General features: G+C 44.5%; 2 protein-coding genes across 3 annotated transcripts in view; both read left to right on the top strand.

Moving 5' to 3' along the window:
- The first annotated feature begins 34,152 nt into the window (after window positions 1-34,152).
- TSPAN33 (tetraspanin 33) lies at window positions 34,153-53,830 on the top strand. 2 transcript variants are annotated; one of them, XM_044246541.1, is made up of 8 exons: window positions 34,153-34,441; window positions 48,138-48,195; window positions 48,850-48,977; window positions 49,312-49,386; window positions 50,443-50,538; window positions 51,818-51,946; window positions 52,349-52,510; window positions 52,722-53,830. In XM_044246541.1, the coding sequence occupies exons 1-8, from the start codon at window positions 34,340-34,342 to the stop codon at window positions 52,821-52,823; spliced, it is 852 nt and encodes a 283-aa protein (XP_044102476.1). In that variant the 5' UTR covers window positions 34,153-34,339; the 3' UTR covers window positions 52,824-53,830. The 2 variants fall into 2 exon arrangements, with proteins under 2 accessions (XP_044102476.1, XP_044102477.1); XM_044246542.1 differs by having other exon boundaries at window positions 48,853-48,977.
- Window positions 53,831-68,019: 14,189 nt separating this feature from the next.
- Window positions 68,020-71,365, top strand: part of SMO (smoothened, frizzled class receptor) — a 22,015-nt gene continuing 18,669 nt past the window's right edge. Inside the window, exon 1 of the mRNA XM_044246543.1 lies at window positions 68,020-68,879. Within this exon, the coding sequence (XP_044102478.1) occupies window positions 68,546-68,879 (334 nt within the window). The 5' untranslated portion in view covers window positions 68,020-68,545. The remainder of the gene's footprint in view (window positions 68,880-71,365) is intronic.

A 71,365-nucleotide genomic window follows, 5' to 3' on the forward strand; every position in this document is an offset into this window, starting at 1 on the left:
TCTATCCCCACCCCTCCAGCCTCATCTCACTTCCTGAAACCTGCCTTCATCTGACTCATCCCACCGCTGGCTAAACTCATGAGGAGTAAACAACTCATGGGACAGTGACTGTCTATGTTGTCACCCTTATGCCTGTTGGGCTCGTATTTATATAAAATGTCCAGCACAAGGGAGAGTAGTGAACAGGCTCTTTATAAACAGTATTTATTTCAATTTTCATTATGCTATGTGATGACCCCCTAAATATAGTTTTTATTTATTTATTTATTTATTAAAGATTTTATTTATTTATTTGACAGAGAGAGATTACATGTAGGCAGAGAGGCAGGCAGAGAGAAAGAGGAGGAAACAGGCTCCCTGCTGAGCAGAGAGCCCTATGTGGGACTCGATCCCAGGACCCTGGGATCATGACCCGAGCTGAAGGCAGTGGATTAACCCACTCAGCCACCCAGGCGACCCTAAATATAGTTTTTAAATTCCAAGATCATCTTTCTTCTAATTGTCAGTTGAACATTCGTCCTTTAATGTCTTGCCCTGACTTCAAGTTCGACGTGATCAAAACTGAACATAGTCCCTCCAAATTATGATTTTCCTTCCTACTTCTCTATTTCTCTTACCATTCTCTCAGTCTCTGGGATTAAAAACTCGAGAGTCCTCCCTCCAGATCCTCACTAACAACTGTCTCTCATGTTTTATCAGTTACCTGATACTTCAGATTCTTTTCAAATGCTTCCCTATCCCAGTCGTTCTCAACCCTGGTTGTACCTTAGAATTATTAGAGGAACAGTCTTAAAATACAGACGTGGGTCATGTCTGGGCCACCTCCCCCAGACAGTTGTGCAGATCATTCAATGCACGAGGGTGGGTGGGTGGTCAGTTCAGTTCATGTTCTGCTTGTTAAGCTATTGGCCCCGGCATGGAGCTACATCTGATGGCAGAAAGGAAAGCCTTTTGAACTCACACAAAGGCACTGTATGGACCAAGAAAGCCCTTTGAACTCACACAAAGGCACTGTGCAGGCCAAGAAGGCCCTGGCCATCCCGCTGAAATTCTGATTCAGCCAACCTCGGGATCTATATTTAAAAAAATTCCCATGAAACAGATAAACTTTACCCCTAAATAGTCATGTTTCTTTCTCTCTCTCTTTCATGTCATTATTGTTAAACATAATACTTCGATGTGTGTTATAGACCCAATGACGCATTCTTATCATTATTACTTTTAAGGGAGCTGGAGAAGTACAAGTAAATACAAGTATGTATTTATAGAGTTTGTTATATTCACCTTCTGATTTACCCTTCCTGTTTCTATTTGTTCCTGTGGGTTTGTATTACCATCTGGTGTCATGTCCTTACTTCAGCACAGCTTTGCTCCCACCTGCCTCCTTTGTGCTATTATTGTCAAATAGATTACATTTTTTTCATGTTACAGACCCAACAATGTATTTTTATACATCTTATTTTATGTCATTGCTTTTCTAGAAAAAAGAAATATAACTCAATACCATAAAATTCGCCCTTTGATGACCCTTGATGACTAGTCCTTATTGGTCATTGGTCTATCTTCTGTCTATTCAGAGCCTTTGCCCATTTTTAAACTGGGTTAATAGTCTTTTGACTGGTGAATTGCAGAAGTTGTTTAAATATTTTATGTATAAAGTCCTCTACCAGACATGTGATTTGCAAATATTTTCTCTCATTCTGGTACACTGTCTTTTCACTTTCTTGATGCTGTCCTTTAAAGCACAAAAGGTTTTAATTTTATATATTCTTAATATAAGTACATTCATCTAGGGTTTTTTTTTTTTTGTTGTTGTTTTTTAAAAAGAGGGAAGGGGGAAAGGCCAGAGGGAGAAGGAGAGAGAAAATCTTACATCTTAAGCAGGCTCCACGGCCAGCACAGAACCTGACAGTGGAGCTCAATCTCACAACCCTGAGATTATCACCTGAGCTGAAATGAAGAGTCAGAGGCTTAACGACCTGAGCCAGCCAGATATCCCTGAATTTATCTCGTCTTAATAATTGTATCTACTTTTTTCTTGTTGCTTGCCTTTCTGCTGTCATATTTAAGAAATCATTGGCTAGTCCAAGCTCATGAAAATTTACCTCTATGTTTTCTTATGAAAGTTTCATAATTTTAGCCTTTTATATTTAGGTCTTTGATCCATTTTGAGTTAATTTTTGTACATGGTGTGAGGTTGAGGTCCAACTTTATTCTTCTGCAAGTACATATATAATTGTCTCTGCACCATTTGTTGAAAAGACCATTTTTTCCTCATTGAATAGTCTTAGCACTTGTATTCATTTCCTATCCTTGATGTAGCCCATTATCACTGAGTAGCTTTAAACAACAAACATTTTTTCTCGCACAGTTCGGGTGACCAGATATCAAACGTTAAGGTAGGGCTGATTGCTCCAGAGGCTTTGAGGTCAAAACTATCCTAGCTTCTGGTGGCTGATGGCAATTCTTAGTGTTCTTTGGCTTATAGATGCCTCACTCCAATCTCTGCCTCCAGGGTCACATTGCATTCTCTCTGGGTATCCATGTCTCTATGTGTCCTTTCTTCTTATAAGGACACTAGTCTTTGGATTTAGGACCTATCCCTATCCAGTATGATATCATCTTAACTTAACCAATTACATCTTTGAAGGCCCCATTTCCAAATAAAACCACATTCTGAGGCTCTGGGTGGACATGGATTTTGGGGGGGACATTATTCAATACAGTACAGTCCACCCTCTGTTTGCTCAAGTTCACATCCATCCCATTCTCTCCATCCCAAGACTTCCAAAAGTTTTAACCCATTCAGCAACCCCTAAGTCCCAAATGTAATCTAAATATCAACTCAAAAAGTCCACTCATCATCTAAATTATCTAAACAAGAGGCACCTGGGTGGCTCAGTCAATTAAACATGTGCCCTCAGGTTGGACATGATCCCAGGTTTCTGGGATCAAGCCCCACATCCGGCTCTCTACCCAGCAGGAAGCCTGCTTCTCCCTCTCCTGATCCCCCTGCTGGTGCTCTTTCTTTCTCTGTCAAATAAATAAATAAAATATTTAAAAAATAAAAATAAAGTATCTGAAGAAGTACGGGCGGAACTCTGAATGTAGTCTACTGTGGGTCACAATTCCTCTCAGTCCACAAATCTGTAAAATCTAGAAAATAAGATCTCTGCTTCCAAAATGCAATGGTGTAACAGGCATAGAAGAGAATTTCCTTTTTGAAAGGGAGAAAAATGGAAAGGACAAAAGGGATATTGATCTAAAGCAAGTCTGCAACTCAACAGGGCAAATTCCATTAAGTTTCAAAACAGAATCATCTGTGACCTGATGCTCTGCACTCTGGGTTCCCTAAGGTGATCCCACCCTCTCTGGCCTCTGCCTCCATAGTCCTGCCCTCAGATTCATTCTTCCCCCATCATCTCATCCCTGTCCCTTTCAGTCCAGGCTGGCAGTGTTTCTGCTGGTATAAAATTTTCAAGAACCTTGTTGGTCGGGGCGCCTGGGTGGCTCAGTGGGTTAAGCCGCTGCCTTCGGCTCAGGTCGTGATCTCAGGGTCCTGGGATCGAGTCCCGCATCGGGCTCTCTGCTCAGCGGGGAGCCTGCTTCCTCCTCTCTCTCTCTGCCTGCCTCTCTGCCTACTTGTGATCTCTGTCTGTCAAATAAATAAATAAAATCTTTAAAAAAAAAAAAAACAAAAAAAAAACCTTGTTGGTCTTCTGTAATGTCGAGAAGATTCATGCCATTAGACCCCATTGTTCACCATGGAGTCTTTTTGTAAAACCCTGTCTCTATTCATTGGTTTCATCTGAGATGGCTGATCAGCTCTGTAAGTCATGACTAATCTCCTTAGCAAATGGTTGTCTAGGTATTGTTGGTGTTTCTTCTAGAGCATGTTCTCTTATCTTTTGCAACATGGGTGGACTAAATCATCAAGCTCTGGCTCCTTTTTGTTTAATGGTTCCTTTTTCAATTTATCTCCTTCCTTTTGCATTTTACTGAAAGCAACAAGAAGAAACCAGGCCACACCTTGGATGTGTAGATTAGCGCTTTTCATTAAATTTGGGAAGTTTTCACTCATTATTTCTTTGGCTATTTTTATTTTTTGTCTCACCTCTTCTTTTTTTTTTTTTTTAAAGATTTTATTTTATTTATGTGACAGACAGAGATTACAAGCAGGCAGAGAGGAGGCAGAGAGAGGGGAGGAAGCAGGCTCCCTGCTGAGCAGAGAGCCCGATGCGGGGCTCGATCCCAGGACTCTGAGATCATGACCTGAGCCGAAGGCAGCAGCTTAACCCACTGAGCCACCCAGGCGCCCCTGTCTCACCTCTTCTGATACTGCCTTTATACATATGTTGGTGCACTACATTTCTCTAAGGTTCTATTCATTTTTTCATTCTTTTTTCTCTTTGTTCTTAAATTCCATAATCTCTACTGATCTATCTGCAAGTTCATTGATTCTTACTTCTGACAGATCAAATCTACCGTTGAGTCCCTCTTGTGAATTTTTCCTTTTGGCTATTGTTCTTTTCAACTCCAGAATTTCCGTTGATTCTTATGATTTCTATCTCTATCAATATTAACTATTTGATGAGACTTTGTCATCATGTCTTTCTTTAAATGTAAACATGGTTTTTTCCTAGGCTTTTTAAGAAAAAGATATTTATGTATGCATGTATTTATTCATTTGAGAGAGCAATCAAGAGCATGAACAGTGGGGAGGGAGAGGAGGAGGGAAGAGCCAACGCCCCACTGAGCCTGATACGGAGCTCCATCCCAGGACTCTGGGATCATGACCTGAGCCAAAGGCAGACACTTACCCAGCTGAGCCACCCAGGCGTCCCTTTCTCTAGCTTTTTGAATATATTTATAATAAATGTTTTGGAGTTTTTGTTGGCTAAGTACATCATCTAACCCTCTCATGGCAGTTTCTATTACCTGCTTTTCTCCCTGTTTTTGTTTTTTGTTGTTTTTTTCTTTGTATGTCTCATTTTTTTTTTTATTGAGAAGTAGACATTTTAGATAATATATTGTAGCAACTATAGATGTTGATTTCTCACCCAGAATGTTGTGCCATTGTTATTTGCTTTGTCATTTGTTTATTTGTTTAATGACTTGGCCGAACTAATTTTGTAGCCTATTTCCCTTGTGGCATGCAGGCTTTAATGTCTCTGCTCAGATATTCACCCTTTATTTTTATCCTTTAGCTTGGCTACCTACAGGTCACCCTGGGTGGCATAATGTACTTACTGGTCACAGGTTGTGCTTAAGGTTCCTTAGCCAGTTTCATTTTCACATCTTATTGTTGGACGTGTGTTTGGCTTGGAGGCTATAGTCACAGTTCTGGTAGGCTTTTTTTGTTTTTTCTCTTTTTGTTCTCCCCATGTCTGTTCAGGGCCTAGTATCTTGGATGTTCCCTCCTGATCACTCCTGAGAGGCTACAGCCTTGGCCATGCCCACGTGTCAGGCATGTCCCAACTGCCAGGAATGAGCAATTTTTCTCTGAAGTCTGATTTCCCAGGAGTTGCCCCTAGTCAGAATAGCTTATTGCTCAGTCATCATTTGGTCAGAGATTGTGTTTAAGCCCCTTGTTTCATAAGGGGCCCTGTGTGAACAGGCCTGGATATAGCATGAGGAACATACATTTTCAAGTCTACCCCATGACCTGGTCTTGCTGCCCACGATTGAGTGCAGGCAGGCAATTGTGCATAACCTTCCTAAACCCTAGAATTGAGCGGACTTTCAAGAGGATCCTTCTTGGCTTTCTCTTTCCCCAGTTCCATATTAAATTTTTAATTGCTCTGCCATTTTGCTGATATCATGGAGCTACCAGTCTCTTCTTAATTGCTTTACATCAAGATCTCTGATGTTTTCCATAACACGTTAAAGCAGAGATTTCCAGGCCTTGTTCCAATAAATTGGGGTCTTAGCCAGAGCTCTAGACCTCTTTATTCTTATGGATTGCCTTTCCTTCTGGACAGAACCCTTGTCCATCAGAGCTGGGTGTGGGACCCATTTTTCCTAGAGTGACACCCTGCTTTGAGAGAGGGGAGAGGGGGGAATGGAAGCCACTGATCTTCTCTACTTCTTCTTCCCTGCACAGGACCCCCACTCTACAAACTGACTTAAGGGAGGAGTGAAGTGATGGGGCCCCAGTATTCTCAGCTCTCCATGCCTATAACAGAATTTCTGCAGCAGAAGACTAGGGGCAGGAGAAACCTCAGCCATCTGCCTCTCCCACGATGAAACTATAGCCACAGACTGGGACCTGGGAGGAAACTTCTTGCTAAGAGTAAAGCTCTTGGGTAGAACCTCTATAACAAAGGCTGGGTGGTGGTGGAGAAGGGGCAAGGGAATAATGGGTCATGGCATTTCTTCCCAAGATTTAGGTTTCCTTGTGTATTACATCTCCATTTGCTCTATGTCCTTAGAACAATTTCCAGGGCTTTTAAATTATTGTGTTTGTTTTGTTTTATAATTTTTACCAGTTAAGTTGTTGCTTTGCTGGAGAGAATGTCCACTTAACTCTTTATTCTGCCATCTGGAAGTCCCACCCTCTATATACTGTATCTAGAACAGTGCCCATCATGGTAAGTACTCAACAAGTACTCAACTGTGCTCTACTTTTGTTTCGCCCCATTTATCCTTCAAGATTTAGTGGTTTCCATCTGCTCAGTGAAGCCTTCCTCAGTTACATAGCTCATGACAGCCAGCCTGCCTCTAAAACCAGTAACACATATTATGTGCTGCTTTGCACATTCACTTACCTTCCATGTATGGGTGCTGCCTCCTTGGTTGGGCCATGAAATGTCTTCTGCTTTTTTATATTCCCAACACATCTGATGCCCAGAAAATATTTGTTAAATGATATGTAACAAAGGGTACTATATAATTATAGAGAAATAGTTTTTACCTGACCCTATATAAATAATCCCATTGACACATCCACTCCATAGGCCATTTTTTAAAAAGATTTTATTTATTTATTTATTTGTCAGAGAGAGAGAGAGAGAGAGAGAGTGCACAAGCAGACAGAGTGGCAGGCAGAGGCAGAGAGAGAAGCAGGCTCCCTGCCAAGCAAGGAGCCTGATGCGTGACTCAGTCCCAGGACCCTGGGATCCCGACCTGAGCCAAAGGCAGTGGCCCAACCGACTGAGCGTCCCTCAGTAGGCTATTTTTAAAAATATGTTTTGAGGGCATCTGGGTGGCTCAGTGGGTTAAGCCTCTGCCTTCGGCTCAGGTCATGATCTTAGGGGTCCTGGGATCGAGCCCCGTATCAGACTCTCTGCTTAGCAGGGAGCCTGCTTCCCCCTCTCTCTCTGCCTGCCCCTCTACTTACTTGTGATCGCTCTCTCTAATAAATAAATAAATGACCTTTTAAAAAATAAATAAATAAAAATATGTTTTTATCATAATTAACATAGGATACTATTCATCCATTTAAAGTGTCCAAGTTGGGGTGCCTGACTGGCTCAGTCAGTGGAGCATGTGACTCTTGATCTTCGAGTCTTGAATTCGAGTTTTTACTTAACAACAACAAAAAAAGTAATGTGTCCAAGTCAGTGGTTTTTAGTATAATCACAGCGTCTTGCAACCATCAGCAAATTTTAGAACATTTGCATCACCCCCATTATGACCCCCAGTCATTCCTTGTTTTTCCCCAATCTCCTATCCCTAGGCAAATGTACTTTTTCTCTCCATGGATTTGACTATTCGAGACATTTCATGCTAATGGAATCATACACTATGTGATCCTTTGTGACTGACTTCTTTCACTTAACATAAGGCATTCAGTGAAGCCGAACTGCAGCACATTTCAATACTTCACTTCTTGTTATTGCTGAATAGAATTTCACTATATATGGATATACCACATTTCGCGTATCTACTCATCAGTTGATGGACTCTTGAGTCGTTTCTACTTTTTGGCTATTCTGAATAATGCTGCCATGAACATGCATGTACAAGTGTTTGTTGTTGTTTTTTTTTTAAGATTTTATTTATTTATTTAATAGAAAGATCACAAGTAGGCAGAGAGGCAGGCAGGGTGGGTGGGGAGCAGGCTCCCTGCTGAGCAGAGAGCCTAATGCGGGGCTCCATCCCAGGACCCTGAGATCATGACCTGAGCTGAAGGCAGAGGCTCAACCTACTGAGCCATCCAGGCACCCCAAGGTGTACAAGTGTTTGTGTGGACATGTTTTCATTTCTCTTGGGCAAATAACTAGGAGTGGAATTGCTGGGTCATATGGTAACTCTGTGTTCAGACTTTGGAGGAACTGCCAAACTGTTTTCCAAAGCAACTGAATCAGATTACATTCCCAAAAAGAGTATAGGAATGTTGAAGCTTCTCTACATCTTCACCAACACATTTTGTCTTTTTGATACCATCATCCCAGTGAATGTGAAGTGAGATCTCATGGTTTTGACCTGTGTTTCCTTGATAGCTACTTATATGGAACATCTTTTCATGTGCCCATTGGCCCTTTGTATGTCTTCTTTGAATAAATGTTTATTCAAATCCTTTGCCCATATATAAATTGGGTTTTTTGTCATTTTATTATGTTATGCCCCAATAATGGGTCCGTAATTAAAGAAGCGAGACTGACACAAAGCGAAGGTCAAGCAAAGCTTTACTTCGTGCCAAGCATCAAGAATCTAACCGAACATTATGGGACGTACCTCTTACAAGACAGGGCGACCCTTCTCTGTTTCGCAGACTAGCTTTTAAGGGCAAAGGCCACGCGGTCGGGCCTGGCCACGCAGAGGTGGCCAATGAGATTGTAACACACACAGGAAATTCCACAGTGATGCTAGGTGACCAACTGAGTTACAATTTACCCTAGTAGACATTTGAACCAGCCTATTACACCTTGATTGGGATTGGCGCTCAAAGGGCGGGGCCCATACTCCTTGGTAACCAGGGAGACAGTATGCATCCCCCCACTGATCAGATGTCTCCACCTGACCTGACCCACCTTTGTATCTGGGCTTTGTTACCTGAAGCTGGTTTCCAGGACTTGTCTCCAAGTAAATCCCCTGGGGGAAGGGGAGCAGGGACAGTTTCTAAATAGGTCCTTGCAATTACTTAAGAGTACTTTATATATTCTAGATACAAGTCCCTTATCACGTGTATGATTTGCAGAAAATTTCTCTCCCATTCTTGGGTTATCTTTTTATTTTCTTGATGGTATCTTTTTTTGTTGTTAAGCTTTATTTATATGAGAGAGAGAAAGCGTGGGGAGGGGTAGTGCAAGAAGAAGAGAGAGAGAATCTCCAGCAGATTCCCCACTGAGCATGGAGCCTGAACGGGGGCTCAGTCCCATGACCCCGAGATCATGATCTGAGCCAAATCAGTCAGAAGCTTAACCAGCTAAGCCACCCAGATGCTCCTTGATGATGTCTTTTAAAACACAATTTTTTTTTATTTTGAAGTATCTCTAATTTATCCATTTTCTCTTCTTGCTGTTTGTTGCTATTGTTTATCCTTTGAAAATATAGACATGAGGATTGTCCAGAGAGAGAAAAATACATATGATGGCTGTGCTAATTTTGTTGACACATGGTATCTACCCAATTCAAATACATTTTAGCAGAAAGGGAATTTCTTAGTCATAAACTCTGGGAAGAGTTAAACCACTAAACCATAGGATGGCCAAGGTCATAGTTCAACCTTAGAAAGAACTAGATGCAGAATTAACACCAGGGCTCTCTCTCGAGCTCTCCTATCATTTGTTTTTTACATGGCCAGAAACGCCATCCCTGGCAGCTTCCCCATTACACATTTTACGATTCTGACTTCAGGGAAAGGGGTGCTCACATGGTTGGTGTGTCCATATTCCCGACAGGAACACATATACTGCCTGCCCCCAGCCCCTCACCTCACATGCCAACCCCCCTCCCCGGCCACACACCTTATATAAAAAGCTATTTTCTGGAAAGATTGTAAGACATAACAGGGATCACTGGGGATAAGGGTAGAGGGAGGGCACCTGGGTGACTCAGTGGGTTAAGCCGCTGCCTTCGGCTCAGGTCATGATCTCAGGGTCCCAGGATCGAGTCCTGAGTCAGGCTCCCTGCTCAGTGGGGAGCCTGCTTCCCTTCCTCTCTCTCTGCCTGCCTCTCTGCCTACTTGTGATCTCTCTCTGTCAAATAAATAAATAAAATCTTAAAAAAAAAAAAAAGGGTAGAGGGAGAGGCTGTTACTTTTTATTTTATCCCTTTCATCAGATGGAATTACTTTTATTTTTTTTAATTTTATAATAAAACAAGCCTTTAATGTTTAGAAGGGTAAAAAATGTGTATAGGAGAAAAGATGGGGAAGAAATCTTCCAAATGCTAGCAGGAGACAGATGCATTAAGAAGATAGTCACATATGATTGTTTTCTTTTTTTTTTTTTTCAGTTTTTTCTCCTCAATTTTTTGTAAGGTGATTATATAATTTTATACCAAAGACAATCTTTTAAAAAAAAACAAAAACCAGAACCAGAAAAAAAGCTGAAGAAATCCTGCAGGGTTGCTTCTGAAGAGCAAAAATTAAACAAAAACGTAATCTCATTTACATCAGGCTCATTTGCCCAATCATTTTGGGCAAAATCTGGATTTCCATATCTTAGTTTTGCATAAAGCAGAGCTGACCCAGAGCCACTCTGCCCTTTTGGTGCGGTGGTTGTGACTTTGCTGCTCAGTATGTGAGTCAAAGAACCTTCTCTGTAGCCCACGTAAGCGCAAATCCAGTTCTGGGGGAAGAAGCTGGAAAAGAGTGGTAAGGTTTAGAAGCCTAGACATGATGATAAAGTTCCTTTATTATAAGAGGAGTGGAGATAGGAACAAAGTCATCTTGGCTGCTCCAGTGTTGTTGCTGGACAAGTTCTGTCTAGATTCACTCAGTTATAATTTACTCAGTGAGAGATTCAGGGATGACCTTGGAATGTGCTTTGCTGGTTAGCGGGTTTCCTTCAGCCTCAGCCCTAGCCTTCCCCTCCCTCCTTCTTTCTTTTCAGTGACACTCCTTTTACATAGTCTCCACAAGGAGGTGCCTGAGTGGCTCAGTCATTAAGCCTCTGACTTTTGATTTTGGCTCAGGTCATGGGATCGAGCCCCGCAGGGAGCCCTGCGCTCATTGGGAAGTCTGCTCCAGAGTCTCTCCTTGCCCCTCTGCCCCTCCACACGTCCGTGCACACGCTCTCTCTCACTCTCTCGCCCTAAAATAAACAAATAAATCTCTCTATGGTCTCCATGAGCCTTCCAGTCTTTCTGATGGGAACTCACAGGTTTCTCATGCTTCTCCTCTCCCACGGATTTGCCATGGCCGTTACTGTGTCGTCCTGCAAATCAGCATCAGGGAGCAGAAAAGGACAAGATGACGGAACAGAAGACGACTAAGGTGGCCACATTTCTAAGCAACAAGTTTAGGCGCAGACCTGGAAGAGCCAGACAGCATAGATGAGGGATTGGAAGAGCATTGGTTCTTTCTCTCTAGCTCCAAGACTCAGCCCCCCAGGCTGTGGGAAAGGAAGAGGGACCGTGCCTGAGGTAGTCCTGCTTTTCCAATATTGTTTCGGAATTCAAACTCACAAGAAACTCTAACCTTGCTTATATTATTTGCTCATTCACATTATTACTTGAACAAGGCCGTCATGTTCTATATCAGTGCAGACTCCTTCCTCGTTTTTCTACACTTGCATGTCAACACCCATACAGGCCAGCAAACACTACAGCATCTGTTTTGTTTTTGTTTTTTAAGATTTTATTTATTTGACAGAAAGAGAGAGAGATCACAAGCAGGTAGAAAGGAGGCAGAGAGAGAAGGGGAAGCAGGCTCCCTGCTGAGCAGAGAGCCAGACACGGGGCTGATCCCAGGACACTGAGACCATGACCTGAGCCGAAGGCAGAGGCTTAACCCACTGAGCCACTCAGGCACCCCATAACACCACAGCATCTGATCCCTTAAAGATAATCCAGAGCTGGATCTAACCATTCCAAACCTTCCCTTCCAAGAATTAAACTGACTTCCAAGTTGAGGGAACTCGGTTGGTTCCTGCTCACAGGGACATTCTCCACCTTGTTCTGGGGAGTAGGGTGGGACAAGGTGAGTGGCAGAAAGCACTGGCCTGGGACCCAAACTCAGAGTGGACAAACTTCTAGAATAGAAAGTTGCCCCTTCTTCTTCTTCCTTTTTTCTTTCTAAAGATTTTATTTATTTATTTATTTATTTGACAGAGAGAGAGAGAGAGAGAGAGAAAGCATAAGTAGGCAGAGGGAGAGGGAGAAGTAGACTCCCTGCTCAGTGGGAAACCTGATGCAGGACTCGATCCCAGAACCCAGGGATCATGACCTGAGCTGAAGGCAGATGCTTAGCCAATTGAGCCACCCAGGCATCCTGAAAGTTGCCCCTTCTTTTTTTTTTTTTTTTAAGATTTTATTTATTTATTTGACAAACAGATTACAAGTAGGCAGAGAGGCAGGCAGAGAGAGAAGTTGCCCCTTTTTAATGTAGATCTGGAGGCTCCTGAAATTCAGCTGGTATCTTTGTATTAATTCAAGTGTGGTTTTACTTGATAAATGGTGGTTCCTTTCTCTGGTCTTGTTTTATGATGCCCTGGGGCTAGAGGTTGGATTGCAGGAGACTCCTTAAGGGGCACAGGAATGGTGCGTGGAGGGGGCACAGGGCAGGGAAACCTGAGTTCTCAGAGAGTGCCAAGATTCCACATCCCAGCATCAGGCCATACAACCTATGCAGAACCAGAGACATCGGAGGCTGGGCCTGGATTTAAGGAGAAAGAGAAAAGATCCCAGAATCACCAAAATAATATCGTGAAATGCAGGGAGATTGGCAAATGCAATGTGGCAGATTTTGTTCTGGGTATTAAAATCTCAGAGCTGATCGTGAATAGGATGGCACTATAGGCTCAGGGGAAGGCCTGATTGGCCAGGCTGCCCTGGTGAGCTCTGACCTCACTGGTACCCAGCCTCCTCTAGGTAATTGGAGGGGCCAAAAAAAGGCACTTCCTTAAGGACAAAAATATCTCCCATCATCGGTCCGATGCTGAAACAACTTTGTTCCTTTAATGGGATTGTTCTGCCAAACTGGATCAGTGTTCCTGCTAAAATGCAAATATATATTTGGAGCAGTGGCAGGGGGGATGGGAAGGTAATAAGTCTTAGCAACTACCAGCACTTTAGCAGGAATTTGTTTAGGGGCAGAGAAAAATTTCCTAAGAGGACAAGGTACATAATTGGTATGGGGGGGGGTGTGTGTAGGGGAGGGGACAGGTTGAAGGAGGGCTCAGAGCTGAAGCTAGGCTGAGAAAGGCAGGAGGCCATCTGAGGTATCATAGTCCTTGCTCTCAAAAGATAGAAAATCCAGGCACTAAGATTGAGACAAGATAAACCGCTGACATCCAGCTTCTTGAAGTAGTCATTGAAAATGGAAGGAAGAGTCAGGGTATATTAGAGAGTATAGTCACACAGAGGGGCTCACGGAGGTGGGGGATCCACCACCTCCCCGCTGGGCAGAAAGTGCTTGCTAAAGGAAAGAGTTGTGCAGAGAAGGTTCAAGTCAGCAAGAAATATGTCTTGGGCCAGACTCTGTATTGTTAAGGAGGACTTCCTACCCTCTCCACCCCCTACTGCCACGCCCTATGAAGACCACACCTCCAGGGAAATGCCAGGGGTCCACTTCCATTCCAAGAACCGATCCAATATCTTCTTGTGCTTCAACCCAAAGGCTGCAGAGTATCCTGATCTATAAAAAGGTCAGCACTCTGTGAATGGTTAGTTGCTCCCTCTTCTAACCAACTAACCAGGGCCAACTAACTACCACTTTGGAGAGGGCCTTGGAGTCTCTGGGGAGTCAGTTGTGCTCAGCTTTTTGTCCCACTGCGCTGTGGGCCCTGGCACCCAGGGCAGGGGCTCTCTCTCCTGCACACCCCAAAATAGCAGCTGGCCTCATTAACACGGGCCAACTTGCTTATAAATTAGACCTTTCAGGCTTTACAATTCCCCAGGCCATAAAACCTCATAGCTTTAACCGCCCCTGGAAAATACCAAGGTCAATCCCCCCAGGAAGCCTCAATGGCACCATTTTACAAAGGAAGAAACAGAAGCACAGAGAGATCAAGGAGCGTGTCCAGGTCACACAGCTGCTGAGTGGCTGATATGGAGGAAAGCCCACTCAATGTCCTTTCCTCTGCCCTTTATTATTTCTGGCAGAAGATAGAAAGATAATATTTATGGCCCTAGGAAAGTGTCGTTCTTGGATTGCATTCTGATCTTTTCCTCTCAAGACTCACTGAAAGCCATAGAAAAAATTTCCCCACTGGATTTTAGTTTAGTTTAGTTTTTTTTTTTTAAACAAATCTGAAGGGAAAAATAGCAAATCTGGTATCCTAATGAGATAATTAATGCACAAGTACTTTGAAAGAGGTACAGCACGTCAGTGCTTTTCAAATAAAAGGTATTATGCTCTTGAAAGAAATGCATAGGCCTCTCTGGTATGGGGGTGGGGCGGAAGCCTGCTCGGGATGGTGAATCACAGACTGGGGAAGGCGTTTTCTCCAGAAAGCTGACTCATTTCTTGGTTGTCCTAAGCTGAGGGAGCCAAACTTCTTGGGGTTATTTCCTACCTTGTAAGGAGCTGGCGATGGGTTCTTTTTGGGTTCTGGGGGGGTTCTTTCTAGCACTGCCGGAAGAACTGGCTTCATATCAGGGTGACTTGTCTGTTTAAGGAAGGCCCTGGCCAACCAAGGTGACTGCAGTTAACTGTGGTTAGTCATCACCAGCCTTGGAGACCCACTTTTTCTTTTTTTTTAAGATTTTGTTTATTTATTTGACAGACAGAGATCACAAGTAGAGAGGCAGGCAGAGAGAGAGAGGAGGAAGCAGGCTCCCTGCTGAGCAGAGAGCCCGATGCAGGACTCGATCCCGGGACCCTGAGATCTTGACCTGAGCTGAAGGCAGAGGCTTAACCCACTGAGCCACCCAGGCGCACAGGGACCCACCTTTTAAAAAGAGCTCTGCTGTGCTTCCCTTTACTGTAGTGGCAAAAAAGGGGGTCATCGGGCAATGACCAGAGGTAAAGAAGTCCAAAGAAAGCAAAGTATAAAAATAAGAATGCTAGGTCTGGCTACATCATGGTGACCTTGCATAAGGGATGAATTCCTAAGAAAAGGTCAATACTTGTCTGGATCTGTCTGGCTGGTATAACAAAATACCACAGGCAGGGTGGCTTATAGACAATGGATATTTATGTCTGTTGAAAGTCCAAGATCAAGGCGTCCAGCAGATTCCATGTCTGGTGAGAATCTGCTTCCTGGTTCCTAGACGGCTGTCTTCTTGCTGTGTTATCATATGCCTGAAGAGAGGAGCTAGTTCTCTGGAGTCTCTTTTGTAGGGTTCCGCCCTCATGACCTAATCACTTCCCAAACCCCCCATTTCCCACATTGGGCATTAGGTTTCCCCATATGAGTTTGGAGGGGGACACACATATTCAGACTGTTGCAATGATTTTATGTTGCAAGGTGACTGAAAAATCCATTTTAATCTGAATTAAGCAAAACAAATGAATTTATTGATTCATGTAGCTTAACAGTCTAAAGACAGGTCTGATTTCAGGCACTATTGGATCTTGGGACTCAAGCAATGTCATCAGGACTTAGTTTCACCTGATCATGCAGCTCTGCCTCCCCTCCATGTTACCTTCATTCTGGGTGGTGGCTCTGGGTGGCCCCAGGCCACTTGTAATGCTGGGAGTCCCAGCCAAAGAGAGAGGTCATTTCTTTCCCTCCTGTTCCTCTACCCCACACTCTTAACCCGCCCCAATTCCAGGATTCCTTCTGATTGGACCAAATTGGAGCAAATATTATCCCCAGGTTCTGATTGGCTACAACAGAGAAAGCGGCTTCAAATCTGTGCTCGAAAATTAAACCTCTGCCTTCCAGATTCAGGCTGAGAGGAAAGGTAGCGGTTCCCAAAGGAAACATCGAATGCTAGTAGCAGTAGCAAGGGATGATGAATGCCGGGCTTGGAAAAACAGTGGGTGGGGAGTCAGTTGAACTCGTTTAGGTGTTTGAAACAGTTTCTCCCCCGAAATCAGAGACTGAATTTCAGACTCATGAGATTCTGTCTGAACTCTGTCGTCTTTGATTTCTGGGTGGCTTGAATGGAGGGCATACGAAATAAATGTTTTCCTAAATGCATCATATCTACAGACTGAAGTGTAGATGTTGGGCTGGATATCCCTCCCAAAACTATTTGCGTTTAAATGAGCAATTCAGTGCCTTAATCTAAAATGAGATTAGATTAGGTTTCGATTAGAGCAAGGACTCAGATAAACTGGTAAGGATGAGAAGTAGGGGAAGGGAAGCTTAATGGAGCCCTGAAATGACATAAGAAATGGACTGTGATCTATCCTTATTTGGGTATAAAGCTGCTTGTCGGGTATAAACCTTCTTGTTTGCTTTGCCATGGATAGTCCTAGTCCCGATTCCACAGAATCATGCTTCTTCTGAGGTCACCGCTGGATTGATAAGTCACCTCCCTGACCAGACCTGTTCTACAAAGGCCAGTTTTCCTCTATGTCTTCTACTCTACAGCTGCAGTTCTGACTTCCTCCACCTGATCCATTTCCAGACATCCTTCTTTTTGTAAATTTTAAAAAGACTTCATTTATTAATTTGAGATAGACAACAAGAGAGAACACAAGCGGGGGAGGAGCAGAAGAAAAGGGAGAAGCAGGCTCACGCAGCGGGGAGCCCGAAATGGGTCTCTAAACCAGGCTCCATCCCAGAACACTGGGATCATGACCTGAGCCGAAAACAGATGTTTAACTGACTGAGCCCCCCGGGCAGCCCTCCAGTTCCAGACATCCTGTAGACCAGACATCTCGGAGGCACGCAGGGCTTGAGATCCCAAACCTTGTTTGTTTCCCTGCTCACACAAGCTGAACTCTTCTCCCTGTCTTCTGAAACCCTCCACAATCAGACCCAAACTTCTTCCATGCTCCTCCTCCGTACAAGCTGTTCCGGTTTTCAGGTCCTGCTACTTCTCAGGCTCTTCCTCCCTGGAAAAGGCACACCCCGCCTCACCTCTTCACCTTTACCAGGATGCTCCTCCCGAGTGCCTTACTGAGTTCTGCATATTGTTATCTCCACCTGCTGTGATCTAGAAGGATGATCATGCCAGTGGAAGTTGGGTATGATCGGAATTTTTCGCTGGGTTCTGACAGACCTCAGGACTTTTGATTTCTTCAGAGAGTGCCAAAGAACCTGAAACTTCTCCACTCTTTTGCTGGTTGGTAATCTTCCTGCTGAAAACAAAAGAAAACAAAACGCCAAAGTCTTCTAGGGCCTTTTGCCCCCTTACATGTCCAGCAGGATTATCTTTTTCACGATTCCCACAGTATGTTGGATTTTTTTAGATTCCCCTGTAACATGTTTCTGTCCTGTTAGCCTTCCCTCTAGCTAGCCTCACCCCTACTAACAACGTGATCCTAATGACTTTGAATCATTTGTCGCTGGCTGCTCATTGGCTATATCACTCCCACTGCAAAATCTCTCTCTTTTTCTCCCCGTGTCCTCCATTCCTAATGGGGTCTAGTTCTATCCCCGAGACTGTAATCTTACATGCCTCCTAGGGCCAGGGAGGTAATGCAATATTTGAAGCTGACTGAATATATATAATTAGGAGTTAATTGGAAAGGGTAAGGCAAAGCTAAAGGCATTTGATTTCAGAATTTTTAACACTGGGACCAAGGAAATTCACCTATTGTTCAAAGAGGCCTGAATGCAAACCATTGTTTGGGCTTGTCCTAAAGTTTTTCTGTTTTGCAGAACTCTTCCTGGGCAGCACGTTGCCTTCTCACCTGGTGGAGTTTGAATGTATTGCTTTAATCTCTTGTAGAAAATGGCAGCAGTTAGAGATGAAGACTCAAGGGACACCTGGGTGGTTCAGTCAGTTAAGCATCTGCTCTGTGGGTAGTTGAGCACGACTAGTTGTCAAGATAGAAGGATATAGTTAGGGGCGCCTGGGGGGCTCGGTTGGTTAAGTGTCTGCCTTCCGCTCAGGTCATGATCCCAGGATCCTGGGATGGAGCCCCACATTGGGCTCCCTGCTCAGCAGGAGCCTGTTTCTCCCTCTGCCTGCCAACTCTCCCTGCTTCTGCTCTCTTTCTCTCTCCCTGACAAATAAATAAATAAAATCTTTTTTAAAAAGGAAAGAAAGAAAGAAAGAAATGGAGACTCAGGAGAGGGGTTATGTAAATATTAGAATATCATTTCTTTATATTGTTCATTAGCTATGTATCCTGTAATCACAAGTGGGTCATATGGAGACTTCAGGGCAACCTAGAAATATTGAACATTTAACACCAGCTTCTTTTCACCTTTCTTCAGAATCTGATTTTGGACCCTTCATGGACCTAGTCAGTTCCAAGTCACTACTCCTTCAGACACTTTCCTTGTAAGAGGCACTAAGGTTGAGTGGTTGTGAGCACAGATCTAAGACTAGTCTATCTGGGTTGAAACCCAGACTCTACACCTTTCTGGCTGTGTCTGTCTGTATGACCTTGGGCAAATTAGGCAATGCACCCTGCCTCAGTTTCCTCATTTGCCAAGTACAGATAATAAATAGTACCTACCTCAATCATCATAGAAAGGGAGAAATTAATTCATACATATAAAGAGTAGGATGTCTGAAAACTCAAGGAACATAAACTTGTCTTTAAACAGTATGTTATATATTTTATTTTTTTAATATATTTTATAGGATATTGTATCTTTTCTAACCCTTGAACAACCCCCAATTTAAAGCAATGAGTCCAGAGGGGCCTGACTGGCACAGTCAGTAGAGCATGTGACTCTTGACCTCAGGGTTGTGAGTTCAAGTCCCACAGTGGGCATTAAAAAAATACTTTTAAAGTAAAAATATACACTATTTTAAAATAATAATAATAATAAAAATAAAGCAATGGGTCCAATTATAATCATTTAAAAGTATAATAAATATATTAAAGAATATCTAATAAGTCTGGAAGTACAAGGTAAATTATATATATAATTATATGTATTTATAAAATATAATAAACTTTTTTCCTCATTATCAAATGTATCCATTGCTCCAGATTTAGAGGTTGTTCACTAAAAATACACCTTAGGATTAAAAAACCCAACATATTATTTAAAAAGCTAAAAAAATGTGTGATTTAAAAATAATTTCATCTTATGTTTCCTAATTTTTCGGACACCGTGTACTTAGAACACTGACTGGCACTTATTAAGCATCATTACAAATATTATTTTCCTTTGACTAGTTAGGTCCCATGGCCTTTACAGGGAGTGTCCCCTCCTCATCCTGAACCCTTGTCTGGTCCAGCATCTCCACTTTGGAAACCCTTAAAGTATCATGTTTCCAAAGAGCTTGGTCTACCTACACTATTCCTTGCTCTTCCTGAAGAGTGAAGTGGTATGTGTGGAAAGAATATCATCGGGGCACCTGGGTGGCTCAGAGGGTTAAAGCCTCTGCCATCGGCTCAGGTCATGATTTCAGGGTCCTGGGATTGAACCCCACATCAGGCTCTCTGCTCAGCAAGGAGCCTGCTTCCCCCTCTCTCTTTGCCTGCCTCTCTGCCTACTTGTGATTTCTGTCAAATAAATAAATAAAACCTTAAAAAAAAAAAAGAATATTGTAGACACGGTCAAAAAGAGTAAGTGAGCAAGGAATATGAAAACCACTGATTTTATAAGTAACCAGGAAAGGCTTCATTGTAGTAGATGCATAGAGACTTTAAATTAATGCTGACCGCTTTTTCCCCCCAGTAATTTGCTATATTTATTTTTTGCCCAGGTAATATGGTCACGTGGTTCACGGTCAAGGATGCAAAAGTATATACAGTGAAAACTTTCCCTTCTACTCCTACTTTCCAGCCACCTGTTTCCTTCCCGAGGGGAGGGAGGTTTGACCTGTTGCTTACGTCTCCTTCCAGAAACAGTCTATGTACATGTAGACTCACTGTCCTTCCTTCTGAATCCTTGGGGACAAGTAGGTTTCAGAATCCAGAACTTTTCAGATTTTAGGCTGTAATAAGGTATGGATAGCAAGCATTCTGTGGGCACCCCAGGCTCTGTCTAGGATGACCAGTCAGGCTGGTTTGCCCCAGACTAGCTCAGTTTTAACACTGTAAGTCCTATGTCCTGGGAGTCCCCTCAGTGCCAGGCAAACAAGGCCATCTGACTAATTTTAATTTAACTAAGTTTTTATGAATGGAGGATGCTTTGTCTTTGCTACTTCTTTTTTTTTTTAATTTAATTTTATTTTACTTAAAGATTTTGTTTATTTATTTGACAGACAGAGATCACAAGTAGGCAGAGAGGCAGGCAGAGAGAGGAGGAAGCAGGCTCCCAGCCGAGCAGCAAGCCCGGGGCTCGATTCCAGGACCGTGGGATCATGACCTGAGCCGAAGGCAGGGGCTTTAACCCACTGAGCCACCCAAGTCTCCCTGTGTTTGCTACTTCTTAACACCAAATCAAGATTGTTTCTTTATTTTTTTTTTAAGATTTTATTTATTTGAGAGAAAGAGAGAGAGAGAGAGAGATGAGTGGGGGGAGGGGCAAAGGGAGAAGGAGACTCCCCACTGAGCAAGGAGCCCAATGTGGGACTCTGGGACTCGGGACTCAACACCAGGACTCAGGGATCATGACCTGAGCAGAAGGCAGACGCTTAACCGACTGAGCCATCCTCAAGATTGTTTCATTGTCACTTCATTCTTTCTTTTCTTTGGTTTTCAGACTCAACTTTTCTTTCAAACCACTAGGCAAAATATATTTTGTTTTTGTTTTTGTAAGATTTTATTTATTTATTTGACAGACAAAGATCACGAGTAGGCAAAGAGGCAGGCAGAGAGAGGAAGGGAAGCAGGCTCCCTGCTGAGCAGAGAGCCTGATGGGGGGATCGATCCCAGGACCCTGGGACCATGATCTGAGCTGAAGGCAGAGGCTTTAACCCACTGGGCCACCCAGGCACCCCATAAGCAAAATATATTTGTAATAAATTTGTATACTGGTAATTTCAAACCACTAGGCAAGTTTAAGCAATTTTAGCACTCACCAAGAGTTAACCTCAAGGGGTGCCTGGGTGGCTCAGTGGGTTGAACCTCTGCCTTTTGCTCGGTTCATGATCCCGGAGTCCTGGGATCGAGCCCCACATCGGGCTCTCTGCTCGGCCGGGAGCCTGCTTCTCCCTCTCTGTCTGCCTACTTGTGATCTCTCTCTGTCAAATAAATAAATAAAATCTAAAAAAAAAAAAAAAGAAAAAAAAAAGAGTTAACCTCAAAACAGCTCCACAGTAGAATGAGCAGAATTATCAGGGCAGTTCAAAAGGCAGTTACAGAATTCTTTCTCTTGTTCTTTTAAAAATTCCAGCTATTCTTCATGATGCTCTCTAGGTCTCTGGAAAACATTCATCATTAGACTTAATTTTATGAAGAATATGTGTGTATGTATATGTGTGTGTGCTCAGAGAGAACTCTGGAAGCCAGGGGGCTTATAGATGATTTTTCTCTTTTTTTGTTGTTTTTACTTTTTATGAATAGGTTATGATTGTAAAGCAGTTTGAAGTATTTTTTCTTTCCTTAATTTTTTTTAAAAATATTATTTATTTATTTATTTGACAGCGAGAGATCACAAATAGGCAGAGAGGCAGGCAGAGAGAGAGAGGAGGAAGCAGGCTCCCTGCTGAGCAGGGAGCCTGATGCGGGACTCGATCCCAGGACCCTGAGATCATGACCTGAGCCCAAGGCAGCGGCTTAACCCACTGAGCCACCCAGGCGCCCTCTTTCCTTAATTTTTAAATTTATTTTTATTTTCTTTTTAAAGAGGTGCTGACATGTTGTTTCCAGAATTATCTTGATTCTTTTCAAGTTTATTTTCTATCTCCATTAATCAAGCAGAGTCCAATTTCTTTTTTGAATCTAAACAATTTAAGTAAGCTTATAGCTAGATTGTGTGCTCTTCAGTTTATGCCTAAGGCTGGATCTTATTTGTACCCTGGTACTTAGCACAATGCCTGACATACAGTGGGTGCCCACAGCGTGTTTGCTATACTGGGTTGACATTCCTATCAGCATAACATCATTCTGGATGCAAAGATTCCAATTATTTTCATGGATTAAATAGTTTAAACCTATTATCACAGGTTTGTACTCATGGTTAGTGCCCACGAAAAGTACCACAGAGAAGAGTACCCTATTACAAATATATCACCCTGAAAAGGTGAGCCATGGCTTTCCTTTAATCGAGGGGACATAAAATCCAAGACTGAAAGTGGTCAAAATTGCCAGTGGTAATTTCTATCCTAGCAATTGCTGTCACAAATATGTGGATTTCATAACAGAATGAATGTAGACTATGAAACCCAATTTATATCCAACCTTTTTCAAAAAGAGACAAATTCCATCTGTTTTTATGTAACGAAATCACATCTTTAAAGAACTGATCATACTTGAAATGCAAAATGCAATTACACTTCCATACTTTTATTTATTGTTTCCATGTCATTCCATTAAGAACTGGCAACAGATTCCCCTCTTCTGAAGAACTCTTTATAGCCTGCCGCCTGCAAGAGAGTGCGGGTCTTCCTAAGGAGTCATCCCTACTGCTTCTCATTGTTCCTAGATCCATATGATTTAAGTTATAGCACACCCCACAGGATGGGGTACAGAATATAACCCATGAAGGGGTCACATGCATACTGAAGAATTGTATTATTTTTCCAATTTATATCAGCCAACCACTTCCTAGCATGGAACAAGTTCACGGACCCAGAGCCCCTTGCATGAAGGGGAACGCAGGTCTTCTTGAAGAAGGAACCTACCACACATAAACATGCACACTGTAAATCCTCCTAGCCTTCTCTAAGAGGAACTGTGGCCATTTCCCCGGAAACATTAAGAAGGGAGAAATAAACACTTTAGGGAAAATTAGACACTGGATCTGAACAATATTAACTCCTGAGTACCCGAAATGTCACTGCGGTCTACTAGTCAGAATAGGAGCCTACAGCTGTCGGGTGATCAGTGGAGTTTTGCCTCTGGTGTGTCTCAACAGTGGGACCAGTGGGTTCCTGTAACCAACTTCTGGGTAATTTCCTAGTTCTGTAATGTACAGCTGGCACAGACACGCTCAGCAACTGTCTGAATCCCCACATCGGATTCTTGATACATGGAGTAAGGTCTGTTATGGTGGGAAAGTCCAAGTGGAAGCCTTATGGAGCTATACCCAACAATATAGTCAACTCAAAGCAACACAATATTCCTGAGATTGGTGCCACTATCAAAGATGTGAGCAGCATAGTGGTCATGGTTCCCAATACATCCCCATTCAACTTGCTTATTTGGCCCATGACAACAAGTGCATCTTAGAGAATGAAAGCAGTTCAATGTCAACTTAATCAAGTGGTGACTTTCATTATAGATGCTGTTCCAGCTGTGGTTCCTTTGCTAGAGCAAACCAACCTATCTCCTGGCAATCTGGTAGACAGCTATTGACTTGGTGAATGTTTTTTCCCTCCTTACCCATTAGTAAAGGCCATCAGAAGCAGTGTGCTACCAGCCAGCAGGACAGTTTACACCTCCACTGTCCTACCTCGAGACTATGTCAATTATCCACCACTATGCCATGATCTAATCCGCGGGGACCTTGGTCAACTTTTCATTCCACAGAACATCGTGCTGGTCTATTACATTGATGATATGACTTTGATGAATGAGTGAATAGGAAGTAGGAGCTAGGTAGACACATTGATAACACTAATGTGTGCCAGAGGGATGGAGATAAATCTCACAAAAATTCAGGAGGCTTCCACCTCAGGAAAACTTCTAGAAGCATTCAAGACAAACTTAAAAAAAAAAAAAAAAAAGAACCGATTGTTCCACCTGGCCCCTCCTATCTGTAAGAAGGAGACACAGTGGACCTCTTTAGATTTTGGAGGCGACATGGACCTCATTTGGGAGTGCTGCTTTTATTTATCGGATGACCTGAAAAGCTGCCAGTTTTGAGTGCAGCTCAGGACAAGAAAAGGATCACAGTAGGTCCAGGCTGCCAGGTAGCTGCTCTGCTACTTGTCATAAGACCTAGCAAATGCAGTGATGTTTGAAGAGTCTAGGGCAGATAGAACAGCTGCATGAAGGCTTTGGCAGACCCCTAGAGGGGAATCAAAGCACAGACCCTTAGGACTTCGGAGCAAAGCTGTGCTATTCTCTGCAGGTAAGTACTCTCCTTTGGAGAAAGAGCTCTGCTCTGTTTCATATTCTGCATTCATATTGAATGTTTGCTTGGTCACTATCCCCCGATCCTGTCCTGAGCTATCCATCCACCAAGTCATAAAGTTGGACATGCAGAGCAGTAGTCCATCAGCAAGTGGAAGCTGTGTATATGATCAGGAGACTGAGCTCAAGCAGGTCCTGAAGATACAAGAAATTTGCATGAATAAGTAGCGCAGAGGCCCATGCCCATATTGCTGCCACACTGCCTCCTCCTCCTCTACCTGCATCTCTGGCTTCATGGAGAGCTCCCCATGACCAGCTGACTAAGGAAGAAAGAATTCAGAGTTCGCTTACAGGTGGTCCTGCATGATAGGCTGGCCCTACTCGAAAGTGGGTGGTCACAGCACTATAGCCCCTCTCCAAGGGGGCCCTGAGGGTGGTGTGAAGAAAATCCCCCCGGTAGGCAGAACTCAGGCTGGGAACCTTGTGGTTCACTGTGCCTGAAGAGAGAGGTGGCCAGAGGTACATACATAAGCTGACCCATGGATAGAGACTAACGATGTGGATGGATGGTCAGAGACACAGAAGTACCATGGTTGGAAAATTGATGACAAGAAGGTCTGGGGAAACGGTGTGTGGATAGGCATACATGAATGGTCACAGATTGTGAAAAGATACTTGTGATCCATATGAACGCTTACAAAGAGCAGCCTCAGTCGAGGAGGGTGTTAGTAATCAATTGCGAGAGAAGACCTGTCCTGTGGATAGGTTGGCCGCTTTCTCCAGTTATCCCTGTTCTTGCCCAGTGAGCTCATGAGCAAAGCAGCTGTAGCCCCATGAATCAGTAGACAAGGGAATGAGTTACTGTACTGGCTGGGGTGATTGATCCTGACTACTAAGGGGAAATCGAGAAGTTACTACACAATGGAGATAAGGAGGAGTATGTCTGAAATGTGGGTGGTCTCCTGGGGTATCTTTGAGACACATAGAATCACATAAAGTCAGTGAAGAACTACCATAACCCATAGACGTGGGACTGTGAAAGGACCAGACCCTTCAGGAATAAAGGTTTGGTTCTCCCCATAAGCTCATAACTACTTTTTTACAACTCCTTTTTTCCCTTCAAGGAAGTAGTATATGTATAGTGACTACTTTTCTAAATCTTTTGCAGCTAAGGTGGCAAAATGTGACCTAGTTCTGGCCAATGAGATATTAACAGAAGTTGCTGGTAGAACATCTGTGAGCACTTATGAAAGTGACAGATGCGTCTGGTTTGCTCCTTTTCCTGCTCCCTTCCCTTGTCTGGAGTGTGGACTTGATACTTGGATGTGAGACAGCCATCTGACTATGAAAATTAAGGGCGCATTCCATCATGAAGGTAACAGAAGAATAGAAGGAGTTCGGCTTCTTGGGGACATTACTGAATCTCTGAATGCAAAGGACCGACCCCAGACAGTCCGGCCCCTAACTTCTTGTTGCCTGAGATAAAAACCAAACCAAACCAACCAACCAACCAACAAAACCTTACTTGGTTAAGCTACTGTTGTTTGTGTTTTCAGATTACTTGCAGCTAATCTAACAAACAGACCTCTCAAAATGTTTTTTAAAAAATTATTTTAAACTAGAACTCATTTTTTAATTGTGCAAGTTATAGTCTTACCTAAGAAAAGATGGGGTCCTTTAAAGAGGTTTCTTAAAGTATGTTCTGCAGATGATCTGCATCAGAACTACACAGGCTGCTTGTTTAAGAAGATAATTTTCCCTGGGGTGCCTAGGTGGCTCAGTGGGTTAAAGCCTCTGCCCTCGGCTCAGGTCATGATCCCAGAGTCCTGGGATTGAGCCCCACACTGGGGAGCCTGCTTCCTCCTCTCTCTCTGCCTGCCTCTCTGCCTACTTGTGATCTCTGTCAAATAAGTAAATAAAATCTTAAAAAAAAAAAAAAAGATAATTTTCCCATGTGATTGTTTGCCTAACCTGCCCTTCCAACTAAGATTCAGAATTAATGGGGTTAGGTCCTGGGTAATCTGCCTTTTTCACGAACTCCCCCAGTGATCCCTATGTTCAGAAAATCTTGAGAACTAACCTCGAAATATAATCCAAACAAGTTTGAGTTTTTTTCCTGGCAGCAAGGCAAATGTAGAGGTTTTTGTTGTTGTTGTTGTTGTTGTTGTGTTTTCCATTTGTGCACCAATACTCAAACCTCCCAACCCTAACTTGAATATAATCAAGGAGGATCTGTCCTTCTTCTGGAAGGGGAATAAAGCGTCCAGCTTCAAAAAGGCGCCTGGGCGGCTCAGTGGGTTAAGCCGCTGCCTTCGGCTCAGGTCATGATCTCAGGGTCCTGGAATCGAGTCCCGCATCGGGCTCTCTGCTCAGCAGGGAGCCTGCTTCCTCCTATGTCTCTCTGCCTGCCTCTCTGCCTACTTGTAATCTCTCTCTGTCAAATAAATAAATAAAATCTTTAAAAAAAAAAAAAAAAGAACACACAATTTCCTATGCGGTTTTAAGCAAATGTTCTTTCTTTATTAAGTTTAACTAAATTTGCTAACACTGCCAATCATATTTCCATGTTGTATATGCAGTCGTACTCAGTATCGTATTTCAATTGTCTAACAAATTTGAAATGAACACTGTCCAATATAATTCTGATTTAATGTTCCCTTCATTTAGGCTTTACTGAGTTATTGATTCTTTTTAGGCTCAGAACGATCTTATCCAATTTTTGTCTTTTTCGTGTGACCTCGTGGCGCAATGGTAGCGCGTCTGACTCCAATTTTTGTCTTTTTCATTGTATGTAAGTTCTTCTTACATGAAAAAACATGGGTAGACACAATTTTAAAAACCCCAAATCTTGAATTCGAGTGCGATCGGCAGCCATTTACCAAGTAACAATAGAGATCATTGACCAATTTTAAACCCCCGAACCATTCCTGACCCTATCTTTTGGAATCTCATTTCTCAGAGGAAATGAGAAAATGAAAATATGCTTTGGGAAAAGCCTATTTAATGAAAATATGCTTTGGGAAAAGCATATTTTCCTCATTGGTCATTATGCTATACTCAATTCGTTCCTAAATTCTTCTCTTTGCTTAGGCTGTTTCCCGTTTAGTTTAGCCCAGCCCCACCTCCTCCACAAAGCTTTCTTCAGTTGCCCCCATCTAGTCAGTTCTCTGAATTCTTACTCTACTCACCGTCATTACCAGCCAATTTTCTAAACCTTCCCAAAGGAGATTTTAGCATGTTAGTCTTCAACTAAAAATTCTTCAGTGACACCACGTTTTCAACAACGAATACATTCTATAAGTATGCTCTGCTAGATGTCAGGGATATACAGGTGTTTAAAACACAGCCACTGTCCCACAGGGATTATGGACTGATGGGTTATTCACTGGAATTCCCAAATGGTGTACACAGTGGACTGGAAAGAACTTTAAGGCCCTCCCTGATCTGTCTCCAATTTGTTTTGCTAATTCTATCCCCCATTGTTCCTTTTCCTTTGATCCAAATAAACTGGGTTACTTGCTGCTCCCCAAACACATCTGCTACCTTTTTCTCTTTCATATTCTCACTTTGATCTCTGTTCCTGAAATGACCTCCTTGCTTCTCTTCCCATGTCAGTTCTGATATATACTTAAGGTCCTAGATTTCAAATGCCACTTTCTTCATGAAATGCTGTGATTGCTTATGAAGTTTCAGTTAAGTCGGGTTTCTTAAAAAGAAGCCCATCTAACACCAAATCATCCAGCAATGGTTGGTTCTTGATGAAGTCCTAGTTTGAACAAACCAGCTGTAAGAGATATTTGGGAGTAAACTGGCAAAATTTGAGTAGGAACTGGGCACAAAATAATACTAGGGAATTGTTAAATTTATCGGAAATTATAATGTTATTGTAGTTATGCTTTAAAAAAAATCATTATTTATTTATTTATTTATTTATTTATATTTTTAGATATGAAAACTGAATTAATTAGGGAGGAATGTTAATGATGGCTGGGGCTTAAAAATGAATGAAGGAAACACAGCAAAGTGAAAATTTGGTATTGGGAATATGATGTTCTGGGATTATTCTTTCCATCTTTCTGTATATTTGAAAACATTTCTTTTTTTTTTTTTTAAAGATTTTATTTATTTATTTGACAGAGAGAAATCACAAGTAGATGGAGAGGCAGGCAGAGAGAGAGAGAGGGAAGCAGGCTCCCCGCTGAGCAGACAGCCCGATGTGGGACTCGATCCCAGGACCCTGAGATCATGACCCGAGCCGAAGGCAGCGGCCTAACCCACTGAGCCACCCAGGCGCCCCAAAAACATTTCTAATCAAAAGTGAAAACATTGGGATGCCTGGGTGGCTCAGCTGGTTGGGTGTCTGCCTTCGGCTCAGGTCATGATCCTGGAGTCCTGGGATTGGGTCCCACATTGGGCTCCCTGCTCAGTAGGATCCTGCTTCTCCCTCTGCCTGCGGCTCCCACTGCTTGTTCACTCTCTTTCTGACAAATAAATAAAATCTTAAAAAAAAAAAAAAGTGAAAACAAGAACCCCAAGCATCTTCTTCCTGTAAGAGTAAAACATGTTCACTAAAGAAAGTAACACCAATAAAGCAACCATTATCCTACTGCACTGAGATAATTATCATTTATATTAAAATGCATTTCCTTCTATATAGTTTCAAATATACTTTTTTTAAAAGATTTTTATTTATTTATTTATTTGAGAGAGAGACAGTGAGAGAGAGCATGAGCAAGGAGAAGGTCAGAGAGAGAAGCAGACTTCCCATGGAGCTGGGAGCCCAATGTGGGACTCGAACCCAGGACTCCAGGATCATGACCTGAGCCGAAGAGAGTCGTCCAACCAACTGAGCCACCCAGGCGTCCCTCAAATATACTTCTTTTTACTTTATAAAACTGTGGTTATTCTGGACATACAGTTTTATATTGACCTCAGATTTTATTTTTTCTAATTTTTAAAAAAGACTTTTTATTTTATTTTAGAGAGAGAGAGAGAGAGAGAGCACAAGTGGGAGGGGCAGAGGTAGAGGGAATCTCAAGTAAATTCCACACTGAGCACAGAGCCCAACTCGGGTTCAATCTCACCACCCTGAGATCAGATCCAAGCCAAAATCAAGAGTCAGTGACTAAACTGACTGTGCCATCCAGGAGCCCCTGAGCTCAGATTTTAAAAGAACATGTGCAACCGGTAGAAGGAAGGGCACATAAATAAGGGAACAATGCATTTTATAGATATGTTACATATCAATAAAAAATTAAAATAATGCGGGGCACCTGGGTGGCTCAGTGGGTTAAAGCCTCTGCCTTCGGCTCAGGTCATGATCTCAGGGTCCTGGGATCGAGCCCCACATGGGGCTCTCTGCTTGGCGGGGAGCCTGCCTCCCCCTCTCTCTCTGCCTGCCTCTCTGCCTACTTGTGATTTCTGTCTGTCAAATAAATAAATAAAAATCTTTAAAAAAATTAAAATAATGAGAAAAAAATTTAAAGCACTAAGTAGATTTGCCTTGCGATTCTCTTTGACTCACATACCACAGTGAATTCTTTTACAATCCTAGAACCCACAGATGGGCTTTTGAACTTCATGTTTCAAATCATCACTGAATCACTTACTTGCCTTTTTGCAGTTCCCAGCATTTGCAGTTCTCATGGTGGGCTCTCCAGGCTACCACCTGTTTTTTTAGAGGAAATCACCAGCGTGGCTAACTGGGACCACCACAAAGTCATCAGCCACCCCAGCTGGGCTTTCATGGCCGCTGAATGGCCTTCCTTCCAGTCTCCTGCCCTGTTCTACTTCAAGCTCCTCCTTCCCAAAGCTTTGGATCTGCATCTTCTTTCCTCCTTGGCACCCTTCCTGCCTTCACACACTCTCTTGCCAACATTAGCTCCAGTCATGTGACTAGGGTTTTTTGTTTTGTTTTTCGCTTTACAGAAATATTGTTCAAATATTTTAATTCTGTTTATAATCACATAAATAATATAAAACACAATTTTAAAGTTAGAAACTGCTATACATCCTACCACATCAGTGCAAATAATTTTACTTTTACATTTTCTTTGGTTTGTCTTTGTCAATTTTTACACATATTGTGTAATACTGTAATACTGTGAATAAGCTATTTTCCACTTACATTTTTCTATATTACATATTATCACGTAATCTTTGTGATTTCAATTGAAGTGGCCACATCATATGGTCCAAGTGATTAAAATGCCTTTCAACTGTCCTGCCTGGGCTCCCTTGCAGTGTATTCAATAAACTTCTATCTCCTCATAAATAAATAAATAAATAAATAAATAAATAACATGCCTTCCAAACCTGAAATAAGTCAAAGACTTTTCCTGGTTATCAGATACTTTATATACTTTATTCTACCATCTGATTTTTTGCACTTTCTGTATCATGGAACTTTTCTCAAGTCACTATCTATATTTTCTACATTATTTTAAATGGATGCATTGCATGTCATAATAGGGATGTAATTTTTTTAATTTGATGCCTTGAAGAGTTAATATACTCCATGCTTCAAAAATCAGAAAAAATAAAATGGCACACAGTGGAAATTCTCTTTCTTCACATCTCGGTTCTCATCTACTCCAGGACATAACCTCCTTCCTCAGTGTCTTTTGTGTCTTTCCAGAGTTTATTTAGGTAGATGCAAGCAAATACAAATGCCATTTCATATTTTGTCTTTTTTAAAAATCAGAATGCTATACATTATATACACTGTTCCTCACTTTGCTTTTTTCACTTAGTAATTTATTTTGGAGCTTGTTCTTGGTATATGGAGCGTTTGCTCATTCTTTTTTCTATAGCTTCATGTCTTCCTACAACACAGCACCATCCTTGATGGACATTGGGTCATTCCATTGATTCTTTTTTCCCCCAAAACTTTTATTTAAATTGTGATTAGTTAACTTAGAATGCAATATCTGTTTCAGGAGTAGAATTCAGTGGTTCATCACTTACATACAATACCCAGCGCTCATCAAAACAAACGTCCTCCTTAATACCCACCACCCATCTAGACCATCACCCACCCACTTCCCTCCATCAACCCTCAGTTTGTTCTCTTATTAAGAATCTCCTATGGGGGACGCTGGGTGGCTCAGTTGGTTAAGCAGCTGCCTTCGGCTCAGGTCATGATCCCAGCGTCCTGGGATCGAGTCCCACATCGGGCTCCTTGCTCGGCAGGGAGCCTGCTTCTCCCTCTGCCTCTGCCTGCCTCTTTGCCTGCCTGTGCTCACTCGCTCTCTCTCCCTCTCTCTCTGGCAAATAAATAAATAAAATCTTAAAAAAAAAAGAATCTCCTATGGTTTGTTTCTTTCTATCTCCTTTTCCCCCTCCCATATGTTCATCTGTTTTGCTTCTTAAATTCTACATATGGGTAAAATCACATGGTATTTGTCTTTCTCTCACTTATTTAGCTTAGCATAATATACTCTAGCTCCATCCATGTTACTGCAAATGGTAAGATTTCATCCTTTTTGTTAGCTGAGTAATATTCACACACACACACACACATATATGATTATCTAGACCATTAATAATGGTCTCCTAACAAACCTTCCTCTCTGCAGCCTCTTTCCCACTCTAAATGAAAACAAAATACAAAGAACAAAAAACAGATCTTACATCATTCCTTCTTCAAAACTTTTATTTCTGGGGATGCTAGGCTGGCTCATTCCGTAGAGCATATGACTCTTGATCTCAGGATTGTAAGTTCAAACCCCACATTGGGTGTAGAGATTATTTAAAAATAAAATCTTTGGGGCACCTGGGTGGCTGTGTAGGTTAAGCCGCTGCCTTCGGCTCAGGTCATGATCTCAGGGTCCTGGGATCGAGTCCCGCATCAGGCTCTCTGCTCAGCAGGGAGCCTGCTTCCCTCTCTCTCTCTCTGCCTGCCTCTCCATCTACTTGTGATTTCTCTCTGTCAAATAAATAAATAAAATCTTTAAAAAAAAAAAATCTTTTATTTATTTATTTATTTATTTGACAGACAGAGATCACAAATAGACAGAGAGGCAGGCAGAGAGAGGAGAAAGCAGGCTTCCTGCTGAGCAGAGAGCCTGATGTGGGGCTGGATCCCAGGATCCTGGGATCATGACCTGAGCCAAAGGCAGAGGCTTTATCCCACTGAGCCACCCAGGTGCCTCAAAAAATAAAATCTTTTTAGAAACCCAGCCTTTTATTTCAAAACCAATGAAGCACCAGCTCCCCAATCTGGCATTCAAGCCCTTCCAATGATTTTAACTTAATTTAACATGTATTGGCATCAGTCAGTGTTATCTTCTACTGCTATACTAAACTTATCCAATGCTCTAGCCAAACCAGTCTGGTTATTTTTCACTAAACACACAGTGTGTTTTTACACTTCCAGGCTCTGGCTCACCCTTTTGTCCACCTAGATTACTCTTTCCTTTCATCTCTTCTATCCTAAGTCTTTTCCTCTCTTGATTTCACTTTCTAGGATATCTTCACTAACTGTCCACCAAATAAATGTGCTGTAGTTATTTGTGTCATTATCGTAGTTCCCTACTGGATTCTAAATTCTACTGAAACAAAATATTGCCTTAAGTGAACCCTTCAATGTGCCAGCCTATGCTAAGTGATTTGCATGCATTATCTTGTTTAATCTGCACATCAACATTGTAGGACAGGACTTTCCCATTTAACATTGAAGAAACTGAGGCTCAGGGACATCAAGTAGCTTGCCCAGGGTCATGTAACTAAGGGTGGAATCTTTCTTAGTCTAATTAAGCTACTATAACAAAAATACTGCAGCTTGGGTAGCTTATGAACAGCAGAAAATTATTTCTCACAATGCTGGTTGCAGGGGAAGTCTGAGATCAAGGCTCCTGCAGATTCCTGGTCTGGTGAGAACCACTTCCTGGTTCTTGGGCAGCTGTCTTTTCCCTGTGTCCTTTCATGGTGGAAGGCGTGAGGAAGCTCTCTGGGGTCTCTCTTAGGGTCTCTTTTATAAGGACACTAATCCCATTCATGAGGACTCCATTCTCATGACCTAAGCACCTCCCAAAGGCCTCTTTTCCTGATACCATCACGTGGGGAGGAGGTGGTTAGGAATATGAATGGGGGGGAGGGTACAAATATTCAATCAATAACATTCTTGTTCGTATTACTTATGTTAGCCAGCACAATGCCCACTACCTACACTGCACTCAACCTGTTTGTGTCAGATCAACATGTTAAGAACAATGTCTGTCCATAGACCAAGATTCTGCAGAAATAGGAAGGGGGGGGCGGTTTGAAACCGTAATGAACCGAGATGGCAGGATTGCTGGTGATGCTTCCAAATTTCCACTAGTGGGTTCCAGAGCTTCTGAAATAAGCATTTAAAATATATAGTTTCTAAACCGGATTGCCGTTACTCTTAAATATCTTCTAGTTGTTACATGTAGGTTAGTTTAGTTTCCTTGATTTTATTGTCATCTCCCCGGGGATTCTCTCTCTTCTTTTGTATTCCCACAGCTTTGGGCGCATTGCTGAACACACGACGTACGTACTTGTTGATTTTAAGGCATGTGTGTTTGCAGGTGTGTACAGCAACAGGGTAGAGGACATGGGTGTGTAATGCAGTGTGCATTCCATCTCATCCCCTTTCCCTTGAGCAGCTGCTGCCTGGATGCTTCCCTTCTCGGGGGAGGCGGCAGAACCACTGACCCTTTAACAAGTTGTCCCTCACAGAACAGGTGTCTCCCCCGCCTTTCGGAGGAGAGGGATGGCGGGATGCTTAGTGACATCAGCGACCGACCAATGAGAAGTCAGGCTTCGGCGGCCGCGCCAATGGGCGGCCAGGGGCGGGCTCGGTTTCCTGGGAGCCGGGCGGGCCAGGCTGGTCCTCCCGCCGCCGCGGAGTCTCCGCTGCTCACGCTGCCAGCGGCGGCTCCCGCGACTCCCGGCGGCGGCGCTCCTCCCGGACGCACGGCTCGGGCATTTCCCACCGCGGCGCAGCTCCCCCGCCTCCCAGGCTCCCGCGGTGGCGCGGCTCATGCCCCGGGGTGCAAGGCGCGCAGGTGGGCCGGCCGCCGCGGGGAGATAGGCCCCCGGGGGGACGGCGGCGGGACCATGGCCCGGAGACCCGGGGCGCCGGCCGGCTATGGGGAGGAGTTCACCTTCGTCAGCCCGCTGGTGAAATACCTGCTCTTCTTCTTCAACATGCTCTTCTGGGTGAGTCGTGGGGGTCTTGGGGGCACCTGGGCTGCAGGGCACCCCTCGAGGGTGCAGTGGGCTGTCCACGGTCGAGGAGGGTCGTCCCGGGATGCCAGGTTAAAGGCGAGCGTCGTGAACGCCACTGCTTAGTTTTCTGGGCTGATGACACTTTGGGGTAATTTATCCTGGGGAGGGACACCATACTGGCACCGCGTCGGGAGGGGATGTTGGGGGTGGGGAGAGGGGGAGGATAATGCAAGAGATTCAGTAAAGACTTAACGGGTATCCTCTGGTCATTTGACAGGCCAAAATAATGGGTTTGCGCAGGAGAAGCGGGTTTTCCTGTTGGCCCAAAGCAGATCCAATGGTACCTTCATGTTTGGGGGACTTTCAGGCCTGGGGGCTGGAAGGCTGAGCAGCAAAGAAAAAAGAGGAAGGGGGGAAAACCCAGACCTTCCCTCCCCCTTACCTCAGAGAGGATAGGTTAAAGGGCTTCATCTTTTCCTTTTGGAGGCCTCTGGTGCCCCCCTCTTCCCAAAGGCTGAGAAGGGGCAGGAATGGCCTCCAGATGTGGATGTCTTTCCCAGCACTGTCCCAAACTTTGCCCCACCTTTCTCAGGACCAGACTCCATTCTCTGGAGCCTGATAGTCTTCAGCTTCTTTTAACTGGACCCTGTGTTGGGCTGAAAGGTCAGCAGTCCTTTCAGAATCTTACGATTAGCGTGGAAAAGTGGAAAAAATATTGGACTGGGCCCATCTGGATTCTCGTCTCCAACCTGTAGTTGTTGACTTGACGTTTATCTCTGTAGGCCCTAGTTCCCTCCTCCATAAAATCAAACCCAGTATGATCAGGAATGGCAGAAACACTCTGCTGGAGCCGGGAATCCAGCTGGAGCAGATCATGAAATGCTAGCTCAATTCTGTTTCATGTCTATAGAGTTCCTGAGCTCCTCTGGGTTGGAGAACATAGAGAGGTCCTTCTCCCATCCCCCTTTCTCTTCCAGCTCCAGCCATGCCAGAGCAGCTGCTGTAGGTGCCCATTATCCCTGCCCATTTCAGCCTGAGACCGAAAGTTCAGACTTGCAGGAGGGAGAAAGCTTGAGTCTAAAATATGTTTCCTAGGAGAGGGAGCAGACCAGGCATCTAAGCCAGTTGCTGGAAAGGTTCACAGGGGCCGTGGTTTGAAGAACAGACACAAAGTACATAAGTGCTAGCCTGTTGGGACAAATGAGAGGAACCCCAGAGGGTGGTGGTAAGAGCTCAGCCATTGTATTTGGGAAAAAAATGAAGTTTGAGTTCCTAACAAATTCTCAGTTTCAGAACTGGGGAAAAAAAAATCTAGAAGATATCCTGTCCAGCACCCACATTCTATATATGAGAAAACTAAAACACAGAGATGTTAATTATCCAACATCTGACAGCTGGTTAATAAGTTTGATCTGGTGGTTTTTCTACTGAAGTACAGTGCCTCTAGGGGAAGTCCGGGGCCCAGATGACTGCTGTTGTAGCTGTGGCTTTAGTATTATTATTCCTAGTTAACCCAACTTCCCATGCTCTAGGGTCTGCCTCAGCTGGAGGTTAGGGAAGAACCGGGGAAAACTCACTACTGCTCTGCCCGGGCTGGGGGATGTTCAAAGGGAAACTCCCTGCCTAAGGGCAAGTCCCAGTGAGCCCTCCTCCATGCTCACTGAATGTTCCAGGCCAGGAACGTGCCATTTTTGGGGATGACATACCATCCTCAGAGCCAGCATTAGCATCCCAGGGACCTCAGTTCCTCGTTCTGAGTTTCTCTGTCAGCCGAGACCGCTTCTTCTTTGGAGCCCTTGGCACTTCACCCTTATCTGTGTTCCCCAGCGACAACAGCTGGGTACATCTGTTACATTTGCGTTCATGGTCATTTTCTTAGATTCCCCCACCCTATTCTCCACCACCACCCCCGCTTTTACCAGACAATGACTTTGGGAGGTTGCAGTCAGGGAAAGAGTGTGGCTCCATAGACCCATTTACCTTGGTAAAAATGATTCATTCAGGGTCAGAGGACCTGGCTAACCAAGCTGGCACCTCCCCAAATTAGAGAAGAGCCCCTTCTTGGACCCACTTTAGACTCATAAAAAGTCAGAAGCTCTAGAAATAGCACAGTGAAGGACAAGAGGCCCAGTTCCTTTCTGGCATCAACTTACTGTGTGACCCTAAGCCAGTGTATCTGTCTCTCTGTCCTTAATCTTTCTGCTCGAAAGGAGAAAAATTTTCTGCCTCTGTGAACTATTTAAAGATGAATGCATCACTTTGGAGAACTGTTTTCTTTCTTCAGGACCTGGGGCTGGATCTAAGGATGCATCTTTCTGTGTCCCAGTGTCCCTGGGACATTGACCTTCCCAGAGACCAGTACTTTTTGGGGGTGTGACTGAGTGTTACCTCTCCCCCAGGCCCAGAGACACAGAACTACATTCCACACAAATGCAGCTGGAGATGAAGGGCTGCTTCCCCAGCTCAGCAGTCCTCTTTCTTCCTACCACCCTTCAGGGACTGGTTCCTGTGCTTTCTTCTTTGTAGGTTCTCACCATCCTAATCAAATTCCCCTCTTCTGCCTAGGAGGCTCCCATGTTGGCCCTCTCCCTTTCCAGGCAGAGTGCCTGTTCTGGCCAGCCCCTGGAGGAGCTGTGGATGGGTGTGTGTATGCTGGAACACACTGGGAAGGTAGCCAGTATTGTCTGGGGTCACACTCAGTGCTGGTATGACACTGGCTATCCCTGCTGCGGCTCCAACAGCCCCAACCCTTGGGTCATTTTAGTCTGACTCAGAAGGCTACCGGCATCTTTAGGAGTAGGACCCATTCCTCCTGTTCATGTTTCAAATATCACTTCTTTTGCCTAGGTTTTCTCCCCAGAATCATGCTGCTGGATGACTGATTGTCGGGAACCTATGACCCAGAGTAGTTGCCCCAAGATCCCAAAAGTTGTATTACAATCTTTCAGTTAAGTAGTGGCAGACTTTCCTCCCCTCCCTGTGCTGGACAGCTCTGCAGAGGCAAGACCAGTGCCATGGTACATGCCTTATCAGCCTCGGGCACGCACTGGCGGGGACATTATCAATGCTGCCCGTAGCAAGCCTCTCCCTCCTTGCTGGTCCTTTTTCTACCCAGGGCCGCAGTTGCAGTGGTTTCAAGTCAGGCTGCACTCAGACCTCCAGTCCCTGTGACTCAGCCCAGACTTCCTTGATGGCCATGCCTCAGGGCTCCCATGGCACCTTCTGTATACCTCAGTTGCCTCATCCCCTACCTCTGCTGCAATGATGTGTTTATTTATGTCTCCTCTTCCAGACTTCAGGCCCCCGAGGGTAGGGTATGCTGCCTTATTCACTTCTTGCTTCTTAGGGCCCATCTGAGTTCGGCAGGGTGGGTATTTACTGAATGTTTGTTGAATGGCAAATGATGGAGCAGCCCATGCCGGGTGAGGGTGTGATGCCCCTCTGCCCTTTTTTACCGACACTAATCTCTCATGATGCAGTACCACCGGAAGTCCTTGAGCATCCTTGGTGGGGGAGAGGGATCCAACTATGTTCTTCTCTGCACTGGGTCCTGTGGCCTAGCTCCCTCAAGCCAGGTCAGCCATACTCCTCAGCATCTCCCTCGGGGTCGTGCTTAATTACTACCTACAGCACCCAGATTTTTTCACTCCCACTGCAATGCACATGGACACCTGTCTTGATCTTTCCTAGACCGATCCAGGCCTCTAGTTAGGAATCTTCTTGAAGAAACTCACTCTTCCCGGGGCACCTGGGTGGCTCAGTGGGTTAAAGCCTATGCCTTTGGCTCAGGTCATGATCCTAGGGTCCTGGGATCAAGCCCCGCATCAGGCTCTCTCCTCGGCAGGGAGCCTGCTTCCTCCTCTCTCTCTGCCTGCCTCTCTGCCTACTTGTGTCTGTCAAATAAATAAATAAAATCTTTTTAAAAAAGAAAGAAAGAAAGAAAAACTCGCTCTCCCCTCCAGAACTACTAGAGTCCCCAAGGGCAGTGAGAATGCCCCAGACCACCCGCAGCACCATCTGTGGCCATCCGGCTTAGGAGCCATAAGGAAATGACCAGCATTGAGCCTGGCAAAAACCCTTCCTAGTGGCAGAGGCCCTTTCTACCACCCAGCATAACCCTCAGTGTACAGGCGTGTGCACACGCATACCTAAGTACCTTAGAAGGCAGGCCACCCCCCGCCACCCCAAGTCTCCTCCTTTCCCTGTAGACCAGGCAGGTTGTAATAAGTGACGTAGTCACGTTCTTTTAATTAAAAAACAAAATAAAACATTAAAAATGAAGACAAGAAGCATATCCTATGCTGTCGAGTCACTCATATGCTTTCTTATCTCAACAGCTCTGTTTGCCTTGTACCCGGTAGAAAATCATAAACTTCAAGAAGCCTTTAAAAGAATAAAAGGAAACATGTAACACCTCTCAGAGTCTTGATAGCAGACTCTGGTCAGGCTGGGACCTCCAGGACCATAGTTTGAGTGTTTATACTCCCATGAGCCCTTATGGACTTCTGTCTCTTGTGTATAACCTTGGGAAACCAAGATCAGCCATGGCTAAAGAGAAGCTGAATGGTTGGCTCCAGACATCGGAAAGGAACGAGTTCTGTTGATTCCCCCACTCCAGCAGGGTATCCAGTCCAGAGGGAGAAGGCCAAGAGCTAGTTTCAAACAGATGGTTGCCACCTGAGAAACCCAGGAACAATGGTGCTGGGATGGCCGCGTGAGGACAGGGCATGCAGAGCCTGGGCAGAGGGAGAGGAGGCCCTGCTTTAGGTTGAGCAGGCTTATCCAGAAATAAGGACAGAGAGGACTGAAAAACCAGAGGTCCAGACCCCTCCTTCCTCATGTCCCTCTGGGTAAGAGCAAGGTTTTGGTTCCCACTCTGTCCCCAGCTGTCCCCCTCTATCACCTTCAAAAGAAAAGGGGAAGAGATTCCAAGAAGAGGAGAGGACTTTGAGACAGATGCCCCCACTAGATGTGGACTGGACTCTAGAACGTGAAGACAGACATGGCCAGAGCTTTCTCTCGGGCTGGTGGGCCCTGCATGGTGATGCCATGTCTCCCCCTTCAAGGTGCTGTTCTGGGGACTTTCCTCTGGGCCCTTCTGGCCCCATCACCTCTTGGTGCTCTCTGACTCTCCCCCTGGCCAGAGCCACACCCAGTTTGGAGATTACTAGCTGCTCCCCCAGGAGGACTGCAGGCAGCTTCTTCCCACCTCACATGATGCCCCAGGGGAATGCACGTGCCCTGGATTTGCCATGAGTCAGGGAGAGGAAGGCAGCCATGGGACCCAGGTCACACGGCTCTGGCTCTGGGGACAGAAAGACCTTTAGCTGCACACTCCCTAAGGGAGCTGGGGAGAGTTACTTGAATTCTCCCAACATCAGTTATGTAAAATGAAGATGCTAACACCCTCTTGGGACTGTGGTCAGGATTCAAGGAAAGAGTTGATATAAAAGGTCTAGCCCAGTGCCTGACCCTTAGCACTCAACAAAGGGTAGCTATTGCTGTTGCTAGAAAGAGCTCCTAGAGCTCACCCATTAAGGATGAGCTTAGAGAGCTAGGATGAGTGCTTTTTCTGATAAGTCGTAAGTAGTTGAGTTTTGAGTCTAGGTGAGGGCTAGCTAAACTTGGGCCTGACTTCCTTCAGCCTCAAACCCCCTTTGCTCATATTTCTACTGTTAGCCAGAGAGAGGTGATAATGAATGATGCTTTTATATATTTTATAGTTCACAGAGACATTTCCTATCTATCATGGGAACAGAGACCGCACTGTGTCTCTAAGGGCCTTCCGTCACTTGTCAGGGCTTGTCATATCACTTTGGTCTTAAGGTATAATCCAAGTGGACTCCAAGAGCTAATTTGCCTATAATTATTAGCATTTGGGTATGAAAGCCAGGAGAACTTTTCTTTTTTTTAAATATTTTTATTTATTCGACACACAGAGAGAGAAATCACAAGTAGGCAGAGAGGCAGGCAGAGAGAGAGGAAGAAGCAGGCTCCCCGCTGAGCAGAGAGCCTGTTGTGGGACTCAATTCCAGGACCCTGAGATCATGAACCGAGCCGAAGGCAGAGGCTCAACCCACTGAGCCACCCAGGCGTTCAGCCAGGGGAGCTCTTATTCAGAGTTTCATCTTGGCGCCCTATAACCTTTCTTCCCTTCATGCATTATAATATCCCTGAAGCTGTGAGTGTTCCAGGGGCTAGAATAGGGTTTTTCTTGTATCACCAAATCATGGTTGTCTTTCTGCAGTTTGCAAGAAACAAAGTCAAATAACAGAGAGAATTTTCTCCATTTTCTATTTTCTCCCATGAACATTAGTATCTGTGGCTGCTTATCTGCCAGCAAGAGCTAGCAGAAGACAAAGGGAAGAGGACAAGAAGCAACCAAATATTATGGAAAACCAGGAAACTATTTAGAGTAGCGCCTGTCTTATTGTTTTATGAGATGTAGAGACATATGCTTAACAGCCTTGTCATTGCTTAGTAAATTGTTCCTTATTTCTACAATAGAAATTAATACATTGTTCTTCCTCACCTGACACATTGAGAAGGACACAACATTACCTGTGTAAGATTTCTGTCAAAAATGTGTCACCTGAAAAAAAAAAAGTGTCACGTGAATCTAATTGTGAGAAAACAATCAGATAAACTCAAACTGAGGGATATTCTGCAAAACAACTGGCCTGGGCTTATAAAAAATGCCAGTGTTGGGGGACCTGGCTGGCTCAGTCGGTAGAGCATGCAACTCTTGATCTTGGGGTCGTGAGCTCCAGCCCCACACTGGGCATCATGAACTTCCAAAAAAAAAAGTCATTGTCAAAAATATGTCAGAACAAGTATTGACAAGGACATGGAGAAATTGGAACCCTGGTGCTTTGCTGGTGAGAATGTGAAATCATGCAGCCACTAGGGAAAAAGAGCCCAGTCACTCCTCAAAAAATTAAACGTAGAGTTACCATATGACCTGGCAGTTCTGCTCCTGGGTATATATCCAAGAGAGCTGAAAATTCAGGGGTGCCTGGCTGGCTCAGTGGGTTAAGTCTCTGCCTTCGGCTCAGGTCGTGGTCTCAGGGTCCTTGGATCGAGTCCCGTATCAGGCTCTCTGCTGAGCAAGGAGCCTGTTTCCCCCTTTCTCTCTGCCTGCCTCTCTGCCTACTTGTGATCTCTCTGTCAAATAAATAAATAAAATCTTAAAAAAAAAAAAAAGGTATTCAGGTGCACCTGGGTGACTCAGTTAGTTGGGTGTCTGCCTTCCACTCAGGTCATGATCCTGGGTTCCTGGGATTAGGTCCTGTATCTGGCTCCCTGCTCAGAAGGAGAGTCTGCTTCTCACTCTCCTTCTGCTGCTCCCCCTGCTTGTGCTCTCTCTGTAAAATAAATAAATAAAATCCTTAAAACAATTTAAAAAAAAGAAAATAGGTATTGAAGCAAAAACTTGTATACCAATGTTCACAGCAGAACTATTTATAGTAGCCAAAAGGTGGGAACAATTCAAATGTCCATCCATGGATGAATGGATAAACAAATTGGGTTATATCCATACAATGAAATATTATTAGGCCATAAAAAGTCATGAAGTACTGATACACGCCACAGCATGGGTGAACCTTGAAAACATTATACTCAGTGAAAGAAACCAGACACAAAGAGCCGTATTTATAGGCAATGTGCAGAATAGACAGAACCATAGGAATAGAAAGCTGACTTGTGGTTGTCAGGGTTGGAGGTGTGGAGGGAATGGGGGAGTGACTGTTCATGGGTTAAAGGTTTCTATTTGGGGTGATGAAAAAATCCTAAAACATGATAGCAGGGATGTTCACCCAGCAACGTGAATGTTCTTAAGGCTGCTGAACTGTAAAATGGTTAATTTTTTGATATGTATATTTTACCACAATTTTTTATTTATTTTAATTTATTTTTAAGGATTTTATTTATTTATTTGACAGAGAGGGAGAGAGAGAAAGCATGAGCAGGGGGAAGGACAGAGGGAGAAGCAGACTCCCCACTGAGGAGGGAGACCAATGTGAGGCTCATTCCTAGGACCCTAAGATCATGACCTGAGCTGAAGGCAGACACTTAACCAACTAAGCCACCCACGTGTCCCTTACCACAATTTTTTAAGTTAGTGTGTTGAGACCAAAAACAAAGAAAAGAAAAAAAACTGCAAAACTCTTCTAGGCCAAAGGAGACTTGATCGCTAAAGATCACTAAATTCACGATTTTTTATGGGATCCTGGATCAGAAAAAAAGAAAAAAAAAAAAGCAGCTATAAAGGACATTATTGGGATAATTGGGGAAAGGTAAATATGGACTGTAAATTAGATAGCAGTGATAGCATATTAAAGTTTCAGGAAAGAATTTAGTATTTCAAAATTGTACAGGTTATACAAATAGAGAATTGTAGATTCGTGGTGCTCTTACCTCTGAACAGTTTTAAGATCCATTGCCTTACCCTTTGGTGTAAGGACAAACCCCTCCTGATTAAGGTTTGTGAAGTTGCTTGCAAGTAAATCCCAGTTTAGGAAAATCTGATATTAAAAAATGTGGATTTACTAACCAGTTAACGCCTAACAAATTGGGAGTGACTATATTTAAATAGATTCCATTTTTTTAAAAGATTTTATTTATTTATTTATCAGAGAGAGAGCGAGCACAGGCAGACAGAGTGGCAAGCAGAGGCAGAGGGAGAAGCAGGCTCCCTGCTGAGCAAGAAGTTCCATGTGGGACTCGATCCCAGGACGCTGGGATCATGACCTGAGCCGAAGGCAGATACTTAACCAACTGAGCCACCCAGGCGTCCCTAGATTTCATTTTTTAGAACAGATTTAGTTTTACAGAAAGATTGAGAAGATGATACAGAGAGTTCCCATATACACTACATCCAGTTTCTCTTGATATTGGACGTGAGTATGATAACATGCATGCATGAGTACACATTCATGACAATTAGTGGTATTTTCTTTATCACTGAGGTCCGTGCTTTATTCAGATCTCAGGGTTGTTTTTTTTTTTTTTTAAGATTTTATTTATTTATTTGACAGAGATCACAAGCAGGCAGAGAGGCAGGCAGAGAGAGGGGGAAGCATGGTCCCCTTCAAGCAGAGAGCCCAATGCTGGGCTTGATCCCAGGACCCTGAGAGCCCAATGCTGGGCTTGATCCCAGGACCCTGAGATCATGACCTGAGCCAAAGGCAGAGGCTTAACCCACTGAGCCACCCAGGTGCCCCTCAGATCTCAGTTTTCAGGTAACACCCATTTTGTGTTCCAGGAGGCTATCCAGGATACCAAATTTCATTTAGTTTTCCTGTCTCCTTAGGTTTTTGTTGGCTGTGACAGTTTCTCAGAATTTCCTTGGTTTTGGGGCTGCCTGGGTGGCTTAGTCAGTTAAGTGTCAGCTGTTTGATTTCAGCTCAGGTTGTGATCTCAGGATTGTGGGATGGAGCCCTGCGTTGGGCTTGCTCTGTTCATGAGATTGTCTCTCTGCCCCTCCCCCCTCCAAAACGAAGAAAAGAAAGAAAAGAAAAGAATTTCCTCGGTTTTGATGACTTTGACAGTTTGGAGGTGTACTGGTCAGTTATTTTGTAGAATGTCCCTGTGTTGGAACTTGCCTGGTGTTTTTCTCATGGTTATATTGGGGTTATGTGTTTTCAGGAGGAAAACCACAGGAGTGGAGTGTCATTTTCATCACATCATATCACATACCTGTGATTTACTTCTGCTGGTGTTGACCTTACTCACCCAGCTGAGGCAGTGTTTGCCAGGTGTCTCTACCTGCCAAGTTAGTCTTTTCCCCCCTCTTCCATCATGTACTCTTTGGAAAGGAGTCACCAAGGGGGCCGCCCATACAGGGGAGTGGGGAGTTGAGCCCCACCCCCTTGAGAGTGCAGCGTCTATACCAGAGTGCAGCATCTACACACAAATTATTTGGAATTCTTCTGCATGGGAAATTTGTCTTTTCTCCCTCGCTTATTTATTTAAGTCCTTTAGAAAAAAATTTAAGTCCTTTTTATCCGTATGGACTCAAGGGTATTTATTTTATGTTTGGGGTAATAATTTCTTACTTCCTCATTTCGATGTCCCTTTGGCATACCCACATCAGTGCAGGGTGTGTGTTTGTGTGTTTGTTTTTGAGAATTTCCTTACTTTCTGGCACCATGAGACACATACTCCAGGCCTATCTTGTATATCTCCTGCTCCAGTCGTAGATTGAACCATTTTCCAGGAGCCCAGGAGATGGCTATTTTCATTATAAGGTGATTACTCTCCTTCTATAAGGATAAAGGCATTGGTGCATGCAAGTTATTTTATATAATTTGATTGACAGTCTTCGGGAACATGCCTTTTGCTAGACTCAGCTATTTTAAAAACTGTGTCTGGCTTTTAAAAATTTCCAGTGAGGCTTCATTCTCGCCAGAATATGAAAAGCCATTCTAAGAAGTGTCATTATCTTCATCCTCATCATGAAAGGAGGTCATTGGCGATATTGTGGGGTGTTATAAGGATTTTGTGGCAAAGCCTGACACGGTGGAAAGAGCTCCAGACTGAGACTGGAGACTGTGTTTAGTCCAGATGTTTCCTCTGCACCCATGTGCACTTGGTCAGGCATCACTGTGCTCTTTGGGCCTCATCTATAAAAAGAGGTGAGTGGCTGAGCTCATTTCTAAGGTTCTATTCAGCTCTAAAGGGCCGTGCTATTAACGGCAGTGGCGTTAATTTTGGGATGGCAGTGGCTTTGAGGAATTCAGGGTGGGACATGTGGGCAGGAATGGGGTGTGAAAGGGCAAGCTGTGACTCCAGGATGAAGAGGCAGATCAGTGATAAAAAATGCCGCATTTTAGCGTTAGCTAGTGAGCTCCAGGTAAGCAGTGTCATTAGCAATCGTATTAAATATTAATGATATTAAAGTCTTCATCTAGATTTTAATGTAACCTGCACCTGCCGCTCTAGATCCCTGGCTGAGTGTGCTTTAGGCTTGTGGTGCTCAAACTTGGCCACACATTGGAATCACCTGGAACACATTCAGAAGTAGCATTGCCTGGGTTCCAATGTCAAAGATTCTGAAATAGGTGGTTTGGGGTACAGCCGAGGCATCAGCAGTTTCAAGTTCTTCTCTCCCTGTCCTCCCTCCCATTCTAATGACACCAAGTTTGGAAAGGATAGGCTCTGGATGTTCTTGATCCTCTCCCGTATAACATACAGGTGTCCTTAAGGGCAGGGACTGTATCTTACTCATCTCTGCGGTCCTCAGAGTACCTTGTGCATAGCTGCTGAGGAACGGAATTTGGACAGTGTGTTAGTTTCTTCTTGGAACTGTAACAACTTACAACAAGCTTCATAGCTTACTAGGACACAAATTAATTTTCTTACGTTCTGAGGGTCAGAATTCCAAGATGGGTCTCACTGGGTAAGATCAAGGTATCAGCAGGGCTGATCCCTTCTGGAGGCTCCAGAGAACCTATTTCCTGCCTTTCTCTGCTTTCAGAAGCTGTCCATCTTCCTTGGCTCCTGGCACCACACCACTCCAACCTCTGTTTCCACTGTCATGCCGATCTCCTTCTCTGACTCCAACCTTCTTGCCTCCCTCTTCTAAGGCCCTCCAGGATAATCTCCCCGTCTCAAGATCCTTCATCACATTTGCAAAGCCCCTGTGGCCATGGAAGGAGACATATTCACAGGTTCCAGGAATTAGGACAGGACATCTTTGGGAGGGGGGGGTACTAGTCTACCTACCACAGAAAAGGCAGAGCGACTGCTGTAATTACAGGCTCCACATGGAACTAAGTTATTGTGTTCTGTGGCATCTCTTTACTTTCTCTTTCTTGTTTTAGCTGTGTTAGGATTTAATCAGAGACCATCTCTGTGGAAAGTTACACATCCTGATGGAAACTTAACATGTTGCAAAACAGTGAGGAGCCTGGGGAAAAAAAGGAGAAATAAAGAGCAGATACATATCTTTCAGTGATTCAGTAAAAGAATATTCAGAACCATTAATTGGCTGTGAGGAGTTTTAAAGAGATGCTCAGTCACTCTGGCAAAGGGCTGTGCCTGCAGGCCTTGGGGTGGCTGGGACCTCTGCCCTGTGGTTTCCTCACCTCCCACCCACTCCGCCTTGCTCCTTGCTCCACTTGCTGGGGGACAGCAAGCCAGCCGGCACCCCCTCCCCACTCCCAGCTCTGCCAGCAGCTCCCTCTCTCCCGTACAAAGAGCATAAGGCCCAGCAGATAACACATCTAGTCCTGAGGTAGTGTCAAATGATTGAGGAGGTCAAAGCTGTGTATCTAGCCAGAGAAGAGTCCAGAAAGATGGTTTTAGATAAGGGTTTCCATTTACTGCTAAGTGCACCTGAAGGCAGAGGCCACAAAGGAAAAATAGCTTTCTGCTGAGGAGCTACTCTGACCCTATTACCTCTCTAGGGGACCTATTCCCTTCTCCCACCAAAGCCCCAAGATGGCTCTTTCCAGCTGGTCTCTGTCTTGTAGGACAGTGGAGTCTAGCTAGCCATCTCCTTCCCCACTGAGTTGGTCAAGTCCCTGCTGCTGAGAATTCCCTCCAGCCAGAGCTTGGTCCCAGCTATTGCCATGGTGACAGCCAGTGGCTGCTTAGCACCAGCCTGGGGACTGGGCACAAAGAAAGAGTAGCCAAGAGATGTGCACCCTGGGCTGCCCTGCACTCCTGGAGGCCTGGAGGGTAGGTGGGAGTGGGGGCAGGAAAGACCCCTTTGGGGATTGCTGGTAGTTTTTGAGGGGTTTGTTCTCTCAGGGAGGAGCCGGGAAGTTTGAAGCGTCTAAACTCTTTTGCTCCACGCTGGGATCCAGGTTTACAAAGACAAAGCCTCCTTTGCCAAGGCAATTTGGTATTTTACACACATGCATTCGTGCATGCATCCATTCACATTGAGATGCACTTGCTTTCTTGCATTTGACACCATTTTGACCCCCAAGAGAGTTAGAGACCTGGGAGTTTACATCTACTCAGGCCTCTTTCAGCTTAACAGCTGCCCATTGGGGGTGCCCAGGTGGCTCATTCAGTTAGGCATCTACCTTTGGCTCAGGTCATGACCCCAGAGCCTGCTTTTCCCTCTCTTTCCGCCCCTCACCCCTTCATGCTCTTTCTTGCACGCACGCATGCACTCTCTCTTTCAAATAAATAAATAAAAATTTTTCAAAAACCCTTCCCTTTGATGTAGTTGAATTCAAATTCAAAACTTGTGATCCTGGACAAGTAATGATAGATAATATTTATTGTCAGGCATTGTGTTAAATGCTTTCCATGCATTATCTAATTTCACAGTAGTTTTATGAGATGTAGTTGTTTTAAAAATCCCATCTTCAGACAAAAAAACCGAAGCTTAGAGATTTATCAGAGGCCCAGGTTTCACTGGCTCCAAAGCTCACATTCTTACCCACTGTTAATAACCTTGAATTGCCTTCATTTCCTCATCTGTAAAATGGGGAAAAGAGCTGCACCACAAGATAACTGTGTTATGGGGATCAAATGAGATTATCTTGGTAAAAGCTTTTCTTGGAGATAAAGCAGACAGATGCTATCAATTGTATCTCTTGGGGGGAAAGAGATGCTCATCTCTGGCTCCTAGGAAAGTCATCTTCATCCTGTTCTTCCTTAAGGTAATTTATGAGGGGCTCTCTGGTTTCCAAAATCTCAGGGTCTGCCTCCTTCCCTGTGTCCACAGGTGATTTCCATGGTCATGGTGGCTGTGGGAGTTTATGCTCGGTTGATGAAGCATGCAGGTGAGCTATAGCCCCCTCTAACTCCCCATGATTCTTGCCAAACCCCTTCCTCCTTTGCCTCCTTCAGCCCTGGCCCTTTAATATGCTTTCCCATGTAAGCTGCCTTCTAGCCCAATCTTAACTCCCTACTCCAAGGCAGCAGGCCAGCCATGCCGGTTCACCAGGATTTCCTGAGCTCCCACGAATCTTCCAGGATGTGCCTGCATGCTAGGCTTGGGAAGTGTCAAGGAAAGGAGGTAGGCCTCTGGGAACCAGGAGTAATCTGAGGCCTCAGCCCCTCCCTCCCTCTTTCCCGAAGTAACTCAACCTCCATTCCTGTTGTACTGCACGAAGTCTCCGGGAAACGGAATCTGCAAAACTGGGAGCCTAATGCCATTCTAATTCTTTTCTGGAGCAGAAGTGGTTCCTCCTCTCTTAATCTTGGGAATAAAGGCTCTCACTTTGTTAGTTGTTCAAATGAAATGTCACAAACCCTTCTAGGTCCTTTTTATTCTCCCCCTAGGAGGGGAGTACTGCCTCCCTATAACCGTCATCTAACCCTACTAGATATTCCCCCAGCAGAGGAGAACAGTTTTGGGGGACACCCCTACCTTCTCCCTGGGTATTACTCTCAGCCAGCCCCAGGCTCAGACTGAGAGACGACCCCTCCCCCAGAAGCAGCCTTGGCCTGCCTGGCAGTGGACCCTGCCATCCTGCTGATCGTGGTGGGCGTTCTCATGTTCCTGCTCACCTTCTGCGGCTGCATTGGATCCCTTCGTGAGAATATCTGCCTCCTACAGACGGTGAGTGATCAGGGGCCCCACCATAAAGACCCTGGCCTCCTCCCTATGCCTCCCAGGCTCCTGATGCCATTCCTACAGCCCTTCAGTTTTCTCTGTCCCCCTCTCCAAAGGCCTGTACTGTCTGCTCCCCACTATAGAGCTCAGCCCAGATGACCCAACACAGGATGGCCACCCTTAAGACGGCACGGTGGAGGCAGAGGCCTTATCATGCATGGAGCATCTGGGAGAAGTGCCCCATAGCCCCCCAGTATCCAGTACTCCCCAGGGCCCTGGGGGAGGGGCTGGAGCTCAGCATGGTAATCAGCTGTCTCCTTTTCCTGCCTGCTCCCCACAGTTCTCCCTCTGCCTCACCATCGTGTTCCTGCTACAGCTGGCCGCAGGGGTCCTGGGCTTCGTCTTCTCAGACAAGGTAATGTTGGGGGTCAGGGGGCCTCCTCAGGTGTGAACCAGAGGGAGGAAGAGAAGGTTCCTGCCTGTGCTTAGCCTGATTAATTAACCACAGTGCTCTGTCCCCTGAGAGGCATCAGCCTTTGAAAGATTCTCCTTACGGGTGAACGAGTGGCCTTTAAAGTCACCATATTTAAGCAGGATTTCCAGATCATAAGGTGTTTTCCTCTGATAGTCTGAGAAGCCAACAGGAAAACAAATTCTATGAACACAAAGTTAAAATAATCTGCAAACTTTAATGGCGAATTATTGGGTAAAACACAATTATCAAGTAGACCATAGACAATATGAAGAATCTTTTATTTCCTCTAAACATTGCTTATTGGGATAAACAGAAGGAAAGAAGAGGGAAAGTAAATGAGATTTTGAGCAGTGCTCACCATAGCTGGAAGTGATCTGCTATTATTTAGGGACAGTCCTTTTAGTTAAGAACAAGAATTCCTTTCTCAAAGGGCAAATGATTGCCAGGGATAGTACTGGACTATAGACCACAAACTTTAAGAAAAGTAGCAGAGGAAGAAGGAAGAAAACATGGTGGAAACTACGAAATGGGAAGCCACTGAGTTCATTCAGAATGTCCTAGTCCTTCTGGCTTAGGAAAATCCTAAAATGATTTGTTTGGAGTCGAAATAGGTGCTATTCTCTTCTGTCCACTAGAGGTCAGTGTCTCAGCTTTAGAAGCACTTTACTAAAATATGTATTATATTCTCTGCTTTGCATCAACAAGTATTTTGTGGTAATAGTGTTCAGAGGTAAATAAATCTTGGATTATCTCAAAATGTGGCTCTGAGAAGAGGGAGCAGCAGGTTCTGTGTTTGTTCTCTTGCCTCCTGGTACCTGAGGGCCCAGGGATGGTTGGGCTTTGGAACTGGCCATCAACCTAGGACCTGGTTCCAATTTCAAGGGTGCCTGAAATGAAGAAGTATGATCACTGTCTACTGTTATTCCTGACTGGACTCAGGAGAAAAGGGTTAGGGATTAGTCCCATGTTCTGATTTCCTACTCATGTCTCTGGCAGGCACGAGGGAAAGTGAGTGAGATTATCAATAACGCCATTGTGCACTACCGAGATGACTTGGATCTACAGAACCTCATTGATTTTGGCCAGAAGAAGGTATGGGTGAGGAATGGGGGGAGGTCAGCTGTGGTCTCAGAGGCTGTAGGCAAAAGTTAATACCATCCTAATACGCACCTCACCCTCCAGGCCTAAGTGCTTCCTCATTACCTGCCAGGTAATGGACTCTGGAAGGAGGTTTGGCAAAAAACCATACATAGCAGAGTGCTTTAAAAGTACTTTTAAGAAAACAGAGCAGTAGTGTATATAATAATCTACCATGTGTGTAAAAAAAGAGAGAGGAAAGAATATGTATTCATATTTATGAAAGGAATCTACAAGGATATGTAGAAACTATTCTAAGTGGTTACTTATGGGGGGATAAGGAAATGGGCAGATTTTAAATATTACTATTCAAAAGTTAACTTTTTAAAATTGTGCCAAAATGTACATAACATAAAATTTACCATTTTAACCTTTTCAAATATATAACTCTGTGGCACCAAGGACCTTCACATTGTTTACATCCGTCACCACATCCCTCTCCAGAACTTTTTTTATCTTCCCCAAACGAAGCTCTACCCATTAACCACTAACTCCCCATTTCCCCTGCCCCAACTCCCGACAACCACCATCTCTTTTCTGTCTCAATTTGACCACTTGAGGAACCTCATATGAGTGGAGTCGTACAGTCTTTGTCCTGTTGTGACTGGCTTATCTCACTTAGCATGTTTCCAGATTTCATCCATGTTGTATGACATGTTAGTTTCCTTCTTTTAAGGCTGAATAACCTTCTGTTGTATGTATCTACCACATTTTGTTAATTCATCCATCTTTTAATGCACACTTGGGTCACTTGCACCGTGTAGCTATTGTGAATCATGCTGCTGTGAATCAAAAGTTGAATTTTAAATAAAAGTGCTTTTGAGATCAGTACTGAGTTCCCCTTCCCTTGGTGCAACTTACTTGGATCCTACGTGCTTTCAAGGAGTAATTATGGGCCTGTGATATTGAAGACTCTCTTCTGTTTTCTCTGTATTCAAAGAAATATTTTTAACAGTAATCCTTTAATTATTTCAGCCAGTGTTTTTGAGACACTCCCTTTTGCAGCCTCTATCCTGTGCAGAAACTGCTCTCAAGAAGTTCCTAGTTGAATGTGAAAAACAAACAATATATACAACTATGGTCATCATAACAAGGCATATAAAGGGAAAGGCCACTGAGAAATGTGGGCTCAAGGTTTAAAAACAACCTGAATTTATAAATGGAAGTGGCCACGGACTTTCAGCTGCTCTGAGGACTGGGTGATTCTTAACCTCTGTGGTGGGTTTTGTTGCAGTTCAGCTGCTGTGGAGGCATTTCCTATAGGGACTGGTCCCAGAACATGTACTTCAACTGTTCAGAAGACAACCCCAGCCGTGAGCGCTGCTCTGTGCCTTACTCCTGTTGCTTGCCTACCCCGAACCAGGTGAGCCTACATCCCAGATCATTTCCTCCTGGGCAGCAATTTCAGTTACTTGGCGACTAGATTAGCCACTGTGGGGAATCCCCATTCCCTAGCTTAACCAATCAATCTTGTAAGACAGCTGCCAGATGTTTCTTTTCACCCCAATCTAATGGCTCTGTTTCCTTTTCCCTCCTGTGGTCCACACAGGGACTCAGAAGGTGCAGGTCTCTAAAGCAAGGAGAATTGAACTCAGATCTCCCAGAGGAAAGGAAGCATGTATTTAGCAACTCCCAAGTTAGGATCCTTCGCATATATTCCCCACCAATTTAGGAATTTAGGAAGGGTGGGAAGACCATCGGTGAGGGCCTGAAATAAAAAGTTTGGGAGTGGGAGTTCCATTTGGCTTTTCAACTCTTTCCCCAGGCAGTGATCAACACCATGTGTGGCCAAGGTATGCAGGCCCTTGACTACTTGGAGGCTAGTAACGTCATCTATACCAATGGCTGTATTGACAAACTGGTCAACTGGATACACAGCAACCTCTTCCTTCTTGGTGGTGTAGCCCTGGGCCTGGCCATCCCCCAGGTAACTTCCCCCATAAGCCTCGTGGGTCCTACAGCCCCGCAAAGACTCCTTTGTTTTGGGGAGGGCACCTGGAGACCAGCTAGGGTGTCAGTCACTGACATTGCTAAGAAGCAGGGGATTGGGATGGTGCTAACCATACTGGGAAGATTGATTCAGGGAAAACAAAGACACCACTCATTGCTGAGGGCCCAATCCATCTTGCCTCTCCCAGCTGGTAGGAATCCTGCTGTCCCAGATCCTTGTGAATCAGATCAAGGATCAGATCAAGCTACAGTTGTACAACCAGCAGCACCGAGCTGACCCGTGGTACTGAGAATCCATCCTGCATGTCCTCACTATGGCGACAGGCAAGCGTCATCAACCAATAGCAGTGGGTAGAGCTCTCAGCACCAAATGGAGATTTGGATTCCAGTTCCCCAGCAACAGCCCAGTGGGGAGAAGCCAGCTCCAGCCCAGCAGAAGGCAGGGTGCACGGGTGGCTCAAGTCTAGGAAGGCTGTTCATCCTCCTCTCCTCCATCCTAGCCCTCGGCATTGTTAGAGTTATTTTGCATTATTTTTAACCATACACATTTGGGTTTATGGTTTTTGTTTTTGTTTTATTTTGTCTGGACAGAGATGTTTGGGAACATCGGTTGCACAGAGTCTTGGGGGGTCCTAGGTGTTGCTTTTCACTGAGGTGCTATAACCAGTGGTCTTACCAGGGCTGCTACTGAGCCTCCTGGACATAATCTGATTCCATCTGTTGCCAACAAGACCTGGCTGGAGAGTGGATGCTAACAGCCCTACCTGGAGTCCAGTTGGTATGATACCAGCTCCAGAAGGGAAGGGAGTGGAACAGGCAGTGAGCTGGGGGTCGACTGGGGACAGTTGTATGTGTTGGGTAGGAGTGGAAGGCGATATGTTTACTAAATGCTGCCCTGCCATCCTCCCAGGTAGTCAAAGTGAACTACATCCTGCTCCTCCCTCATTTCCATGGAAACGTGGCAGCAAGGGCAAGGGGTACAACAGCAGCCAAATTCATCCCTCTCCCCCACTCCACCCCTTTTTAAAATGTTTGGAACCAGGGTCCTTATACTCTGCAGCCAGCAGAGGTGGGACTGAGCCATTTGTGTCCTTGAATTCCTCCCCTCTGGCCCTCCCTCTCCAGCAAGTGGGGTTTCTTTAACCTTGGCAGTACGCTGAGGAGGCACGATTAACATCCCCCCCCCGCCCCCATTACCCTGCACCAAAGCTCAGTATTTCTACAGTGTTAGAAGCAGGGATCTTGCTGGGGCAGGGGAGCCAGAAGTGGCAATAAAAGTTTGTTGACCTGAGCTAAATTGGACTCCATGAATTTTCCATTCTGGCAACTAGAAGGGGAGGGGTAGAAGGGCGCAGCGGGTGGGCCCTCCTTCCAGGTGGGGACTGGAGACTCCCCTAAACATCACAATACCTCCGGGGCCCCATCCCTCGCCCCATCTCCCTCAACCAGAGGCACTACTTCCCTCCCACAACCCCACCCTCTCTGGTCTGAATTAGGTGGAAAGGTTCCCAGTTGCGACCTGGGAATGGCGTAGTGTTATCCTAAAACCTGATGTTAATTTTTCCCCCAAACTAAACGGAATTAAAATTGGCTACCCAAAATTTTGGGTGGTAAGAACACAGCTGGAAATCAGAGTCTAGCAGTCTCTGCTGGGACGGGAAGGGGAACGAGGAGGAAGAAGGCCGTCTCCTCACCCACTCAGCTCCCTCCTCCATCTTTGTCTGAAGGAGCTGGTACCGCTGCCCGCCGTACTTCAAGGAGTAAAAAATTCCCAGCCGGGCGGGCGCAGGGCTTGGTTACGCCCTGAGAAGCGTGTAAGGGCGGCTAGCCCGGAGGCCCGGCTGGCGCGTCGGGGGCGGGGTCGGGGCGGGGCTGCGCGGCGCTGTGGGTGGTCCCCGCCCCCGCTGCGGCCGGAGCAGGCGCCTCCGCCCCCCGCCGGGGAGGAGCTAGCTGGGAGCTGGGTTGCCGGGGGGTGGTTGCAGGCTCCCGGACGCACCGCTGCTGCTTGTGTTCCCCGAAGTCTCCTGGCTGCGCTCTGCTGGCGGGGGTCTCAGCCTAGGAGCTTTGGCCTGGCCGGAGAAAGACTCGAAAAAGTCCCTACCGCGCTGGGGAGACCGAGTCGCGAGTTCTCTCCCCGCCCCCAGTTTCTTCTACACGAGCCTTCTGCTCCTGGGAGGGCGCCTTTCCAGCAGCCGCCTGGGGCCCCTGCCAATGTTTAGCTCCAGCTAGTAACACAACTGAAAGAAAAAAAATAAAATCGTCACAAATAAAAAAAATTTAAAAGTAAGGGCCTTTTATTCTGAGAGAAGAGGAGAACGCGCTTTCTTTGTGTCCAAGATACATTTTATAAAGCATTTTTTACTTTTTCTTTTGGTGACGCGGAGCGTCGTTTGGGTTAGGAGTTGGGGTGACGCACTTCCCCGGTTCACACCGGCTTGGAGGAGCTCTCCTGGCAAGAGGCTCATCTGGAGCTTCTTGGAATAGGGGAACAGGAATGGTGGTCCGTGGAACCAGAATTCAAATCCAGACTGCTTACCTCCGAACTAGACTCTTACTCAGGTCTCATCGTCTGTAGCCTCCTGGGCTTGAACAAAAGGGTCAGGAATTTCTGCCCAAGTCCCAGGCCTTGAAGGGCCTTTAGCAAAAGTTCAGGAGCTGATACCGCAGTTCATCGTTCCCAGCTAGATTCATTTCTCACTGTCTCTGATTCTCAGTTTCTCAAGCCTTATTTCTCTTTAGCCTGATGCTGGGAGAGAAAATGCCCCAATTTAAAAAATAGTTTCTCATTGGTATTTCACGTTTCATTTTAATTTGCTGCCTGGATTTCGGTTTCTAGTAACCCTAGTCTCAAAGATCTAGGCCCCAGAGGTGGGTGAATAGAAGAAAATTCTTGGGGTGGTGGAGATCAGACCAGATGGACGGATGTGGAGAGAAAGGCCTGAAGGTTGGTGAAAATCTGGCTGGGGCGAGGTGGCAAGAACAGTACTGCTAGGTCTGTGGGCCTCAAACCCAACTATGTAAACAGGGACTTTGAGTCCAAGAGTGCAAATTTTGCAGAATGTTCCATGAAATAATGATTGCCTCTGAATTGGTTTCCTATTGCTGCTGTAACAAATTACCTCAAATTTAAAATAATACAAATTTGCTATCTTACAGTTCTGGAAGTCAGAAATCTGAAATGGGTCTCACTGGCTAAAATCAAGGCATCATCAGAGCTGAGTTCCTTCTGAGGGCCCTAGAGGATCCATTTATCAACTTCTAGAGGCTGTTTGTTTGGCCCCCATTTTCATCTTCAGAATAGATCAGCCTCTGCTTCTATGGTCACACCTTCTTTTTCTCTGACTCTGACTCTCCTGTGTCCCTCTGATTATATTGAGCCTATCCAGGTTATCCAGAATAGTCTTCAATTTTAAGAGTCTTAATTGAAGCACATCTATAAGGTTCCTTTTCCTCTGTAAGATAATAAACACATAGGTTCCAGGAATGAAGGCATGGACATTTTGGGGTGGTCATTATTCAGCCTAGGACACTCCCTTCCCATTTTCATGTATCTCTTAAGGTGGGGAAATCTAGGAATGAGCTATTGTTGGTTATTGGCAAGAGCTTGAGGTGGGCGTTGTCTGGCCTTGGTTCTAAAAATTGACTAACATTTATTGAGCGCTTACTGTGTGTTTGGCGCATGTTTATTACAAGTTTAATATGAGGGTCCTTTAATAATGGTATTTTCTGACATGTCCTCATCCCAAAGAGCAGATATGTTAACAGGGTCAGGGACCAGTTTCAAAAAGGGGACACAGAAAACTTCTTCTTTCTTTCGGTTCCCCTGGAACTGGAAGAGTTCCCCTAGGCCATTACTCTAAAGAGGTCAGGAACATTTTGTAAACCGTACTCTCTCCTCACAAAAACAAGTTAGGAGTTATTAAATATTCCAAACTGCCATAGATAAAACACTTAGAGAAGGGGATAAAGTGGGGAGTAACCAGACTCTAGAATTTATATCGGAAGTTAAGCCTCTAGAGTCTTCTCACCATCACACCAGGAACCTTGTAAATCAGTCAGATGATTGGAAGAGCATAGATACTCCAGAAACATTTTCAACCATCAGTACTCACTGACTAATAAACACAGTGATGAGAGGAAGGGGTGATCACTAATAATGTCAGGACAAGTAGATTACGGTATGAGAAAGAAGTAACTGAGAGTCATCTGTCATACATACTAGTTGCATTCCAGAGAGTAACATAATTAAAGCAAAACAAACAAACAAACAAAAAAATGGAATATCATATTGATCCCAGCTGTCGGGAGCGAGAGTGGAGAGCTTTTCAGTGCATGGGCCAAGTTCACAGTGGTTCTTCCTTCTTTGGAAATTGACCCCCTATCTCCCCCTCAAGCCATAGGGATGAGTCTTAAGGAACCATATTTGTACTGTAAGACATGGTCTCCCTGACAGAGCTAACCGGATCAGTCATAGGCACAGCATTATTTTGCCAGGGCTACTGTAACAAAGAGCCACAAACTGGGTGGCTTAAAACAACAGAAACTTATCATTTCACAGTTCTGGAGGCCGGAAGTTTAAAATCAAGGGCTGGTAAGGCCATGCTCCTCCTGGCACCTCTAGGGGAGGATCTTCTCTTGCCTCTTCCAGCTTCTAGTTAAGCCTCCAGAGCTGTAGCCTTGGCTGGCATTCCTTGGATTGTGGCAGCTTAACTCCAACCTCTGCCTCCATCTTCATGTGTTAGTCTTCCCTCTGTGTCTGTGTCCCAATTTCCTCCTCCTCTTCTTCTTCTTCTTTTTTTTTTTAAGATTTTATTTATTTATTTGACAGAGAGAGAGAGATCACAAGTAGGCAGAGAGGCAGGCAGAGAGAGGGAGAAGCAGGCTCCCTGCTGAGCAGAAAGCCTGATGCGGGTCTTGATCCCATGACCTTGGATCATGACCTGAGCTGAAGGCAGAGGCTTAACCCACTGAGTCACCCAGGCGCCCCCCAGTTTCCTCTTCTTATAAAGACACCAATCCTGTTGGAATAAGGGCCCTTCCTATTCCACTATGATCTCATCTTAACTAATTGCAACTGCAATGACCCTATTTCCAAGGGAAGTCACAATCTGAGATACTGAGGGGGTTAGAAGGGAGGAACGAGAAACACTATTCAACCCGTAACAGGGCTCCTTCCCTGGGATTTGGAATTGAGAACAAGATTCTAGTCACAGCCTGAGCTGACTAGTCTGGTAAAGAAAGAGAAGCAAGTGGAAACTGGGGCTCAGCCTTCTTAACACTTTATGCCCTAAGTAGCAGAGAAAGTCTATTTATGGAAAGAAAAAAATGAAACAGATGGCGGGGGTGGGAAGGCAGAGAAAAAAAAAGGGCAGAGGAAGGATGCTGCGGGCAGCAGCTTTCATTCTGGTCGTACGACCTTTCTGCAGCTCCACTGCTGTCCTGTCTTGGGTTCCCAGAGACACTGTAGGCTTCCTGAAAATCTTGGTTTGTTTACTTAAGGAAACTCAACTTGCTTTCTGTTGCTTGTAAGCAAAGCTAATAGAAAAGCTATAATCAGAATAAGATACCCTATTAGTTTTCCTTGCTGCTATAACACCTCATCAAAAACTTAGTGCTTAAAACAACACAAATTTATTATCATATAGTTCTGTAAATCAGAAACGTGGTATGGGTCTCACTGGGCTAAAATCAAAGTGCTGGGCGGCCTGCATTCCTTTCTGGAGGTTCCAGGGGAGAATCTCTTTCTTTTGACTTCTCCGGCTTCTTGAAGGCCCTTCTTCCGTCTTTAAAGTCTGCAACACCATTTGTCCTGTTCTCTACAGCCAGGAAAACTTTTCTTCCTTTTAAGGGCTCGAGTGATTGGATTGGACCCACCTGCATAACACAAGCTAATCTCCCCCATGTCAGGGTCCTTAACTTTAATCACATCCATCTGCAAAAGTGCCATGCAAAGTGTAATATTCACAGGTTCAGGGATTCGAATGTGAACATTTTTAGGACCCATTATTCTGCCTTTCACAGACCCGCAGCAAAATGAGTCATGACCATTTGTAATAAGAAAGATGGCTGAGAGTTGAACGGTCTTTCTTTGTACTGTTTCTCCTGTAAAATTGTTTCATTTTATTTGAGGCACTCAGTCTGAAGCTTTGGGCTCCTAAAGCTCTTTTTGAGGACCACAGGGTAAACTCTGTCAGATTCAAGGACCTTTATTTAGCTGCCTTCTCATAGCTGAAGGTTTAACTATCCTGGAAAGACACTAAACGAGGACATATTCCCAAAAGACCTGATTGGAGCCAGGAAGGAATAAACAGAATGGAATCAAATTGCTTATACCCCACTAGAGAATTGCTTGTATTAAAATGTTATTACTGAAAAAAAGACCATTGAAATTTCTCTGAACAGGGAGTCTGGGGTGGATACCTTGATAAAGGTGTTGTTTCTGGCAGAAGGCTGTAAAGGCCAATTTACTTATAGACACCGTAAAGGAAATGTGCATCTACAGGAAGGCAGGTAAACTCATGTAGTCAACAAAGACAAATGGACCAGGTGCCTCTGGAGGACAGGGCATATAGTGGAGAACACAAGTTCCTGCTTTCCTAGCTCTACTGGAGGGTATATATTTATACAAATATGTGATATCTTATATATTACATATACTAAATGTTAGGGAGAGATACAGGCTATGAAGAAAAATAAAGCAGGATATGAAGGTAGAGAGTGATAGAAGAGGTGCTGTTTTGGATGAAGCAGTTTTAAAATGCCTCAAATTAAAAAAAAAAAAAAACAACCATTATTTTTGGAAACAATTATAGACTCACAGGAGGTTGCAAAGAAACATACAGAGAAATCCCATGCACTTTTCCCTCATCTGCCCCAATGTTAGCATTTTATGCAATTACTGTAAAGTATCAAAACCAAGAAAGTGACATCAGCGCAGTCCATAGGATTCATTCAAATTTCACCAGTAACACATGTGCTCAGTTGAGTATGTGTGCATAATTCTAGGTAATTTTAAGGTAGGTGTAGTCTTGCATAGTCATCACTACGATCACAGTAGTGACCTACATATACAAATTATACTCGATAAAGCTATTACAAAGAAACACTCGACTGTGCCATCATCACAAGGCCCATCAGTGTTACCTCTTTGTAGCCACACTCCTCCCTCACTCATCCCTCCCTACCAGCACTAAGCCCTGGCATCACTAGTCTGTTCTCCATCTCTATCATTATGTTATTTCATGTGACATAAATGGAATCATGCAGTAAGTATCCTTTTGCAATTAGTTTTTTTCACTGTCATTCGCTTGAGATCCATCCAAGTGACATGTATCAATAGTTTTTCCTCTTTGTATTTCTGGGTAGTTTTCCCATGGTATGGATGTACCACAGTTTGTTTAACCAAAGATGCTTGATTAGTTTCCAGTTTTGAGAGATTATGAATAAAACTGCTACGAACATTTGTGTACAAGTTCCTGCGTGAAAATAAGGCTTTGTTTCTCTTGGCTAAATGCCCAGGAGTGTGATTGCTGGGTTGTATGGTAAGTGTATGTATGGTTTTTCCAGAGACTGACACACTGTTCTCCAGAGGAGCTGTATCATTTTATATTCCCCAGCAACATATGGGGGATCCAGTTTCTCTGCAGCCTTGCCAACATTTGGTGTTAATCACAGTTTTTCATTTTAGCCATTTTGATAAGTATGTTGTGATATCTCATTGTGGTTTAATTTGCATTTTTCTAATGACTAATGTGTTGAATATCTTTTCATGTATTTATTTGCCACCAATATATTTTCTTTGGTGAAGTGTCTGTGCATGTCTTGCTCATTTTCTAATTGAATTGCTGGTGTTTTGGTTTTTTTTAATGCTTAGTTTTGAGAGTCTTAAAAAATTACATTCCAGGGGCACCTGGGTAGATAAGTCGATTAAGTGTCTGCCTTTGGCTCAAATCATGATCCCAGGGTCCTGGGATGGAACCTCATGTTGGGCTGTCTGCTCAGCGGGGAGCCTGCTTCTCCCTCTCCCTCTGCTGGCCACTCCCCCTACTTGTGTGTACTCTCTCTTTCTGTCAAATAAATAAATAAAATCTTTAATAATAAACAAATAAATAAAATATATTCCAGACATTATATCTTTGTCAGATATGTGATTTGCAAATATTGTCTTCCAGTCTGTAATTTGTCTTCTCATTCTCTTAACAGTGTTATCTGTAACAAAATTTTAAATTCGGATGAAGTCCAATTTTTCAACTTTTTTCTCTTATTGGTCATTCTTCTGATGTTAAGTCTAAGAACTCTTTGCCTAATCACAGGTCCTGAAAATTTTCTCTATGTTCTTCCCTAGAAGTGTTATAGTTTTACATTTAAGTCTATGATTCCTTTTGAATAATTAATTTTTGCATAAGGTGTGAAGTGTACATTGAGTTTCATAATCTCTTATGGGTGTCTAATTGCTCCAGTACTATTTATTGAAAAGGTTATACCTCTTCCATTGATTTTTTTTTTTTCTTCTCTGTCTCTATGAATTTGCCTCTCCTAAGTGGCTCATATAAGTGGAGTCATTCACTCTTTGTCTTTTTGTGTCTGGCTTATTTGACTCAGCATATAGTTTTCAAGGTTCATGCATGTTATACTGCATATCATAATTTTATTCATTTTTATAGTAGAATAATACTCCACTAATTGGGCATATTTGTGCACTTGTTTTTGAGATCTCTGTCTGTTCCATTGGTGAATGTGTCTATCTTTCCACCAATATTACCTTGTTGTGATTACTGTAGCTCTAAAGTTAGCCTGAATATTGAGAAATGGTTTCTCCTACTTCATTCTTATTTTCCAAAAATTGTTTTGGCTAATCTAGAGCCTTTCATTTTCCACACAAATTTTAGAATAAACTTGTCTATATCTAATACAGAAACTTGTTGAGATTTTGATTAAAATTATGCTAAACCTAGAGGTTTAGGGTATCATTTTAGGGGAAAATGATATCTTTCCTATATTGAAATTTCCCATTTGTGAATGGTGTGTCTCTCCAAGGATTTAGGTTATCTTTTATTTCTTTCATCATCATTTTATAATTTTTATTATTACAGATCCTATATTTATTTTTGCCAGATTTATACTTAAGTATTTTATTTTCTTTGGAGTGACTTAAAAGGCATGCCTTCTTCAGGGGGAATATTTGGATGGAGACCTGAATGAAGCAAGAACATGGAGTGAGCATGAGTGCAAAGGTCCTGAGACAGGAGCTTGCTTGGTGTATGTAAAGAACAGCAAAAAGAACGGCATGTTTGAGACAGAGTTAGCCAGGAAAAGAGTAGTAGCAAATGAGCTCCAGGTTGTCAGGGTCAACAGGGCCTTGATGAAGTCATGACGAGACTATGTTCTAAATGTGACGAGATGCCATCAGAGAGTTTTGAACACAGAGGTGATATGGCCCCATATATATTTTAGAAAGACTCTCCTGGCACTGGAAAATAGGCTGTAGGAAGTTAAGGGGAAAGAGGAAGCTGTATTAGGAAGCTCTTGGAGTGGCCCAGGTGACAGAGGCTGGTAGTGCAGACCAGGTTGGCAGCTATGGAAGTGATGAGGAATCTTTGGAGTCTAGACATATTTTGAAGATGTAGCTTCATCTTGTACCTAGTCTAGGTACAAGATGTTAGAGAAAGGGAAGAGTTGAGGATGATTCTAAGGTTCTTGGCCAGGGCAGCTGGCTAAGCAAGCTGTGGTGCCACTTACTGAGAAGAAGAAAACCTCATTTTAAAAAATTTTATTTATTTATTTGTCAGAAAGAGAGAGAGAGAATAAGCAAGGGGAGCAGCAGGCAGAGGGAGACGCAGACTCATTGCTGAGCAAGGACCACACCCCTCCTCCCCATGCAGGACTTGATCCCATGACCCTGGGATGATGACCTGAGCTGAAGGCAGACACTTAACCAACTGAGCCAGCCAGGTGTCCCTGGAAAACTTCAATCTTTAGCATAAAAACAAAAATTGTCACTGCCCAGAAAAGACCTAAAACCTGCTATCCAGTGCACAGTCCCAGACCATCCACATTTCTGCAATGTTGGCTACTAGTTGGACTTCCAGAAACTACTGAAATGGCCCCATTAGAAGGATGTTGGAGATGAAAGAAGGGAAATGAAACCAATAGTTATTAAGCACATAAGGACCAAGATTTGTCATGCTACTTCTCATTAAACCTCATAAGTTTCCTTAGAGCTAAATAGTAATATGCTTTTTTCTCTTTTCTTTTTTAATTGCTATAATATATATACATATAAACATAATAGTTATCATTTTAACCACTGTAAGTTTATACTTCAGTGGCATTAAATACATTCACAGTGTTGTATTACCATCACCCTGATCTAGATCCAAAATATTTTCATCATCCCTAACAAAAATTCTGTACCCATTAAATAATAATCCCCCTTTCCTCCCTCTTTAGTTCCTAGTAAACCATATTCTACTTTCTGTCTCTGTGAATTTGCCTATCCTAAGTGGCTCATATAAGTGGAGTCATTTGCTCTCTGTTTTTTTGTGTCTGGCTTATTTGACTCAGCATATAGTTTTCAAGGTTCATCTATGTTATACCATACATCAAAATTTTATTCATTTTTATAGCAGAATAATATTCCATTGCGTGCATATACCACATTTGTTTATCCATTCATCTGTTAATGGACAATTGGGTTGTTTCCACCTTTTGGCTATTGTAAATAACACTGCTGTAAATATTCCTGTATAAGTATCTGTTTGACTTTCTGCTGTCAGTTCTTTTGGACATTTACCTAGAATTGGAATTGCTGGGTCATATGGCCATTCTATGTTTAGTCTTTGAGAAAACCATGAAAATTCTCCATATGAATTGCACCATTTTCCATTCCCACTACCAGTGCACAAGGGTTCCCATTTCTCCCTGTTCTTGCCAACACTTGTTACCTTCATGTGTATGTTTTAATAGCCATCCTAGTGTAGTAGCAGTGAAGTAATATCTCGTTGTGGTTTTGCATTTCTCTAATGACCAATGATGTTGAACATCTTTTCATGTGCTTTTGGGCCATCTGTAGATCTTTTTTGGAGAAATGTCTATTTGAGTCTTTGTCCCTTTTTAAAGTTGTGTTGTTGTTGTTATTGTTGAGATTTAGGAATGCTTTATTTATCCTGGATATTAATCCCTTATTAGATATATGATTTGCAAATATTTTCTCCCATTTTATAGGTTGCTGTATGTTTGTTTTTGCTTTTTTGATAGTATCCCTTAATGCACAAAAGTTCTTCATTTTGATGAAGTCCAATTTATCTTTTTTCTTTCAGTGCCTCTGCTTTTAGTGTCAACCCATGAAATTGGTGCCAGATCCAATGTCATGCAGGTTTTCTTTGATGTCTTTTTCTGAAAGTTTTATAGTTTTAGCTCTTAAATATAGACTTTGATCCATTTTGAGTTAATTTTATACAGTGTGTTAGGTAAGTGTACAGCTTCATTCTTTTGCATTTAAATATCCAGTTTTCCCATCACTATTTGTTGAAAAACTGTCCTTTCCTGATTGAATAGTTTTGGCACCCTTGTAGAAAATTCAATTGGCCATATATGTGAGGGTTGGTTTTTAGGCTCCCTATTCTATTCTATTGGCTGTCTTCATGTCAGTGCCATACTGTTTTAATTACTGAAACTGAATAGTAAGTTTCAAAGTTGGGAAATGTAAGTCTCCCAAATTTATTAGTTCTTTTCAAGATTGTTTTGACTATTCAGAGCCCCTTGCAATTCTTTATGTACTTGAAGATCAGTATTTCCATTTCTGTGAAAAAGGCTATTGGAATTTTGATAAGGAGTGTGTTGAATTGGTAGACCACTTTGTGTGGTATTGACATCTTCCTATCCATGAACACAGAATGTCTTTCCATTTAATTTAGATCTTCTTTAATTTCTTCAAGCAATATTGTGTAGTTTTTAGTACACAAGTCTTTTACCTCCTTGGTAGATTTATTTCTATATATGTAATTCTTTTAGGTGCTCTATAAATGGAACTGCCATTGTAATTTCCTTTTCAGGTTGTTCACTGCTCATGTATAGGAACACAATTGACAATGTCTCATGTTTTGGAAAGAAAGAAATAGGGACTTAGAATAAGTTGTTCAAAGGTCCTTGGCTAGTAAGGCCCAGCTTGGGTCTCTAACTCCAAATCTATTGTGCTACCTCTCAGAGGAGGTGGCTTACCTGGCCCCTTTCCCATATTGTCCTTTCTCTCTGACTTGATGCAAATTAAGACACACTAGAAAAAGAAGAAAATGGAGCACTGCAACAATTAGGCTCGAAATTCTGGCCAGTATGACAACTGAACCATAAGGAGGCAACCAAATTCTCATGGACACCCATGACATTCCTCAGATACATTCACGTCCATTTTTTTTGAGTGGAGGGCCCAGAGACAAATACCAAAGAGTCAACATTGAATGTGTGACCTCAAAATGCCAAAATGGTTGGTGAGAATGACTCAGTAACCAAGAACTGTAGCCAATCAAGTACTGTAATGTATTGTCAACATAGGAGAGTTTCTCACAGCCCTGACCAAAGGACTGTGTATGTAGATGGTGTTAATGCTCTTGAGGAACTGGGTGAGGTGCCCTCTGCAGCCCGCCACTAGGTTAGAGACCAGGAGTGTGTCACGTACACTGAAGAGTCTCTAACGGCCATGGCAGTCTTCATATGCCTGCAGGAGGGGATGGATGAACTTTGTCCAAGACTCTGAATGCCATGCAGGAACCATAAGGTATTCTTCCAAAGTCCCCACTGAATACTTTTCCTCCTTTCCCACACCTGCTGTCTGACAGGATTTCTGAGTCTCCACCTCCTGCTAATTCTGCAGAACAGCACAGCAAGTTTAAATGTGGGACCATGACTCTTGTTGCAGCTGCCACTGATGGGAACCTGGCCCAGTGGCTGTGGACAGTGCTATGAGAATTTCCTCAGTCCACTCTCCTGCTGCCCCTTGCCTTGGCCAGCAAGATACCCAGAAAGGAATGCTGAAGCCTGGTGAACAGAAGTATACTTCTATGTCTGCTTCTATTACACATATATACACACATACAGAATTGAGAAATCAGAATATCTTCCCCCTCCTCTCGAAGGAAAGAATATTCTGGCCAGGAGATAACACCTTAGGATCATCTCAATTTACCCTCTTCTGCCTCCAGTGTAAAGGTGCTCTATTGCACTCTTCCTCATACCTGCCAAGAAATCCCAGACAAGAAATGATAGTCTTCATACCTAATGAATTACTAACATTTTTAGGTGGAGAAGTAAGGAGTTGCCTGAGCACATATGTAGGTTCCTCCTAATATGCAGAATACTGAGGAAATCCCCCAGCTGCTTCAGTAACAACCAGACAGAAGGGAAGTGAAGAAAGTTCACAAAGCAAAATGTCAGCATGGTAACCAGGTAACTTTCTCTGTGGCTCAGACTTCAGACATGTTATAACAACATTTCACTTATATCACAGAAAAAAATTTAATAAAGTAGGTCATAATGCTTTAAATTACTTTTCCAGCAGGAATATGATGCTCTAAGGACACAGTGTCTTCCCACTTCTTCCATAAATCACTAACGACTTCCCTCAAAATGGTCCCTTGTCTCTAGCTTCTTGCCCTTCAGACCACCCTCACATTGTGTCATTAATACTCTTAAGCATATCAACCCTTCTATTAAAAGTCTGCACTGGGGGTGCCTGGGTGGCTCAGTGGGTTAAGCCACTGCCTTCGGCTCTGGTCCCAGGAGTCCCAGGATCGAGTCCTGCATCGGGCTTATAGTGCCTCGGGGAGTCTGCTTCTCCCTCTGACCTTCTCCCCTCTTATGCTCTCTCTCACTCTCTCTCTAATAAATAAATAAAATCTTAAAAAAAAAAAAGTCTGCACTGTTTCCTTGTTGCCAATAAAATTAAACCTTATTTCCTCTCTATGCCATTTGAGGTTTCTTACCAATCATTCTTCCTCCTTATCCTCTACTGTGTCCTGATCACCAGGCCAGTCATGCCCTGGGGTAAAGTCATAGTTTCCTGCACTTGTAATGGCAGCTCTGCTCCTCTCTACTTTTCTAACTCCTCCTCTCACACTGCAGGGCTGGGTTCAAATCCAATCTCTCTACACATACCAATCTCTCCCTGCTAGAAATTCCCGTTGCACACTCACTGTGCACCTCATTTTGGCAGCTTCTTTACTGAGTGACCAATATGCATGTCTGATTGCACTAGATGCGTTGTGACTACAGAGAATAGAAGATGGTCACTGCCCCGGTGGAGAAGACTTAGCTCCTTTATCATGATATATTGCTCTCTCCTGAGGGCAAAGCTACTTCCACGGTCAAATGCAAGTTCTCAAGTTCTACAAGGATATCATGCTTATTATGGTGCTAGGGACATCCCAGGATTTCAGAAAGACTTACTAAATTGAATTGAATTGAAGCTCTCTCTGTGTCTCTGTCTCTGGGGCTTACCTACTAATTGAGGACGGTAGCTCAAGTGTAATAGCTAATTTGTTCTTAAATGGCCAAAACCTAACAAAACTCATCTACTTCAGCTGTGTTGAAGGGGTAACGGTAGAGGTGAGAAAGGAGAAACCATCCCAGCCTGTTGCAACATGGAAAAATTGCTCCATGTAAGTCCACTCCCCTGGAGGTACCCCTAGGCCTAGGTGTAAGCTTTGCAGGGTGAAATCAAGTGTGGTGACTCAAAGCTCCACAAGAAAAGGAGTGAGGAAAGGCCAAATGAGTAAAATAGGGAAGGAGAGCAGCAGAAACTTCCTCCGCGAGCATACAAGCAGCAAGGGCCATAAAAAATGGAATGGCTTTCTTTGAATGTAACCAAAGACATGCCAGGGTCAGTCGTTGGAAACCACGGTTCACACATCACACATCTGTAGCAGTAAAGGCTGATGTTGGTACGTTTGGTTTCCAGACACCTGCTTTCACAGGTAACAACAGCCGGGCAGCTGCCCCGAGTGACTCTTGAGTTCATCTCTCACACCCGTCCTGAGTTGGAAGGATTGAGACAAGCGAGTCCACCAAACCTGGGTTCTCTTCCATGGGGCCCCAGGACAAGTCGAAAGATCTAACCCAAAACAGAAAAAAACTGGCGAGTTGAGGGACCGGGCAAGGATGTAGTAAAGACTTCTGCTGACTTCAGGCATCCCCGTCTCCCCCATTGTAAACCAGAAGTCTATTCCCAGCAGAGGACCAAGTCGAACGATCCTCAGGCCGAGCAAGGTGCCCGCTGAGTCTGGTTGCAACTCCCGGCCACGCTTTCCTCCCATCTCTTGCCCCAGGGCGCAGAACGGGGTCACCAGAGCCCCCTGGCCCGGGCCCCTCTGGGCGCCCGGGACAGTGAAGCTCGCGCTCCTCCTCTCTCGCATCCCCTCCCCTCCTCTTCCCTCCCTCTGCCAGTCCCTCCCCAAGCCGTGGCGGAGGTGGGGCCGGGCTTGGCTCAGCGAGGCCCGTGCATTCCAGAGAGCCAAGCGAGCTAGAGCAACAAAGGAGCCGGGAGTCGGTGGGAGAAGTCAGGGGGCTGCGGCGCGCTCGGGCGAAGGTGGCGGCTGGGCCGCAGGCTGGCGCAGAGGGAAAGCCAGGGAGTGAGTCCCCCCCACCGCCGGCCCGCTCCTGGCCTCCATCGCAGGGCTGGGAGGTAGTTTTAATGGTGGAAGAGGGAATGGGGCTGGAGATTGGGGGCCCAGCGGGCTCCCGGGGCTGAAGACAGTTTGGATTGCCCGGAGAAAGAGTAGAGAGTCGTGCATCCCGGCCGGAGCCTCAGCAGCCCAACATGGGCCCCGGCGTCCAAAGTTTGCGAAGTTGGGCGCCGAGGGCCCGCGGCGCGCGGAGCGTCCGAGGGGGCCCGGCACCCGACCTGCGGGGCGCACAGGTCGCCTGAGCCACATCCGCGGCCCCAGGGGTTGCGTGTGTGGCCGGGGGGCTCCGGAGAGCGGGCGGGGGCGCTGGGGCTTCTGCTGAGTTGGCGGGTTTGGCCATGGCCGCTGCCCGCCTCGCACGGGGGCCGGAGATCCTGCTCCCGGGGCTGCTGCTGCTGCTGCCGCTGCTGGGGGGCCCGGGCCGGGGGGCGGCCTTGAGCGGGAACGCAACTGGGCCTGGGCCGCGGAGCGCGGGCGGGAGCGCGAGAAGGAGCGCGGCGGTAACCGGCCCTCCTCCGCTGCTGAGCCACTGCGGCCGCGCAGCCCCCTGCGAGCCGCTGCGCTACAACGTGTGCCTGGGCTCGGCGCTGCCCTACGGGGCCACCTCCACGCTGCTGGCCGGGGACTCGGACTCCCAGGAAGAAGCGCACGGCAAGCTCGTGCTCTGGTCCGGTAAGCGCGCGGGAGCCGGAGCCGGGGCTGCCGTGGTGGGATGCGGGACTCTTGCAAAGAATAGGCTCGGGCCTGAGCCTTGGCGAGGGCGGGAGCTGCGCCCGGGAGAGTTGGAGGAACACAGTCTGAAACTTCGGGTGTCGGATGGGACCCTCGGTGAGGAGGAGGGAGGGCGAGGCAGTGGAGGCAGCCGGTCACAAAAGGCCGGAGCAGGATGGGTGCGCCAAGGATAGGGGGGAGTGCATGAGGAGGGGGCTCAGAGCCACGGGAAAGGACGTTTTTTAAAGAAATGGAGCTGCTCCCCACGTAAGTGCCGCCCTGGAAGCGGGGTCCTTGGAGATTCAAGGCGGTGTTTAGATCTTGGAAAAGAAACCGACCGGGATATCGAGTTGGAGAGGAAAAAAGGAAAGATGGAGTAGATTTAGGCACTGAGGGACAGGGTGGGGGGAAAGAACTGAGTGAAATTTGTGATGGAATCGAGACCCCCTGGTGTTGAGTAATTAAAAGTTAGCCAGAAATTTCTAGAAATCTTGTTTTGGGAGACAGGAAGTCCAGAGAACTGTGATCTTGTCCTGTTTTTACAGGAGATTTCACTGTTTCCTCATCGGAAAAATGGGGACTCTGATCTCTTTCTGAGGTTGTGAAGGAATGAGACTATTCTAAGGATAATATTTGTGTATCCTTTGGAAGTTTGGATCCTCAGGCGGGTCAGGGCTGCGGAAGGACACTTAAGTCTGGGATGTTGAGAGCCTGTGGAAACTTTCAAAGTGGTCCGAAGTCCCAGAGCGCTCACCTCAGGGTAGGATTGTGGCCAACCCGCAGAACTGCAGAGTGAGCCCAAACAAATCCTTCCTTAGCAGTACAGAGTGGATTCTCTCCCCACTTGTCACTCATCTGGGTTGGGGGCCTGAAGGGCCTGGGGACGAGAACTGGTCTTGTCATCCCTTCCTTCTAGTCCGTGTGATTCCAAAACTGTCCTTGAAAGAGAAGATCAAAAGTCAGGAGCCAGTTTGGCAACCTCCTTTCTTGGGCAGGCTTTGGGTGCCCTACATCTCAGTTCTGCCCTGGGGGTTGATGATGATCCTGAAGGAGAGAACATATGTAGGCTGCCTGTCATTGTCAGCTTGGCCACTAGAGTTCTCAGAGTCATTGCTAGATGTTGGACAAAGCCATGTCATTCCTGGCCTGATATTCTCTGGCAGATGTCAAATGAGGAACTTGGAAGATGGTATTCATCGTGGAGCTACATCCTTACTGGGTATCAGGTTCTAAAGTCGGCATGTAGGCAGAAGCCATAAATAATCAATGGTAGCTTTGAAAAACTTGTAAATTACCATAAGTTCTACCTAAGTTTGCCTCTGCACTCCTTTTATGGTAATATGTTTGTAGAAATGTATAACATATAGGAATGTATAGTCTATGAGAAGGGGCATACCTAGAAAATATAATTTTAGTCTTTCAAGTTACATACATGCAAAAGAGCAGAAGACTGAAGGAATAAAAAAGGAACACAAAAGAAAGGTAGAAGCAGGGGCGCCTGGGTGGCTCAGTAGGTTAAGCCTCTGCCTTCAGCTCAGGTCATGATCTCAGGGTCCTGGGATCGAGCCCTGTATCATGCTCTCTGCTCAGCAGGGAAACTGCTTCCCCCTCTCTCTCTGCCTGCTGCTCTGCCTACTTGTGATGCCTCTTTCTCTCTCAAATAAATAAATAAAATCTTAAAAAAAAGAAAAAAGGTAGAAGCAAGCTTCTTTGAGCATTACCTGAGAGAAGGCCTGCATTTAGGAGGCAGTGGAATGGAAAGTCAGGTCTCTCAGCACAAGGAGCTCACCCAGTTCTGAGTTGGTCACACTGAGGATATTCATGCCCCATCCCCCCACCTCTCTGTCCTTATTTATTTTGCAGGGGCCCGTGCTTGAATTCTCCTAAGTTAAATGCATGTGTGATGCCGCCCTTCTGTAGTTACCATCAAATCAAGGAGATAGGTCTGGACCTCTTTCCAGTCCATACTCCTGAGAGCAGCTGCTGAACAGGTAGAAGTAAGTTTGGCAGGAACATTCGGGAGTTAGAATCATCTGCTGGCTGTGCAGTTTCGATCCTTACTAGCTGGGCCTCTGGTGGGGCAGGGTCTGCTTTGGGTCTTTCTGTTAGGTGTTCCTAGCAATGGGGTCAGAAGCAGATGGTGGTGCAAGCTGGGTCAGTGGTGGGTAGGAGAAATCAGAGCCAAGTGTTAAGAATCACAGACAGGCCTTTGGCCGGGAGCCTCTGGTGAGAGATTTGTCCTGTCCTGCATGAGAGGTCTTCATTTGACCGTGTCTGAATGGTCAATGTCGCCTGGCTCTTGGAGGTGTTTTTGTGGGTGAAGAATGAAGGTGATCTAAGTTGTCTTCATCTGTAAACTTTTGAAGGTAGATCCTTGTCCTTCACTTTTTTTTTTTTTTTTTTTTTTGCCTCAGAGTTCTGAGCACACAGCCATCCACTCATTCATT

The sequence above is a fragment of the Neovison vison genome, chromosome 4 (assembly GCF_020171115.1).
Source record: "Neovison vison isolate M4711 chromosome 4, ASM_NN_V1, whole genome shotgun sequence".
Classification (NCBI taxonomy): domain Eukaryota; kingdom Metazoa; phylum Chordata; class Mammalia; order Carnivora; family Mustelidae; genus Neogale; species Neogale vison.

Excerpts from the sequence above, each read along its gene's own strand:
- TSPAN33 (XM_044246541.1), top strand. The coding sequence starts at position 34,340 with ATGGCCCGGAGACCCGGGGCGCCGGCCGGCTATGGGGAGGAGTTCACC. Across the intron at positions 49,387-50,442 it reads GCTTCGTCTTCTCAGACAAG|GCACGAGGGAAAGTGAGTGA; the intron begins GTAATGTTGGGG and ends TGTCTCTGGCAG. Across the intron at positions 51,947-52,348 it reads GCTTGCCTACCCCGAACCAG|GCAGTGATCAACACCATGTG; the intron begins GTGAGCCTACAT and ends CTCTTTCCCCAG.